The sequence below is a fragment of the Gossypium raimondii genome, chromosome 1 (assembly GCF_025698545.1).
Source record: "Gossypium raimondii isolate GPD5lz chromosome 1, ASM2569854v1, whole genome shotgun sequence".
NCBI classification, from domain to species: Eukaryota; Viridiplantae; Streptophyta; class Magnoliopsida; order Malvales; family Malvaceae; genus Gossypium; species Gossypium raimondii.
The window spans coordinates 4650209-4707812 of record NC_068565.1 but is presented as its reverse complement, the minus strand read 5'-3'; the positions used below and the strand labels follow the sequence as shown (position 1 = coordinate 4707812).

At 33.1% G+C, this 57604-nt stretch overlaps 4 protein-coding genes across 8 annotated transcripts; all 4 read right to left on the bottom strand.

Moving 5' to 3' along the window:
- Positions 1-23122: 23122 nt before the first annotated feature.
- LOC105777152 (BES1/BZR1 homolog protein 4) lies at positions 23123-27018 on the bottom strand. 3 transcript variants are annotated; one of them, XR_001128202.2, is made up of 4 exons: positions 26309-27017; positions 23650-24407; positions 23477-23578; positions 23123-23265 (listed from the first exon to the last, which is right to left on the bottom strand). XR_001128202.2 is itself a non-coding variant. In XM_012600247.2 (3 exons), exons 1-3 carry the CDS (start codon positions 26522-26524, stop codon positions 23575-23577), a joined length of 978 nt encoding a protein of 325 aa, XP_012455701.1. In that variant the 5' UTR covers positions 26525-27017; the 3' UTR covers positions 23123-23574. The 3 variants fall into 3 exon arrangements, 2 of the variants coding, with proteins under 2 accessions (XP_012455701.1, XP_012455718.1); XM_012600247.2 differs by having other exon boundaries at positions 23123-23578; XM_012600264.2 differs by having other exon boundaries at positions 23123-24407; positions 26309-27018.
- A 2377-nt stretch (positions 27019-29395) lies between these two features.
- Positions 29396-34550, bottom strand: LOC128041057 (LEAF RUST 10 DISEASE-RESISTANCE LOCUS RECEPTOR-LIKE PROTEIN KINASE-like 2.1). The gene is made up of 3 exons (XM_052630359.1): positions 33561-34550; positions 30688-30729; positions 29396-30604 (listed from the first exon to the last, which is right to left on the bottom strand). The coding sequence occupies exons 1-3, from the start codon at positions 34420-34422 to the stop codon at positions 29556-29558; spliced, it is 1953 nt and encodes a 650-aa protein (XP_052486319.1). The 5' UTR covers positions 34423-34550; the 3' UTR covers positions 29396-29555.
- A 3220-nt stretch (positions 34551-37770) lies between these two features.
- Positions 37771-40854, bottom strand: LOC105777140 (LEAF RUST 10 DISEASE-RESISTANCE LOCUS RECEPTOR-LIKE PROTEIN KINASE-like 2.1). Its single transcript, XM_012600227.2, has 3 exons — positions 39898-40854; positions 39245-39286; positions 37771-39153 (listed from the first exon to the last, which is right to left on the bottom strand). Exons 1-3 carry the CDS (start codon positions 40703-40705, stop codon positions 38000-38002), a joined length of 2004 nt encoding a protein of 667 aa, XP_012455681.1. The 5' UTR covers positions 40706-40854; the 3' UTR covers positions 37771-37999.
- Positions 40855-41973: 1119 nt separating this feature from the next.
- LOC105777131 (ATP-dependent DNA helicase 2 subunit KU70) lies at positions 41974-52261 on the bottom strand. Of its 3 annotated transcripts, XM_012600208.2 has the most exons (19): positions 52066-52254; positions 51889-51966; positions 51546-51662; positions 50537-50651; positions 50197-50302; positions 49966-50083; positions 49749-49832; positions 49598-49656; positions 48802-48935; positions 48671-48714; positions 47925-48001; positions 46932-47079; positions 45565-45626; positions 45378-45438; positions 44411-44503; positions 44212-44332; positions 43595-43697; positions 43315-43489; positions 41974-42440 (listed from the first exon to the last, which is right to left on the bottom strand). In XM_012600208.2, exons 1-19 carry the CDS (start codon positions 52129-52131, stop codon positions 42327-42329), a joined length of 1875 nt encoding a protein of 624 aa, XP_012455662.1. In that variant the 5' UTR covers positions 52132-52254; the 3' UTR covers positions 41974-42326. The 3 variants fall into 3 exon arrangements, 2 of the variants coding, with proteins under 2 accessions (XP_012455662.1, XP_012455672.1); XR_008195800.1 differs by lacking the exon at positions 41974-42440 and having other exon boundaries at positions 43340-43489; positions 43595-43689; positions 52066-52261; XM_012600218.2 differs by lacking the exons at positions 45378-45438; positions 45565-45626.
- Between the last annotated feature and the right edge of the window lie 5343 nt (positions 52262-57604).

Sequence of the window (57604 nt, the reverse complement as noted above, 5' to 3'; positions counted from 1 at the left end):
TTAATCAGTCCAACCTTAAAATCTACTTAATTAAACCAATTTGATTGAATTATAGAATTTTTTGATTCGATTTATTAAGTTGGTTTTAAGTGTTAATTATAATAGATAATATACTACTACTAAAACTATTAATAAATTATAGTAAAAGATATAGTATTATATAATATTACAATGTTTAATGCATACAAATAAAACATTACAATATTATATATGATATAATATAACATTACATAATATAATAATAAACAAACCATATATAATAATTAATGTATCATGTATTACTATTATAGTATATGTTATAATATTGCCTTTCTTTAATAATATTTTATAACTATTAATCTGTCTAAAATTAAAACTAAGTTAACGAATACGATTTGATTGAATTGACTTGATTCAATCTTTTACTTTGGTTTTAATCATTAACTATAATAAATAATATACTATTACATAATATAATAATATAGTATATGATTATTACTAAAACCATTAATATATATATATATATATCTTATTTTAACAATTTAATCATTAAATTTATCAAAGTAGTTGTATTTGTCATCCACATAAAGTTTAAATAAATTTGTCGTTTTTATCATATCAATTGAGAATACAATACCCACTTAAGCCCAAATTGCCCGGCCCACTCAAAACAGGTCCAATTAACAGTCCAATACCCACTTAAGCCTAATAACCCAAAAATTCAACCCAATTACATTAACCCTAGCCCTTTTTGCTTGACAATTGTAGCGACTTCGCTTGACGACAAACAATCAAGGCCAAGAACTACTCCTACTGCTGGCGCTTGTCGATCCCGCATATCGCGCTCCTCACCACCGCAAATCTCGCAGCACGACCCGCGTCTTCCCCACGCTTGTACCTGCAACATCAAATAGCAAACAAAGAAGAGAAAGCAGGGAAAAAAGGCAAAATCTGGCAACAAAATAGGAACAAAAAAACAGAATAGATTTTATTTTGATTTTGTTCATTTTTTTTCTTCTTTTTCCACTTCGGCTATTCAAAGCCGTGGAAAATCTGTATAAATAGGCGAAAAAAAAGATTGTATTGGTGATGAAATGGAAAAAGAATTTTTGAAGGTATTTTCGGGGATTTTTCTTTTTTATTTTTGTTCTTTATTTTAAAACTAAACAAAAGCAAAAGGAAAAGGGGTGCTCACCTGCGTCGATCTACCCGAATCGGAGCCGGAGTGAGGCGTCGTGCTCGCTGAAACTCGCGGCGGTGATCAAGGGACTGGCGGGCGGCCTTGGAGGCTGGGGGTGAAAACCCTAACAGAGAGTATTTTTTTTCTTTTTTTATATATGCTGCAAACAACTTTTTTTTAAAAAAAACAAAACTGTTTTAAATTATATTAGCGAAACGGCGCCGTTTCAGGGGGCCAGATCCGCGCGTCGACCCGACCCGGAGGGGAGGTCTGCGCGTTCTGGCCTTAAAGGGTAAATTTGCGCAATTGGCCCCTCCTGGTTGCGACGCGCTTCAATCAAGCCCATTTTGTTTTTTTTTTAAATTAAGCCGCATATTTCGTTTTTGTTTCAATTTGGCCCATCTCTGCGCAACGTTTTGGGAAGGGGACAATAATTTCCCTTTTGGTCCTCCATTGTTTCCTGCGCATTCAATTTGGTCCTTTTATTTATTTCGAATTTGTCTCCGTTTTTTCGTCTTTTGTTCAATTTAATCTAATTTTTCTTTTTGAACTATTTTTTATTTAATTTTTAAAAAAACATTATTATTATTATATTATATATTATCATTATTACTATCATTATCTCTATGTTCATTCACATGCATTTTTCTTATATAATATATATGCATTTTTCTTATATAGTATTCACATATTGTTTTTTATAATATATATATATATATGTATGTTTTACATTACACGCCTACCTATACATTTTATACATGTGTTTATATTTTTCTTTTTTTACTTTTCAACTTCTATATATATATATATATATACTTTTATATTTTAGTTTCAAATATTTTTTTACATTTGTAAATATGTATACGTATTTTATATATATATATATATATATATATATTATTCTTCCTGATTTTTTATACATACATATTCTAAAATATACATTCATATATATATATATATCTATATATATATATATATATATATTATTCTTCCTGATTTTTTATACATACATATTCTAAAATATACATTCATTCCCTATAGCATATACATTTTTTTAAATATTTTTTTTACTATTCTATTCCATTTTTTACATATATATACATACTGTACATACATATAAGTATTTTAATATACATATACATAATTTCGTACTTTATCAATGCATATATACTTTTTTGTAAATATATACACATGTGCATATTTTTATATTTTTATCTTATTTTCATAAATTTAGCATACATATATATACATGCATATTTTCTTAGAAATCATAATAGGTCTTTGTTTTGTTTTATATATTTCATTTATTTTTTTATTTTATATACGTATACTTATATATACTGTTTTAATATATGCTTATACATGTTTTCAAAATTTATTTATGTCTCATATTTATATTTTGAAAATACATATATACATATATTTTAAATTAAAGTATTTGTTTCATATTGTACGTTAATGTTTTAACATACCCTTTTTGAAAATTTGGTTTGTTTTTAACCATACATCAAAGTTATTTTCTTGATTCAAGGGATTTTTTTGAAAGCAATATTCGAAGTTTGGGATTTTCGAGGAAAATTGAGCCTTAACGTATTGGGTTCTGATTTTCTTTGACAATCTTAAACGACCGAGAATATTCTTTATTCAAAATGCATGAACATAAAAATCATTTTTTGGGAATTTAACTTGTCGTGCCCTAACGTATTGGGTGTGGCATGTTACTTTCTCGAAATGAAGATTTTCGCATAAAATAAAAGTGATATTCAAAGTTTGGGGATTATGAGGGATTGTACCCTAACGTATTGGGACTCGATTTCTTACATGACTTGAACAATTGGTTATCCTTTTGCAAATTTCATCATTCAAGCTTATTTTAAAATCTTTTAAACTTTCGACACTAAGACATCAAATAATCAATTTGGTACCGATTTTGGGCGTTACGAGGGTGCTAACCCTTCCTCGTGCGTAACTGACTCCCGAACCTATTTTCTCAAATTTCGTAGACAAAATTTGTTTTTTTAAGGTGAGCCGATCACACCTAAATCACGGATCGGTGGCGACTCCAGTTTTTATTTTTTAAAGTCGACAACAAAATTTTCATTTTCAAAAAAACGGTTTCGACAGCTTGGCGACTCCACTGGGGACTTTAAAGAGTCGAGCCATAAACTGATTATGTTTGTCTTTGTGTTGGAAATCAAAAGTTTTTAAAAAAATTCATGAGTTCCCTTCATACTCATTGTTTTTTTCCATCATGGTGTTAGCAACTTTGTATTTGCATTTACATTTTGCATTACATGGTCAATTTTACCCTCTAAGTGGGAGCGAGAAACTAGTCCTTCGTGAGATTTTCACCTCCGTGCAGGGTAGTGGACCGCTTCCGGGATACATCCGTACCTATGTCTTCGTGAGATATTCATCTCCGTGCAGCCATAGGGAAATGTATTCCCCTGAACTGAACTCGATCTACATGAGCCTATAATGGGTGAATATCGAGGAATCTGCTGGTTCGGGTACCCTTACTCTAGAAACTAAGCCTCATATAATGAGCTTTAGGAACTTGCCCTAGGTAGAGCAATACCAAACCCTAGTGGATTCCTGAATAAATGTTATTGATATTCCATGTTTGTATTGGATTATATCTTTTTGGTGATACTGACTTGGGTTTATTTTGTTTTGATTGCATGACATCATGATTGCATTGCATTTGCATCTTAGAAAAGAGATGTTGATTTGAGTTTGAATACTAGATTAGAAAGCTTGTTATGGAATACGGGTTTCTTGATAAGGTGGAAGATAATACGGTGGTCTGAAGAAAACATAGCACGAAAAGCCTAACAAGAGGAGTATACGACTTTGCTGCATGACCTGAGGATGCAAATTGTCAAAGTTTATTTAAAAGTCATCAACGGTCCCAATCTTTTAAAAAAGCTAACGAACGTAAGTGAGCAAGGAGTTACGACCTAGATCAAACAAAAAGGAGCTCAAATTCGCGAGATGCATCTTAATATCTGATTGGTCGATGTCTTCGCTTGGAGTACGAGGGTAAAGCCGTATATATATATCCGCTTTGTGTAAAGAGATTTGTTTTCTGACGAAGTTTTCTAGTAAAGAATTAGACAAGAATCAACGTCTCTTTTTGCATCCATTTCATGCATTTGCATTACATTACATAATATGCATCAAACACCTCTAAATGACCCTAATTAATTAAAATCATTGCTCAGTTAACCTGGAAACCAACCAACCAACCCAACACCGATACGTCACTCGAGCAAAGACGAAAGATATGGATCAGAGATTGGAAAAACTCGAACAGTGTCAAAAGAAGATGCAAGACCGACTTCAGCTACAGGTGTAGGAGCGGTTAGAAAAGATGAAACAAGAGATGTCTGAGAAGATGCGAGAATCCCAAGAAGATATAGTGGCAAAGTTAACCCAACTGATAACTAAGGGAAGTGATAAAGGAAATGGCTCCATGGCAAATGTCGAGGATGATGAAGCTCTCTATCCACCAGGTTTCACCCCTCCACATATGCGAACTCAAGCTGAATACCCGCGCAAGTCTACTGTCACCATCATGCCTTAGCAGTTTCGGGCTGGTATTTCAAACTTCCAAGCTGGATCGGGTTCTAATCCCTAAAACAAACCTGTGAACTCTGTCATTCCTGACTTTGATGAAGTGGCTAAGAAGGAAAGAATAAAGGAGGAGTTACCGAAATAGTTAGAAGAAAGGTACAAATGGCTTGAAGAGAGGTTCAAGGCGATGGAGGTCACTGAAAATTATCGGGGAATCGACGCCAAGGAGTTGAGTTTGGTCCCAGATTTAGTACTTCCTCACAAGTTTAAGATGCCAGAATTTGAGAAGTACAATGGGACAAGTTGCCCAGAAGCTCACATCACCATGTTCTGCAGGCGAATGGCTGGATATGTTAACAACGACCAACTCTTGATACATTGTTTCCAAGACAGCCTTGCAGGGGCAACATCCAAATGGTACAATCAGTTGAGTCGTGCCATGATTGGTTCATGAAGGGACTTGGCACAATCGTTCATGAAACAATATAGTCATGTGAAAGACATGACTCCTGATAGAATCACCCTTCAAAACATGGAGAAGAAGCCGAGTGAAAGCTTCAGGCAGTATGCACAAAGATGGAGGGAAGTCGCAGTCGCAGTCCAAGTCCAGCCACCGCTCTTGGAGAAAGAAATGACCATGCTATTTATTAACACACTGAAGGCACCGTTCATTACGCATATGTTAGGGAGCACTACAAAAAGCTTTTCTGACATAGTTATGAACGGTGAAATGGTCGAAAATGCTATAAGGAGCAGGAAAATCGATGCAGAAGAGAGTAATAAGAGGTCAGTCTCAAGGAGAGGAGAAAATGAGGTGAACAGTATGGGTTACTCTAAATCAGTTACAGTGAGTCAGCCAAGAAAGGTGGTTGGTAATCAACAAAGTTCATCAAGACAGGATTCCGGTATAAAGACTGAGAAGTTCCGGTTTACACCAATCTCAATACCGTATAGGGACCTGTACCAAAATTTGTATGATGCTCGTGTTGTTTCCCCTTTTCCTGTGAAGCCTCTACAACCTCCGTATCCCAAATGGTATGATGTGAACGCGCAATGTGAATACCATGCGAGAATTACGGGACACTCGATTGAGAATTGCACTGCCTTCAAGAAGCAAGTTGAAAGACTCATCGACATGGGTGTTGTCAAGTTTGGTGACTCATCAAGTGCAGAGAATCCATTACCCAATCATGATTGATAATGGAAGGGTGTGCGATGTATAGAGAAGTGGTGTGATTTTCACATCGACGTCATATCTGCAGACACAATTAAAAGGATCCTTGTTAGATATTCGCCTTAGAGGTGTTCTAAATAATGGGACTGCAGAGGAAACCCCTACAGTATTTAGAGTCTGTTAGAGTAATGTTCAGAACACGCTTGTTGCTTTTAGCCTAAAAGCAATAGGAACGCCTTTGTGAAATTGGCTCATGTCCGAACATGATTATTTTAATGAAATACATTATTGCAATCATCTTTGAGCAAATGTTCTTTCATTCTTTGCAATTCTTTAATTGTTATGAATTTTTTCTGCCAAACCATTTATTCATTCATTCATATTATTCATACATTCTTTTATACATTTTTTTGGTACCTACTATGGGTCCCTAGATATCAATGACTTGAGTGACGCTGTTACAGGCTCAGAAATCTCCTTTTTAGCGAGACATGTGTTGGAGAGATCTCATGACTTTGAAGATGTCATAGATTGTAGCTTATCTTCTGACTTGTTGAGGATGATAAAGCAGTTTTACCTCATGAAGAGACAATGAAGACTGTGACCTTGAGGGAACATGTATGACTAAAGAAACAAAGCAAGACCTTATGAGTTACCCTAAGAATTCAATGATGTCTTCACATGGTCATACCCAGATATGCTCGGTGAAATTCCTTTACTGGGGCAATGTCTTTCGCTTTGACTTATCATAGCTCCGCTCATTGAAGTCGAATTGCCTGCATTTTATCCTAAGAGGAAGATCTGAAGGTTCGTCCCAAAGAATTGCACAAGGGGGAGCTAGTGTTGAAAAATCCTTCCTATACAAAAGGATTTTGGAGGAAATGGATGACAAATTAGAAGGGTTCAGACGTTATAAAGAAAGTCTTTTCTAGGGAAGCTTTTATTTATAAGTGAGATGGATGGTAAAGATTTTCCAAGCCTTGTAAACTCAAATTCCGTTAGGAAGTACTTTTCCTAAAAGGTAGGACCAAGGTGAAAGCCTACAAAGGGCGCTTTGAGTCAAAAAAAAAGAGAAAAAGAAATAGAGAGGCCCAGGTGAAAACCCGCAAAGGGCACCTTAGACCAAAGGGGATTTGAGTTGAAAACCCGAAAAGGACGGCTCAAATGTTGATCAAAATGGCGCTTGAAGTTATCAGAGCAGCTCAAATATGACCAGAATGGGGCATGCAGTGGTCTTACTATACCTGAATCAACAGGAAAAGGTAGGCGACATCCTGGGGCATTGACGAAGTTCTATAGATCTCCTAAACACGTGTTAAACTCAGAATGGTCTTCAAAAAGTCTGTACAGAGAAGTTCAAGCTGCGATATCTGGGGCACCTAATCCTTATACTTTGTTATGCTTGGAACGCTTCATTTATTTCCAAGATATGCATTCCTAAATCAATTTCTTTGTTATCCATATTTATTATCTTTGATAATTTATTTCATTTCGAACTATGCTCAGAACCAATTCAATTTTATCCATCATTTTGTTCTATTTGCAAGTGTGTTGCATTAGAATAATAATTAATGGACTAATAAAACTTTCACAAGGGAAGTTTTGCATATTACTCTAGAAGTTTCTGAATAATATAGGAACCTCAAACAGGACTATTATTTAGAACGCACCAGGAAGAGTCTAAATTAAGACTATCCCTTTGAATTTTCTTGTCTAAAGTATTGATGAACAAAATGGAAAGATGACGTGTTGGTGACAAAGCTTCAATGAACAAGCAAGCAATGATCACCGGGTAATAAGAAGAAGTTTTTCTTGGAGAAGGAAATTCTTCATTTGTGCAAGAGCATTTGGTGTGACACCCTGGGAATGGTGTAAGAGACCAAGAAGTTTCACATCCTTTATCCTTGAATTGTGATAGTAGAAGATTGAAAAGGCCAAATCTTTTACTCTTGGGTTACAACGGGAGAAAGATGGTACAAATTTTTGCATCCCAGTGGATTCAACTTTGAATGTTACAGTGGGGCAATCTGACTAAGTGTTTCTTTGGAGACGCCAGCTGAGCAAGAAGGTGTTATAACACATTAGTGATGAAACCTTAATAAACTTGGAGTAATAATAACTCAAGCGTTAAAATATCATTTGCATGACATTCTGTATTCATTCAAATGTCATTCATACATGTCTAGTTAGGAGCATTTGATTCATTCTGATCATGACATCTTAATCACTAGGCATAATTAGGTTTGTCGAAACCGTTTTTTGAAAACAAAAATTTAGTTGTCGGCTTTAAAAATAAAACTGGAGTCGCCACCGATCCTTTATTAGGGTGTGATCGGCCCACCTTAAAAATTATTTTGGTCTACGAGTTCTAAGAAAACGAGTTCGGGAGTCAGTTACGTACGAGGAAGGGTTAGCACCCTCGTAACGCCCAAAATTGGTACCAAATCAATTATTTAATGTCTTAGTGTCGTGGGCTAAAAAGCAGTTTTAAAAAAACAAATGATGAAATCAGAAAAAGATAATCAATTGTTCAAGACATGTAAAGAAATCGAGTCCCAATACGTTAGGGTACAATTGTTAGCACCCTCGTAACGCCCAAAATTGGTACCAAATCGATTATTTAATGTCTTAGTGTCGTGGGTTAAAAAGCAGTTTTAAAAAAACAAATGATGAAATCAGAAAAGGATAATCAATTGTTCAAGACATGTAAAGAAATCGAGTCCCAATACGTTAGGGTACAATTTCTCAAAATTCTCGAACTTTGAATATCATTCTCATTTTATATGAAAATCTTCATTTTGAGGAGGTAATATGTCACGTCCAATACGTTAGGGCACAACAAATTAAGTCCCCAAAAATGATTTTTTTATGCTCATGTATTTAAAATAAAGAATATTCTTGGTTATTTGAAATCAACAAAGAAAATCGGAACCCAATACGTTAGGGCTCAACTTTCCTCGAAAATCGCAAAACCTTGAATATTGCTTTTATTCACAAACTTATGAATAGAAAAAAAATGATTTTAAGGCTTTGGCAAAACCAAAAAAAAAAAATTCTAAAAGGTATGCCAAAAACATTAATGCAATTATGAACAAATACTCTAATTTAAATTATACATGTATAGATATTTACGATACATATACATATAAGTACAATGTAAGTAAACCTGAAAATGTGTGTGTGCCTATATAGACAATACATATTAGTATACTTTCAAAAGAATGAAATACATAAAACAAAACTTATAATAATTTCTAAAAATGTATGTATATTTGCATATAAAAATCGTAAAAAAATAAAAAAGTATAAAAATATGCATGTGTATATATTTACAAAAATAAGAAAATGTATTAATATATATATAATATAAAGTATACTAAAGTAAAAAATAAAAAAATGAAAATGTATGTATATGCGTATATATTTACAAAATAGAAAAATAAAATATATAAGTATACATACATAGGTAAATCATGAAAATTAGCATACGTATATATTCAAATATATATATATATATATATGTACAAAATAATGGGTCACATGAAATAACGAAAATATTTATAATAATAAAAATAAAAAGTGTATGTATATTATGGAAAATGTATAAATGTATGTTTTGAATTACAAAATATGAGAAATATATGTGTACTAAAATGTGTAAATATATATATTTGTAAAAAATATGAAAAATAATATAAAAACATATGTGTATATATATATTTAAAAAAATTTGAAACCAAAGTATAGAAGTATATATATATGTATATAAAAGTGATGAAATAAAATAATAAACTATGTATAAAATATGTACCAATATACGTGCATTATATACAAAACAATATATACATATATTACATAAAAACGACGCACACATATGGCTGTAAAAAATAAAAAAATAATAATAGTAATAATAATAGCATAATATAATAATGATAATTATGTTTAAAAAAGGTTCAAACAGATGGACCAAATTCAACTAAAGACGAAAAAGTGGGGCAGAAAATAAATAAATAATAAAAATAATGGGTCACATGAAATAACGAAAAATATTTATAATAATAAAAATAAAAAGTGTATGTATATTATGGAAAATGTATAAATGTATGTTTTGAATTACAAAATATGAGAAATATATGTGTACTAAAATGTGTAAATATATATATTTGTAAAAAATATGGAAAATAATATAAAAACATATGTGTATATATATATTTAAAAAAATTTTGAAACCAAAGTATAGAAGTATATATATATGTATATAAAAGTGATGAAATAAAATAATAAACTATGTATAAAATAATAAAATATGTATAAAATATGTACCAATATACGTGCATTATATACAAAACAATATATACATATATTACATAAAAAACAGCATTTACACACATATGGTCGTAAAAAATAAAAATAATAATAATAGTAATAATAATAGCATAATATAATAATGATAATTATGTTTAAAAAAAGGTTCAAACAGATGGACCAAATTCAACTAAAGACGAAAAAGTGGGGGCAGAAAATAAATAAATAAAAAACAACTTGATTGCGTAGGAAACAATGGAGGACCAAAAGGGGAATTAATCCCTCCCTCCTACATGCTGCGCAGCACTGGATTAAATCGTCATGCGGGTAAAATATTTGGGCCAAATTTTAAGGAGGAAAAAAAACTTGATTAAAACGCGTCATAAAAGGGGAGGGCTAACTGCACAATTTTCCCATTTAGGTGGAGATGTGCAGACGCCCCCCCAAAGCTAAACGGCGCCGTTTCTTGTTTATTCTTTAGGTTTTAACAAAAAAAAGAATCATAAGTTAATTTTGTTTCCCCTTTCAGCAAAGGAAACAGTTTCCTTAGGGTTTATTCAACCCCCAAATGCCGCCGGTCAACAGAGCCCCAATCACGACGAAGCCGGCAACAACTAGGTGGTTTCGGCAGAAACAAAAGGTGGGTCTCCTCCTCTTCCCCTTTTATTATTTTAAGCAAAAATAAAAATAAAACAAAAGCAAAAAAGTAAAAGATCACCTTTGCATTCCAAAAAAAATTTGTGTTTTCTTTCTATTTTCGTATTTCTTTACAATGAAAATTCCCCCTCCTTTAAAATACAAATGATTGGCCATTTTATAGCCTGAGAACAACCTATTTTCCTGCTTTTTCGTTGTTTACTTTGTTTTGACTCTTTAAAATCTGTCTTGTAGGTGATCGTGGGAGCATGCAGGGAAGGCGCAAAGGCGGCGATGAGCGTGGTCTTGTTGAGAGCAACAATGGTGTTTTTCTCGCTTAGGATTTCTTATTTTTATTTTTTGGGCTAGGTTTAGTTTGGGCTTAGTGTTTGGGTCTTGGTGGGGTCAATTGGGTATTGGGTTTTAATTTTATTGGGCTTGTTTATTGGTTTGGGCCCGGGCATTATTGGGTTTGTACAGTTGTCCCTCTTTGCTCATTGTTGTGTAACGGGAATAGAGCAAAGACTAAAAGCCCAATTGTGGCCGGTCTTACTGAGCCTCAACTTCTTCAGCACTTCTTTAAATAGCCTCATTCCTTCCTACTGCATCTTCAGAGGTATAGGAACTGGTGTTTTAATCTACTCCACTGCAATGTATGTTAGGGAGATAGGATTCATACTTTGTAGCTTCTCAAAAGAACAAAATTTGCCATCTTTGATCTACTCCTCTGCAACTTCAGGGAGATAAGTCTTATAGCTTCAACTTGTTCTGCTATAATTTAAAGATAAATCTTGACATGATCTACTCTACTGCAACTTCAGAGAGATGAGATCTGCGGTTTTAATCCACTCCATTGCAACTTTAAGGAGATAGGACCGGTTATTTCTGTCTGCTCCACTGCAACTTCAGGGAGATAAGACTTGTATCTTCGATCTACTTCACCACCAGTATGGGAAGATAAAATCTGTATATTCGATCCACTTCGCTACCGATATAGGAAGACAGGACCTACTATCTTTGATCTACTTCACGCCAGTACATGAAGATAAGATCTATTTTCTTCGATCTATTCCACCACCAGTATGGGGAGACAAGATCTGTTTCTTTGATCTACTTCACGCCAATACATGAAGACAAGATTTGTTTTCTTCGATCTATTTCGCCACCAGTATGGGAAGACAAGATCTGCTATATTTGATCTACTTCACGCTAGTACATGAAGACAAGATCTGCTTTCTTCAATCTACTTCGCCACCAGTATGGGAAGACAAGATCTGGTATCTTTGATCTACTTCACGCCAGTACATAAAGACAAGATCTGTTTTCTTTGATCTGCTTCGCCACCAGTATGGGAAGACAAGATCTGGTATCTTTGATCTACTTCACGCCAGTACATGAAGATAAGATCTGCTTTCTTTGATCTGCTTCGCCACCAGTATGGGAAGGCAAGATTTGTATCTTCAACCTGCTCCGTTGCAAACCTGGAAGGCAAGGCTTTGTGATTTCACCGATTTGTTCTCCGAGGAACATGACCTGTATGATTCATCTTACGAACCTAATTATGCCTAGTGATTAGGATGTCATGATCAGAATGAATCAAATGCCCCTAACTAGACATGTATGAATGACATTTGAATGAATGCAAAATGTCATGAAAATGATATTTTAACGCTTGAGTTATTATTACTCAAAGTTTATTAAGGTTTTATCGCTAATGTGCTATAACGCCTTTTGCTCGGCTGGCGTCTCCAAAGAAACACTTGACCAGATTGCCCCCACTGTAAACCTTTAAGTTTAATCCACTGGGATGCAAAATTTGCACCATCTTTCTCTCTTTGCAACCCAAGAGTAAAAGATTTGGCATTTTCTCAATCCATCTGTTATCACAATTCAAGGATACAGGGTGTGAAACTTTTTGGTCTCTTATACCATTCCAGGGTGTTGTACCAAATGCTCATGCATAAATGAAGAAATCTTCTCCAAGAACAGCTTCTTCTTCTTATTCGGTGATCATTGCTTGCTTGTTCATTGAAGCTTTGTCACCAACACGACATCTTGTCATTTTGTTCAATTAATACTTTAGATAAGAAAATTCAAAGGGATAATCTTAATTTAGACTCCTCTTTATCAGATTTCCAACCTGGTGCATTCTAAACAATAGTCCTGTTTGAGGTTCCTATATTATTCAGAAACTTCTAGAGTAATATGCAAAACTTCCCTTTTGAAAGTTTTATTAGTTCATTAATTATTATTCTAATGCAACACACTTGCAAAGAGAACAAAATGATGGATAAAATTGAATTGGTTCTGAGCATAGCTTGAAATGAAATAAATTATCAAAGATAATAAATATGGATAACAAAGAAATTAATTTAGGAATGCATATCTTGGAAATGAAGCGTTCCAAGCATAACAAAGTATAAGGATTAGGTGCCCCAGATATTGCAGCTTGAACTTCTCTGTACTGACTTTCTGAAGACCATTCTGAGTTTAACACGTGTTTAGAAGATCTATAGTACTTCGTCGATGCTCCAGGATGTCGCCTACCCTTTCCTGTTGATTTAGGTATAGCAAGACCATTGCATGCCCCATTCTGGTCATATTTGAGTTGCTCTGATAACTTCAAGCGCCATTTTGATCAACATTTGAGCTGCCCTTTTTGGGTTTTCAACTCAAATACCCTTTGGTCTAAGGTGCCCTTTGCGGGTTTTCACCTTGGCCTCTCCATTTCTCCTTTTTTTTTGACTCAAGGTGCCTTTTGTAGGCTTTCACCTTGGTTCCTTCTCCCTGTTAAGCGAAGTATCTCTTGACCGAATCTGAATTTACTGGATTAGACAAGTTTCGTCCATCCATTTCAGCTAGGATCAGGGCTCATCCAGAAAAGGCCTTTTTTACAACGTAAGGACCTTCCCAATTTGGCATCCACTTCCCCCTAAAATCTTTTTGTAGAGGAAGGATCTTTCTCAGCACCAAGTCCCCCTCATGAAATTCTTTGGGATGGGCCTTCTTGTTGTAAGCTCGCATCATTCTTTTCTGGTACATTTGACCATGCCGAATAGCCTCTAGCCTTTTTCTTCAATTAGGTTCAACTAATTGTATTGGGATAGGATCTTCATCCTGCTTCAGCTCAGTCAAAATCTTGAACATATTGTAAATTTCTGATATTATGCTGTAGTTCAGATTGCAATGACAGTGCTTAAACTGGGCGCATCTTCGTATGACCATGCGAAGACATCTTTGAACTCTTGAAGTAACTCAATAACGTCTTGTTTTGTTTCTTCGGTCATGTATGTTCCCTCGAGGTCACTGTCTCTATTATCTCCTCATGAGGTAAATTTTTTTCTCCTATTGCTCTACCATCCTCAACAAGTCAAGAGATAAGCTACAATCTATGTCATTTTCAAAGCCATGAGATCCATCTGAACACATGTCTCACTCAAAAGGAGATTCTGAGTTTGCAGTAGTGTCACTCATGCCATTGATATCTGGGGACCCATAGTAGGTACCAAAAAATATACTAAAGAATGTATGAATAATATGAATGAATGGTTTGGCAAAAAAAATCTAAAAGAATGAAGGAATCGTGAAGAATGAAAGAACATTTGCTCAAAGATGATTGCAATGATGTATTTCATTAAGCATAATAATGTTCAGACATGAGCCTATTTCACAAAGGAGTTCTTATTGCTTCTAGGCTAAAAGGAACAAATGCGTTCTGAACATTACTCTAACAAGCTCTAAATACTATAGGGTTTCTTCTGCAGTCCAATTATTTAGAACACCTCAAAGGTGAATATCTAACAAGGACCCTTTGCATTGTGTCTGCACATATGGCATCGATGTGAAAATCTCACCACTTCTTCATATATTGCATTCTCCCCATCATCCATCATGATTGGGTAGCAGATTTCCTGCACTAGATGAGTCACCAAACTTGACAACACCCATGTCGATGAGTCTTTCAACTTGCTTCTTGAAGGCAGTGCAATTCTCAATCGAGTGTCCCGTAATTCCCATATGGTATTCACATTGTGCGTTTGAATCATACCATTTAGGATACGGAGGTTGTAGAGGCTTCACAGGAAAAGGGGAAACAACACGTGCATCAAACAAATTTTGATACAGTTCCCTATAAGACACCGAAATTGGCGTGAATTGAGGCCTCTCAGTATTTCGTCTTGTACCAGATTCCTGTCTCGATGAAACTTGTTGATTAGTAGCCACTTTTCTTGGCTGACTCACAGTAACTAATTTAGAGTAACTTGTGTTGTTCACCTCATCTTCTCTTCTCCTTGAGACTGACCTCTTGTTACTCTCCTCTACATCAATTTTTCCACTTCTTATGGCATTCTCAATCATCTCACCATTCATAATTATGTCGGGAAAGATTTTTATAGCACTCCCTAACATATGCGTAATGAACGGTGCCTTCAGTGTGTTAATAAACAGCATGGTCATTTCTTTCTCCAAGAGCGGTGGCTGAACTTGGACCGCGACTTCCCTCCATCTTTGTGCGTACTGCCTAAAGCTTTCGCTCGGCTTCTTCTCCATGTTTTGAAGGGTAATTCTATCAGGAGCCATGTCTGTCACATGACTATACTGTTTCATGAATGCTTGTTCCAAGTCCCTCCATGAACCAATCGTGGTACGGCTCAGCTGATTGTACCACTTAGATGCTGCCCCTGCAAGGCTGTCTTGGAAACAATGTATCGAGAGCTGGTTATTGTTAACATATCCTGCCATTCGTCTACAGAACATGGTGATATGAGCCTCTGGGCAAGTTGTCCCATTATATTTCTCGAATTCTGGCATCTTAAATTTATGAGGGAGTACCAAATTCGGAACTAAACTCAGCTCTTTGGCGTCAATGCCTCGATAACTCTCAGTGACCTCCATCGCCTTGAACTTCTCCTCGAGCCACCTACACATTTCCTCTAACTGTTTCGGTAACTCCTCCTTTATTCTTTCCTTTTCAGCCACTTCATCAAAGTCAGGAACGGCAGAGTTCACAGGGTTATTTTTGGGATTAGAACCCGATCCAGCTTGGAAGTTTGAAATACCAGCCCGAAACTACTGAGGCATGATGGTGACAGTAAACTTGCGCGGGTATTCAACTTGAGTTCGCATATGTGGAGGGGTGAAACTTGGTGGATAGAGAGGGTCATCATCATTTCCCTCATCGACATTTGCCATGGGGCCTTTTCCTTTATCACTTCTCTTAGTTATCAGTTGGGTTAACTTTGCCACTATATCTTCTTGGGATTCTCGCATCCTCTCAGACATCTCTTGTTTCATCTTGTCTAACCGCTCCACACTTTGTATAAGTCGGTCTTGCATCTCCTTCGACATCTTTTTCGAGTTTTTCCATCTCGATCCATGTCCTTAATCTTTGCTCAAGTGCCGTAACGGTGTTTGGTTGGTTGGTTGGTTTCCAGGTTAACTGAGCAATGATTTTAGTTAATTAGGATCATTTAACTGTGCTTAATGCATATGATGTAATGAAATGCAAATGCATGAAATGAATGCGAAGAGAGACGTTGATTCATGTTCAATTTTTTACTAGAAAACTTTACTAGAAAACAAATCTCTTTACATAAAGCGGATATATATATATACGGCTTCGTCCTCGAGCTCCAAGCGAAGACAACGGCCATTAAGATGCATCTCGCGAATCTTCTAATAAGCATCTACTAGCTCCTTTTTACTTCATCCAGGTTGCAACTCCTTGATCACCTATGCTTGTGAGCTTTTTTAAAAAGGTTGGGATGTTTGACGACTCTTGAATAATCATTGCTAATCTTGAATCAACGCAGCAAAGTCGTATACTCCTCTTGTTACACTTCTCGCATCATGCTTTCTTGGACTATATTCGGAGAACCGTATTATCTTCTACTTTATCAAGAAACCCGTTTTCTATGACAAGCTCTCTATTTAGCAACCGAACGTGAATCAACACCTCTTTTCTATGATGAAATGCAATGCAGTCAAAATATCATACAACCAAAACAAAACATAACAAGTTAGTATCAGGTATAATAAAAGAATCCAATATAATTGGTAGTAATAAAACACCTATTCGGGTATCTACTAGAGTTTAATGCAGTTCTACCTAGGGTGAGTTCCTAAGGTTCACTATATGAGGTTTGGCTTCTAGAGCAAAGGTACCCGAACCAGCAGATTCCTCGATCCTCACCCATTATAGGCTCATATGAATCGAGTTCAGTTCAGAAGAATATATTTCCCTATGGTTGCACGGAGATGAAAATCTCACGAAGACATAGGTACGGATGTATCCCGAAAGCGGTCCACTACCCTGCACGGAGGTGAAAACCTCACGAAGGACTAGTTTCTCGCTCCCACTTAAGGGGTAAAATGCAAAATGCAAATGCAATGTTGCCAACACACCATCATGAAAAATCAATGAGTGCGAAGGGAACTCATGAATTTTAGAAAACTTTTGATTTTCGACACAAAGACAAATATAATCAGTTTATAGCTCGACTCTCTAATGTCCCCAGCGGAGTCGCCAAGCTGTCGAAACCGTTTTTTAAAAATAAAAATTTAGTTGTCGGCTTTAAAAATAAAACTGGAGTCGCCACTGATCCTTTATTAGGGTGTAATTGGCCCACCTTAAAAATTATTTTGGTCTACGAGTTCTAAGAAAACGAGTTTCCGGAGTCAGTTACGTACGAGGAAGGGTTAGCACCCTCGTAACGCCCAAAATTGGTACCAAATCGATTATTTAATGTCTTAGTATCGTGGGCTAAAAAGCGGTTTTAAAAAAACAAATGATGAAATCAGAAAAGGATAATCAATTGTTCAAGACATGTAAAGAAATCAAGTCCCAATACGTTAGGGTACAATTGTTCAAGACATGTAAAGGATTTCTATTATTTTTTGTTTTTTTGGGCTAGGTTTAGTTTGGGCTTAGTGTTTGGGTCTTGGGCTGGGGTCAATTGGGTATTGGGTTTTAATTTTATTGGGCTTGTTTATTGGTTTGGGCCCGACATTATTGGGTGTGTACAAGGTTCGTAAGATGAATCATACAGGTCATGTTCCATAGAGAGCAGATCGGTGAAATCATAAGCCTTATCTCCCTGAGTAACAGTGGAGCAGGTTGAAAGATAATAGATCTTGTCTTCATGTATTGGCGTAAAGTAGATCAAGGAAAGCAGATCTTGTCTTCATGTATTGGCGTGAAGTAGATCAAAGAAAATAGATATTATCTTCATGTACTGGCGTGAAGTAGATCAAAGATAGCAGGTCCTGTCTTCCTATATCGGTAGCGAAGTGGATCGAATATACAAATTTTATCTTCCCATACTGGTGGTGAAGTAGATCGGAAAAAGCAGATAGTGTCTTCATGTACTGGCGTGAAGTAGATCAAAGATACCAGATCTTGTCTTCCCATACTGGTGGCGAAGCAGATCAAAGAAAACAGATCTTGTCTTCATGTACTGGCGTGAAATAGATCAAAGATACCAGATCTTGTCTTCCCATACTGGTGGTGAAGTAGATTGAAGAAAACAGATCTTGTCTTCATGTACTGGCGTGAAGTAGATCAAATATAGCAGATCTTGTCTTCCCATACTGGTGACGAAGCAGATCGAAGAAAACAGATCTTGTCTTCATGTACTGGTGTGAAGTAGATCAAAGAAACAGATCTTGTCTCCCCATACTGGTGGTGGAATAGATCGAAGAAAATAGATATTATCTTCATGTACTGGCGTGAAGTAGATCGAAGATAGCAGATCCTGTCTTCCTATATTGGTAGCGAAGTGGATCGAAGATACAGATCTTGTCTTCATGTATCGGCGTGAAGTAGATCAAATACAACAGATCTTGTCTCCCCATACTGGTGGTGGAGTAGATCAAAGAAAGTCGATCTTGTCTTCATGTATTGGCGTGAAGTAGATCAAAGAAAGCAGATCTTGTCTTTATGTATTGGCGTGAAGTAGATCAAAGAAAGCAGATCTTGTCTTCATGTATTGGCGTGAAGTAGATCAAAGATAGCAGGTCTTGTCTTCATGTATTAGCGTGAAGTAGATCGAAGATACAAGTCTTATCTCCCTGAAGTTGCAGTGGAGCAGACAGAAGTAACCAATCCTATCTCTTTGAAGTTGCAATGGAGTGGATTAAACCACAGATCTCATCTCTCTGAAGTTGTAGTAGAGCAGATCGCATCAGATGTATTTTTAAGTTGTAGCAGAACAAATTGAAGCTATAAGTCTTATCTCCCTGAAGTTGCAGTGGAGCAGATTAAAGGTAGCAAATTTTGAAGCTACAGCATACGAATCCTATCTCCCTGACATTCCAGTGGAGTGGATTGGAGCACCAGTTCCTATACCTCTGAAGATGCAGCAGGAAGGAATGAGGCTACCTGAAGAAGAGAAGCACTGAAGAAGTCGAAGTCCAACATGGCCGGCCAAGATTGGTCTTTCTTAGTATTTGCTCTATTCCCGTTACACGACAATAAGCAAAGAGGGGCAGCTGTACAAGCCCAAATTGCTCGGCCCACTCAAAACAGGCCCAATTTACAGTCCAATACCCACTTAAGCCTAATAACCCAAAAATTCAACCCAATTACATTAACCCTAGCCCTTTTTGCTTCAAATTGTAGCAGCTTCATTGTTGCAGCACAGACAATCAAGGCCAAGAATCGCTCCTCACACAAGGCTTGTCGATCCCGCATATCGCGCCCCTCACCACCACGAATCTCGCATCACGACCCGCGTCTTCCCCACGCTTGTACCTGCAACATCAAATAGCAAACAAAGAAGAGAAAGCAGGGAAAAAAGGCAAAATCGGGCAACAAAATAGGAACAAAAAAATAGAATAGATTTTATTTTGATTTTGTTCATTTTTTTTCTTCTTTTTCCACTTCGGCTATTCAAAGCCGTGGAAAATCTGTATAAATAGGGGAAAAAAAGATTGTATTGGTGATGAAATGGAAAAAGAATTTTTGAAGGTATTTTCGGGGATTTTTCTTTTTTATTTTTGTTCTTTATTTTAAAACTAAACGAAAGCAAAAGGAAAAGGGGTGCTCACCTGCGTCGATCTACCCTAATCGGAGCCGGAGTGAGGCGTCGTGCTCGCTGAAACTCGCGGCGGTGATCGAGGGACTGGCGGCGGCCTTGGAGGCTGGGGGTGAAAACCCTAACAGAGAGCATTTTTTTTCTTTTTTTTTTATATATGCCGCAAACAATTTAAAAAAAAAACAAAACTGTTTTAAATTATATTAGCGAAACGGCGCCGTTTCAGGGGGCCAAATCCGCGCGTCGACCCGACCCGGAGGGGATGTCCGTGCGTTCTGGCCTTAAAGGGTAAATTTGCGCAATTGGCCCCTCCTGGTTGCGACGCGCTTCAATCAAGCCCATTTTGTTTTTTTTAATTAAGCCTCATATTTCGTTTTTGTTTCAATTTGGCCCATCTCTGCGCAGCATTTTGGGAAGGCGAGAATAATTTCCCTTTTGGTCCTCCATTGTTTCCTGCGCATTCAATTTGGTCCTTTTATTTATTTCGAATTTGTCTCCATTTTTTCGTCTTTTGTTCAATTTAATCTAATTTTTCTTTTTGAACTATTTTTTATTTAATTTTTTAAAAAACATTATTATTATTATATTATATATTATCATTATTACTATCATTATCTCTATGTTCATTCACATGCATTTTTCTTATATAATATATATGCATTTTTCTTATATAGTATTCACATATTGTTTTTATAATATATATATATATATATATATGTATGTTTTACATTACACGCCTACCTATACATTTTATACATGTGTTTATATTTTTCTTTTTATTTTTATTTTCAACTTCTATATATATATATACTTTTATATTTTAGTTTCAAATATTTTTTTTACATTTGTAAATATGTATACGTATTATATATATATATATATATATATATTATTCTTCCTGATTTTTTATACATACATATTCTAAAATATACATTCATATATATATATATATATATATATATTATTCTTCCTGATTTTTTATACATACATATTCTAAAATATACATTCATTCCCTATAGCATATACATTTTTTTAAATATTTTTTACTATTCTATTCCATTTTTTTACATATATATACATACTGTACATACATATAAGTATTTTAATATACATATACATAATTTTGTACTTTATCAATGCATATATACTTTTTTGTAAATATATACACATGTGCATATTTTTATATTTTTATCTTATTTTCATAAATTTAGCATACATATATATACATGCATATTTTCTTAGAAATCATAATAGGTCTTTGTTTTGTTTTATATATTTCATTTATTTTTTTATTTTATATACGTATACTTATATATACCTGTTTTAATATATGCTTATACATGTTTTCAAAATTTATTTATGTCTCATATTTATATTTTGAAAATACATATATACATATATTTTAAATTAAAGTATTTGTTTCATATTGTACGTTAATGTTTTAACATACCCTTTTTGAAAATTTGGTTTGGTTTTAACCATACATCAAAGTTATTTTCTTGATTCAAGGGATTTTTTTGAAAGCAATATTCGAAGTTTGGGATTTTCGAGGAAAATTGAGCCCTAACGTATTGGGTTCTGATTTTCTTTGACAATCTTAAACGACCGAGAATATTCTTTATTCAAAATGCATGAACATTTTGGGAATTTAACTTGTCGTGCCTAACGTATTGGGTGTGGCATGTTACTTTCTCGAAATGAAGATTTTCGCATAAAATAAAAGTGATATTCAAAGTTTGGGGATTATGAGGGATTGTACCCTAACGTATTGGGACTCGATTTCTTACATGACTTGAACAATTGGTTATCCTTTTGCAAATTTCATCATTCAAGCTTATTTTAAAATCTTTTAAACTTTCGACACTAAGACATCAAATAATCAATTTGGTACCGATTTTGGGCGTTACGAGGGTGCTAACCCTTCCTCGTGCGTAACTGACTCCCGAACCTATTTTCTCAAATTTCGTAGACAAAATTTGTTTTTTTAAGGTGAGCCGATCACACCTAAATCACGGATCAGTGGCGACTCCAGTTTTTATTTTTTAAAGTCGACAACATAATTTTCGTTTTCAAAAAAACGGCTTCGACAATATGATTATCTAATATATATATAAATATTTACTTAGTTAAATTGTTAATAATACTCGTAATTTTAAGAATGTCATTTTCTATTAATTTGATATAGTGATGTATATTTTATTAATTATAAATAATAATATATGATAGATTCTAGTATACACAATATAATATTATATAATATATTAATACAATATTATAGTACCAGTAATTGTTGTAATTTAGTATATTACAATAGATATATATAATTGGTAATATATAAAATATTATAAAAATTTTGACATCTTAATGAAATATTATTCTTATTAAATTAGATTTTAAATTGTGTTTTTAAATTTTACAAATTGAATTTGAATATTTCATTTTATTTTGAACTTAAAATTATAAACATAATTAATTTATTAATTTATTTTGAGTTTAGATAATTATCTATATTTTATTAGATTTGGGTTTAGAATAAAACATTTGGATTTCGAAAATTTATTTTAGAATGAATATTTAATTTTATTAATTTAATAAAATAAAATATTTAATTTTCAATATAAAGATACAAGAAACTACAAAAAATTATTTATATATATTTTAATAATAATTCAAATATGTAACATTTATGCATATTATATATAATTTATACTTTTAATAAAATAAATTTAAATTGTGCTATTATATTATAATTGAAATTAAAACATTTATAATTTAAAAAATTCAAAAATTATATGAATATGTTAAAATCCACCCGAAGCCCGAAAAGTCCAAATCCAAAGGAGCCAAGCTCAAAAAAATTAAAGCTCGAGAAAACCCAAATTAAAAACAATTCAAACAATAATATGGATCCAAAAAAATACCCAATCCGAATCCACCCACTCTTGTTTAATTTTATTTTCCTTTTCTTTTGGTTTGATTTCAAATTATATATATATATTAAGCAATAGCACTGAAAATAGCATCCGCAGCTGAAATCATTTACCTTCCCACATTCACATGTTTTGTGAATATAAAAACAAAAAACGTGACATAATAAAGCAATTCCAATGGTTCCATTAGCAGAAATCGCAGTGGTGTGGTCAACAAAAACTGTAAACAGATGGATTTAAAAATGAAAAAGGATTGAAAATAATAAAATAAAAAAAAGGAAAAGATGAAGTGGACTTGGATAATGGATACTCAAAAGCGTGACAAAATGATAAGGTTAAAATGTGTGCGATGTACAACGAGAAAATGGTAAAACTTTAACCTATCCTAATTCTCACAAATGATTCCGCCATTGAGAAACAGTCATTCAGGCATTTCTTCTAATGGCAAACCTAAACAAAAACCAAGAACAATCATACAAGTATAACGGTTCTTTCCTTTTGGGAAAATTAAGATCTAAATAGAGAAGGGCCGCCGGTTACGAGGCTATGAAACTACCTCGGTGCCTTCAGTACAAACTATATATGTATAATTCAGAGTTGAATTTTCAAAAATTAATGAAAACTAAAACAAGAGCGAGTAAAGGCTCAGACTCGGGCTCACCTCGATCCCTTTTGTTCCCTTCTTTTTCCGGAGAGCATAAATAATTGGGATCGAAGTTCACACTAAGAGGGCAGTGATTTTTTTTCTCACACGGACTTTTATCTGCAGTTAAGGTAACAAGGTTAAAAAATGGTCAATTTTAGCTAATTGATGCAACGAGCTTACAAACTCACCTAGTCTTGGAACTGCCAAGAGTGAGTTCTAGATCATCTGATCCACATTCTTCATGAATCCTCTCTCCTTCCCATGGCTTTACTAGCCCTGTTGCATTGCTTCCGAATGCAAACTCATCGGAAATAACTTCAGACATTGGAACATCAGCTGTCTGATCTAAACCTGCAGCTATTGCAGGTGAGCATGTCCCGCTTTGCCCAGGAGTCCACATGCGGGAACCCCCACCGGCTAAAACTTCCTCCTTGAAGCCAAAGGGGTTTGAGGAGACAAGGCTGAATGTGGGAGAAGTTGGTCGGCTATGAGGGGTTTGGAGTCCAGAAAACCACTCTGGGTCAGGAACAATTTGACGACCAGGACTAGGGGGAGTTGAAGAAGGCAGGAAAGAATGTTGTTGTGCACTCCAACCTGGAAGGACAGATTGGTCCTCCCAATCATTTTTCATTCGTGGGGTTCGAGCAGTTGGTGAGCTCAATGGAGGGGTGACAGGAGCACTAATGGAACCACCATGAATATAGCTATAGGGACGCTTGGAAGAGGATGCTGATGAGGATGCAGATGAGAGGTTTTTGAGCCATGGGAAAAGAGAATTCACATCACCATTGGGATTAACCATATACGAAGAAGAAGCTGGGCTTGGAAAAGATGATGATGCAGGGCTTGGGTTGTAAGAAGCACGAGAGCTTGGGTGGTAAGATGAACAGGGGCTCACTGTTGCAGATCCACCTACTATATCCATGCGCTCCACAGGCTTGCAACCCTGCAGAAATTAGATATCTATCAGTGCCCTAAATTCCTAGAATCACATGCAGCGATAAAATTACCGTAACTGCAAAGTATGCTCAACCCAGGAAATAGGAAATTTAAACAAATAGCATCTCAGAAACCAAAACTCATTCCATCATTTGATTAGACATGTAATTCGAGTTCTTATGAATGTCATTAATTCCACCACACTAGGGCATCATTATATTCACCCCTTCATTTCGCTTTTCCATCAAAATAATCCTATTTTCCATTTTAAAACATTTCATATGTGAACAATATCAGCTAATTGGAGCTTTAGTAATTAGGTCATTTTACACAATGTGATTCCACCAGTTCACATATCAGACATACAAATCACAATATCTACCCTGAAAACCTCATCTCTCTGCTAAATTCTCAGTTTGCTTAGAAGCAAAAACCTTTGTTTAATGCATGATAAAAACCTCAACTCCCCCTTTAAGCTGCAGTATTAGACATAGTCCATCTGATTCAGAGTTCTAAACAATTGTAGGCCGTACTAATTAATTAGTTGAGTAATCAAGCTAAGACATCAAAACAAGTAAAAATGGGGTAATAAATTGGCCAAAAGGTGTGATAATAAAAATGGGGTAATAAATTGGCCAAAAGGTGTGGTAATAAAAATGGGGTAATAAATTGGCCAAAAGGTGTGATAATTTGTAAATACAGCCAAGCAACCATAAACAAACAAAATAAATAAGAAACATAACATGTGCCAGAATCTATATAAAATCAATTATTTGCGTATAAAATATTATTATATCTATAAAACCTTAAAGGCTTAAACACAATTATTAAAAAAATACAAACACAAACGGATTGCCAAGTCTGAAGAAAACGCAAATTCTTGTATGATCAACTGAATGAAAGTTAGGCAAAGTGGGGAACTGTGCAAACGAGTGACTCTTTGTTACTTAGCAATTAAAAAAAAAAAGAGTATATCAGAGCACACTGTAAATTCACATGGTGCAAAAACTTCAGTCACAATCATCAATTTAACAAGGGTAGTTAGGTCTTTTTCCTCGAGATCTATGCAAATTGGGTTTCTTTTTTAAGTGTGATGATCAGTCCCATGTTCTTTCTCATCTGGAATAACTACAAGTTATATGGAATACGGTCATCAAAGAAAGAGAAGAATCTTTCGTTGGTGCTTCACGGCTCACGCGTTGGCTAAAGTGAGAGTAAAAAAACACATAATAAAAAGATATTAAAAAGAGGGCTGACCAGATCTAAATAAGAGAAGACTAATAAAATGACGCTTCTGCCCTGATCCAGCATAAAAAATAACACTAATACCTCAAACAAGAAGAAACACTAATAAACAAAAGCAGTGAAAAGAATTAAAAAACAAATTGATGCCATGTGTAAAACACTAACTCCGGTTCGAGCCGTGCATTTTAACCGTTGGCAGCAGATCTTCCTGTTTCTCCGATTTCAAAATTAGCCCGCCGGAATCGGCGTATGTTAGCACAACGGGGACACTTCCGTTGATTAACATGCACCGCAAGAAGCGGCACAAATTAGCATACGGACCGCAGTTTTATTGGAATTTTTTGTAATTATTAATTTACTATTACTCCATTAAAAACTATGATCTTCGCACTAAATTACGCCAAAAGAAATCGATAAAGAGAGTAAATTCCGAAATAGCAATTTTCCGTTGCCTCGATTTTTCAAAAATTACAAACAAAATAAAACAAGTAATCTTAGAGTTCAAACAAGCTATTAACAAAACGTATATTTTCAGTGAAATTTCATTTTCAAACAAAACAATAACCGTTCCATTGGCATTATCTTCTATCTTTTCCCTAATAAGATTAATCAATAAACTAAAAAAGAGCAGAAAAAAAAGTTAAAGTGATGATAGTAATTTACGTTACGATAAGTAGTTCCATCGGGTTCGACGGTCCAACCGGCCTCGTTACAAAGAGCTTTGAGAACTTCGTTGTTATCGCAGTGCTTCGGAAGCTTATAGTTACCGTACATCCGAAGTCCGGCGAAGATCTTCGCTGCTATTGCTCTCCTCCGCCGCTCTCTCCGCTTGTTATTCTCTCGTTCTTTCCATGTCGGTAGCCTCGTCCCCGACGTCATTTCAAATCGAAGGGAAAAAAAAGAAGAAGAATCGATGCTAGAATTATTGAATTTATAGAAAAAAAAAATTGTCCTATTAAAAGGAAAACAGAAAAAAAAAAAAGAATTTGAGTAAAATTAATCAAAAATTTTAAAGGGAAAGAGAATAAGAATCGTGTGTGTGAAGTTAAAAGCGATGATTTTTTTTGCTGCAACGACGCCGTTTCAATCGTGAGCTGATCGGGGAAGGATCTTAAGTTTAGAAATTTTAGATCGGCGACTGAAGATATAAAACGGCGGCGCTTACAGACGGGTGAATCGGTGGGGAACTGTGAAAGCAGATTTGATAATATCTAGTTGGAGGTGGAATCGAATCGACGGATTAATGGGTAGACCCGGAAACCGGGAATGGTTTTGGGTTGTTAAAGTTGAAAACCCGGGAAGAAAAACAGAAGATGTATGTTTGATAGAAAAAGCTTTGAAATGAAATGAACAAGTGCTTGGAAATTAACACGGATTTGCGAGGTGGTCAGCTAAAACTGTACTTATTGGATATCATCGCCCTTGATCTTTTCTCAATTTACAACTTTGCCACTGATCATTGAAAATTTTGCTAATAAAATACAGGTGAATAATAATATAAATAATTTAAAATTTGCATCAACATCAACTCAAAGAAGTTATTTTAAAAAAAAAAATAGAGGCAGAGGATTTTTTAAGCATTAGCTGAACAAGTCCATAGATATTAATGTGTTGAATAATTATTATATCTTGGAATATAAAATTTTTTTATATTTAAATTAATTTTTTTTTAAGAAAAAGGAGGGACAAATTGGAAAAAGTGAAAATGCAGATGATAAAGCAACATGTTAGTCTCTCTAACTGCGTGACCAAAGTGTGACGTTTGGAAGCCACGTGTCCAGTATTCTTATTATCGGTTCAGCAACCGTCTTTGTCGTCGATGACTATCCAATAAGAAAAGCAAGATAATAATAATATCACAAGTGTCAAAAGTTCGGCGCACGTGCGAGTTTACTCCCACCGGCCCAACCCAAATAAATTAATAGATAAACAAAAAGTTATATAACCGATCTCTGTGTCTCCATGTGTGGGAGTCCAGCAAAAGATGATGCGGACTCGGGGGGACCTCCCACCTCTGCTCCCTTTCACGTGATCATGCAGGTTAGCGTGACGATAGATAAGGTGGGACCCATCTCCCATTAAATAAAATAAAATAAAAAGTATATAACAAAATATATATAATTAGGAATTTACGAAAATTATAGCTGAAAATTTTTACTGTTTGCTTATAAATTATCTACACTTAAAAATACAGTTTTATTTTTTATTTATAAAACGTCTTCTTTATTTTATTTTTATTTATAGATAGGGATGGGCTTTTTTTTGTTTTAACTAAAAGGGATCATTTTCACAAATTTAAGATATTTTCAATAAAACTGATTTTTTGTTGACTTGAAATTCAGTTTTGGTTAACCAATAGTGTTTTTGGTCATATTTTTGTCTATTTTTTGAAAAAAGGACAAAAAGGAAAAAGATTGGTCAAAAGTCAAATTTATGTTGGTATGTCTTGTGACTTTTTATCAGTTTTGTTACTTTCCTTTCTCTGTGAGCGTAAATTATAAAATAATAACAAATAATTACAATTATAATTAATTATTATAAATATAAATGGATTAATAATTGAAATATAAAATTCATGCATGAGAGTAAAACTCAAACCTAAAGTTTATAACCTTGATAATTTTAATTTTGATATTAAACCAAAATTTCATCAAGAAATCTAAAATGATATTAAATAGACATTACTCCCAGGAAATAGCATATAATTACTTGTTATTTGTTAAAACAATCAAATGTATTGAAGCTTGAAAGTTTATTAAACTAACCTAAAGCCCTTTAAAAAATTTAAACTAAATTAAATATTTTCATCAATTATACATAATTTTAATTGATATAATAACAAATTAAGTTTCAATGTTTATATATATTATCAATTTAGTCTTAATTTAAAAATATCTATTTTAAAAAATACAAAATTAAAAACATATATATAAATAAGCAAAACTTGAAAACTTTAAGGTATTATACAAATTAAAATTATGTACAATTGACAAAAATATTAATTTTGTAATTAAGTATCTTTATATGTTCACTTTTAAAATTGACGGGATTAAAATATTTAAAAAATAAATTTACTCAATATTAAAATTGAAGAAATCTTTTATCAATTAAAGCATAATTTTTTTTCAGATTAAAGTTTTACTTTTTATCCCGAATATTTACTCAAGTAATTAATATAAAAAGAATTTTAACTCTACAATCAAGATTTAATATAAAACACATGTATGTTTCAGGTTTTTTAATAATATTTCACGTCTACTTGTGAAATTTTAAAATCTAGTAATAGCGCAGTAAATGATTTTTCATATTATTAATTATTTGTCAAGTCAAAGTAAGAAAAGTATGGTTTGATCAATAGATTCAAAGAGTAATAATTTACTTGTGACTCATCCTTTATTTTTAAACAAATTAAAATAATTTAAAGTAAAAAAGGGCAATCCAATTGAATTTTTGCAGGAATCATCTAATTTATTTTAATTAAAATAAATAATTCGGAGATTAATTGAAGAGATCAAACTCTTAAAGCATATAAGATAAAAATAAATACATGACAGCGATATATATAAACAATGAAAGCTATTATGAGAACAACTTTATCATAAACCCTGTATCCTAACAAACTGTTATGAAATATAAATGTGTCGAAAATCTATTTGGATATTTAAGAAGGTTTAAAATAAATTTTGAAAAATAGTTGGATACATTTAAAATATGATTTTGACTTAGATTTTAATATTAGTAGGAATAAGATTTGAACAAATGTTCATTATTTTACTTGTATAATAGTTTGATCGGTATCTGATCTGATCCAAACAACTCTAATGAAATATACATGCATTAAAAATTTTCTATAAGGTAAAAGAAGTTAATTTTTTAATAATAAAAAGGAAAAAAATTTACCGTGGTCTAGTTATTCGGTGTTCATGGTAATGGATGATGCAAATAATGATATTGTAGACGAGGTGTTTGGGGGCGATTGTTGAGGAGAAAACAGAAAAGGTCTTGGTGGAATTGCTAATGATTGAAGATTTCCTTGTAGCATCTCTAGCACTTTCGTCATCGACGGTCGGTCTGATGGATTAGTTTGAATGCACCATAAGCTTACTATAACCATCTTCTTAGTTATTTCTTCATCTTCTGCTGTGATTCCTTCAAGATTGAATGCATCTTGTGGGAGATGTTTGTAAATCCATGAGTGAAAGTTCATTTCACTTGTTAGAGACCCTCCGGCATGAACGCTTTCCTTTGCTCCAACCATTTCAAGGACCATCATCCCGTAACTATAAACATCGGATTTGTAAGAAATGCCTCCAAAGTTTCGACAAAATAGTTCTGGAGCAATGTATCCTATTGTTCCTCGAGCAGTTATCGATGAAAGAATGTTTTCCTTCCGCTCGCATAACTTAGCAAGACCGAAATCTGAAATCTTGGGAACGAAGTTTTCGTCTAACAGGATGTTATGTGGTTTTATGTCCAAATGCAAAATCCTGGTGTTACATCCTCGATGTAGATTTTCTAGTCCTCTAGCAATGCCAACAGCAATTTCAAACAATGTTTTCCGGTTTAGCATACAAATTTTATCCGGCGATCCGTGCTGGTAAATAAACTTATCCAATGATCCATTCGGCATGAATTCATAGAACAAAGCTCTCATCGAACTCTCATAACAAAATCCAAGACGACCGTCAGGCAACTTGCCTTTGTAGACAGTGCCGAATCCTCCTTCGCCGAGCTTGTCTTTGAACGACTTGGTGATTTTCTTGATGTCTGAATCAGAATATCGCTTTGGAGCAAGCTCTGACCCGTATCTCATGATGAATGCTTCTACCCTTTTAGTGTTCTTACTTATATTCGGCTGTAAATTCATCAGCTTCCCACTTGACAACGATCCTTTCTTAAGCTTCAAGGCAAACGCCACAAGGCAAATTACCATAACAGTAACCCCAACCACTGCAAACCCTGTTTTAAAGGGATGGGATCAGTTTCATAATAGTTGATTTTCATTATTCCAAATAGAGATATAAAGGAGTCAGTATATTTACCTATGATTAGTTTAATCTTCAAACCGGCACCTTCAGATGACCCTGTAACATTAAATCCAAGAAATTTAGAATTCCACTTTCTCATACAGGAACTTCCTATAAGAAAGTGACCATGCCACGGTAAAAATAGACGATTATGTCAAGTTCTGACTATATTAGTACTCTTTTTTGACACAATGCTTAAAACTATCCATAAATAAGAGGATAATACTATTCAACGCACTCGGACTCGCATCCTCCTACATTAGCAACAATGTCTATGCCATTCAAGCTAAAACTCAATCGACCTATGTTTGAAATTTTAAAAGTTTTATCATGTCAAGTTTGATAATTAAAAGGTTAAAATATGTTTATAGATACTCGCATTCTTCACAAATTTAAAATATAATCCATATATTTTTATTTTTAAAAATTTAATCTCTATTTTTATATTTCAATATTTAGGCTCAATTGTTAATACTCTTTCTTTTATTAAATTCGTTGGTATGACATTTTAAAATTAAAAAGAAATACTCACCGGAAGAAATATAACTAAAAATAACATTTTAATGAACTCGAATTTTGCAAAATAAGTTTATCAGTGTTATCAATTTGACTTAAATTTTAAAATCTAAAAATAAAGAGACTAAATTCTTAAAATAAAAATATAAAAACTAGATTCTAAATTTACTAAAAATACGAGTTATAGATTTTTAACCTAATTAAAATGGTCAGAATGAGTTTTCAAGAGTAAAGATATAGTTGTTTCTTTGGCTATATTACTCTTGCTGGTTAATATATGAAAAAAACCCTCTAAAGTTATTTAATAATCAATTCAACTCTCAATTGAAAATAGCACCCAATTGAGTCTTAATCGAATATATACAATCAATTAAACCTTAAAAAAAACAATTTTCGTGTAAGCCCTAACACTATTAAATTTGATATGTGATAAAATATGGTATTTTCCTTTAAAATTTTAAAAACATAAAAGATTTCTAAAATGTTCTTTAGAAAATCTAAAATTATATAATAAAAACTTAGATTTTCAAAAAAAATAAAGAAGTAGAATTTTAAAATTTTATAAAACCGCAAAAAATAAAAGAATTTTTAAAATAATAGGAATTTTTTAAAAAAATAAAAGTTAGACTTTCAAAACTTATAAAATTTATTTAAAATAATATAAAATTATTAAAATTAGAATTTCCAAAATTATAAAAATTGCAAAAATACTAATTTTTTAGAAAATTAAAAATAAAAATAATATAAAATTATGAAAAAGTGTCTACATGATTTATTAAGGTGCCACATAAAAAGTTTAACTGTCGAGAAAAAAATCAAAATTTAATTAACATAGAAGGCAAGAGGTTCAGGTTCTAAGAACAACAGCATGTTCCCACACAGCACTAATGCTTATATTGATGATATCAATAAATTGATCAATCATGTCTCCTATAATTTGTTATATTTTTATAATTGTTATACAAATTTTAATAATTTTGTATTATTTTAGTATTTTATAATTTTTGCTTTTTTCAAAAAAATTATAATTTTTAATTATAATAAAAACACGTGCATTTTTATAATTTTAAAATTTTAATATTTTAGTAGTTTTTTTATAACTTTTGAAAATTCTTTTTAACTTTTTGAAAATTCTAAATTTTTGTAAATTTTAAAATTTTTTAATGTTTTTAAAACATTTTAGGAAAATTACTATATTTTGTCACACGGATAACTTACCAATGTTGGGTGCTTACTCAAAATTGATTTTCAAGTGCTTAATTGATTGTTTATATTTAATTAAGGCTTCAATTGAATGTTATTTTCGATTGATGGTTCAATTTATTACTAAATTATTAAGCAATTTTCTTGTTGTTTTTTAGGTAAACTACACCTAAGATCATTAAATTATTAGTACATTTACGTTTTGGTCACTCATCTTTAAAAAGTTACAATTTGATCATTGAACTATTCAAAAGTTTTCATTTAAGATTAGGCTATTAAAATCGTTGTTGTATGGCCTTCTCCGTTCACACCGCCTGCACCAATCGAAAACTCTTCTCCCCTTTCTTGTTTACAGTTTAAATTTTTTTTATGAAATAGCTAGGAAAATCACGAATCTACAAACCAAAATCGAAATAGTTTTCTTTTCCAATCTCCGACACTGACCGTCAGATCGGCTTGAATCTAATATATGTTCTATTCATCAATGGGTACTGATCTACCATACCAATTGTTAAATTATCGCTTAGAGCTTCTTAGTCAGAATTTTTTAAAGAAAACTTTAATAGCCTAAGGACTTAAATAAAAACTATCGAATAGTTCAATAACTTAAATGAAAACTTTTAAATAGTTTAGTGACAATTTTGTAACTTTTTAAAATTAAGTAACAAAACCTAAACTTATTAATAATAGTGTAGTAAAGTTTACTTCTTTTTTTTTTTTTTTCCTTCTGTTTCGTATAAAAAGCAACCATATTACATGTAACTTTAGAATAATAAAATATTCGCATTCGTTTGCATTAAAGTTGATGCTTTTCACCTAAACTATATTTCAAATTGACTGACAGCAGACAACTGATTCAATACTGTGTTTTGATTTTATATTAACATAATCCAAATTCTTCATATTTATGCCCATCAAAAACCACTTCCCAGCAAACAGAATCCATGTGGAGTTCACGATTGTGATATATATCAAAGGGATGTAAGCACCTAGATTTTGATCTCGGTTGAAAAAGCTGCGGGTTTTAGAAAATTTTTCTAGTTTCTTTTCCAGGGAAAAAAAAAGGGTGCTCTCTAATGCATATATGAAGCAATTAAACCAAGAAACCTGATTAATTTGATCCAAAAAACTCTAATTATTCAAAAGAAAATGTGTTTTTTACTGCATACCTGATAAAAGACAAGTTGATGCATCAGTATGATTTGGGCAATAACAAGTGAATTGATTCGAACTCTTATTATATCCACACCTACCACCAGAACCATTGCAGTCTTCACATTTGGAAGCTATATTTGCATCCCATTTCAATCCAAATCCATTACCAAGTGGCAAAACCAAAGTGTCTGGAGTTGGGTTGCTCTTGATTGTCTCAACTGCAGTATAAAAAGCTGGAACAATCACATGGCTATCACAAGATCTCAACCCATCTTTCACTTCAGTTGAAAGGTTGCCCAGAACAGATGCTATAACATAGTAGTTCACCATATCTGTTCCATTGCCGGTGCTGCAGTTAAACAGACTTGGAAACCCTGAAGATATGTTGGAAATCAAAGGGCAATGGTAATACAATGTTATGTTCTCAAGGTTCCAAGCATAACTCAAAAGGTTGAAGTTCAAGGTGGTATTGAGCAGGGTTTGGGGACAAAGGTTTTGAAGATAATCAGTTCTGGCTACAGTGAAAGCTTGTATATCCATGTTGATTTCGATGACTTTGTAACTTACTGACATGATTGTGATCTGGGTTTCTTCATCTTCCAGGCAAGTTAACTTTAACCCTGGTTGCCCACAATTCTCAGGCCTGTCACCTCCCCAAAAAGGGTAGCTAACATTTTTGAGGTTCCCACAATGGAATTGTTTGCTGCAGACCATATAGTTGTCATTGCTTGAACTTGATAAGGTTGGAACTTGAGCTAATAAAAGGATGATGATGATGAAAAAAACCAGGGATGATGAGGTCGCAGAGATATTAAAGGAAGCCATGTTGTTTGGTAAAAACACTAGCTTGAGAGAGAATTTGGCAAAAATTTTCATCCTAACCAAAAAAGTAAAGGTTACATCAACTAGGAAATGGAAGAAATTAGAATATTATGAATGTCATCAAGAGAACCTTTATGGTTAAAGAAGTTATTAATGATTCTAGTCACTTGAAAGTTAAAAGGAAGTTCCCCATCTTTGTTGATATTTTTAAGAGGACAAAATTGAAAGACTTTAGATTGCAGAAAGAAAGGGGTATATAAGAAAAGGAATAGTCATGGAAACTTGGTTAGCCATTATTGAATCTTATAAAAGTCGTGAAAAGTTAGTGAGTGGATCTACGTTTCCAACCCAAATATCATTTATAATCGAAAAGGAAAAGTGAGAACTAAGGATATTGTTCGATTGCTTGTATAAAATGGTGCAGCTTTATTAATTTAAGTCAGCAAGGATATTAAGTTCCAAGAACAGTACTGGAAACCAAAGTAAGCCAAAAATCGACAGTAGTTAAAAAGAAACAAATCAAGATACTCTTTATTAATTTAGTCGCTGCTTCTATATTTATCTCAATCATTAACTTTAATGCTTATAATTAATCTAATTACAATTTTCATCTCTTAGATATAAAATGTAATTTAATATATCTTACATAATTGTTGGGCGCATATTTGACATTTTTGGGTAGATTATGAAGAAAAGACTGGTCATGATTGTATGCTATTTTTGTAAGGTGTATGATATTAATTTTAGTAAAATATGGTATTTTATGGGAAAATATTTGATACGTTGAATTGATGACAGGTGTGTATAAAATATAGTACAAAATTAAAAAGAATATATAAAAGAAATAGGACAGTTGAGTTTGTTGATTAGATTCAGATCTTTTTAATTTGTAAGGCTCTTCTAATATGTCAGATTGTTGATGAATTAAATTCTAGAAACTCTCTTAGAAATATTCGATTGACAATTGTTTTCGTATTTAAATTACAATTTAAGAAAAAAAAGTAGTGATTTGAAGTTGTTTTGGATTACTATAGTTGACTTATAAATGAAAAGAAATATGTCATCATACCAAGACTAACATAGTTGATTTCTTATTCATAATTTTGATTTTCTATTTTCTATCTCATTTCCTATTGATTGTATTTATTTCTTTAATTTTAGAATAATTAAAACCTCTTCTTGTATTTATTTAATTACAGTTTACCTAGTCATGATCCCAACTAATTTCTAGTCATGGCAAAATTTTATTCTATTTATTCTATCTCCATTGGATTCAACCTTACTCTAATTTTATTTTATTTTTAGATGTGGAAAATAAAATGGTTGAATACTCTGATTTTCAAGTGGTGTGTTGTTGAGAGTGATAGGACAAAGGAAAATATTTACTTCCAGAAATTAAAAAGAAATCTTTCAACTTCATTGCATGTTCTAAGAATTTTCACTACCTCTGTTGAATTGTTGGAATCAATATTGATTTTAAAAATATCATAGATAAAAATTTAGAATATATAAAAACGGTACTAATTGTAGAATTTGAAAAATATGATTTAAGAATTAGATGTATTAATCAATTTGAGTTTTAGTTCAATTAATATTAACATTATTGCAAATGCAGAAGAACGTGAGTTTGATTGTGCTGAAGTGCATTATTCTCTTATTTATTGGTTAAGGAAGGACTATAAATAATTCTAGATGTTATATAAAAAAACAAATATGATCAAAATTTATAACAAAATTATTAAAAAAAAAAGTAAACATATTAACTCATGCTTACCTAGAAAAGAGGTAACGACTAACGAGGAGAACCATGGAAAGTTGGGCAACCAAGGCATCTTGAATCTATGGACTAAAATGTGGGCAAAATATTTTATAATTGAATTAGTTTTGGAGGTATGTACCCTATAGATAAAAAAAATTTTAATCAATACAAAATATGTTCAAGACTTGAATTTTAATATTCATAGCTTTAGTCTAACCTTATCCAATTTGTTTTTAAGTATTGTATTATATTATATTATGTAACTTAAATCTAACTTAAATCTATAATAATATATTGGAAATCCTATCACATGTGTATGTGTGTGAAAATCATAAATTTAAAACATATATATTTTTAAAACTAACATATAATAAACAATGAAATATATGGTTTAAAATAATTAAACATAATAACACATGAAATTAACAACATAAATACATCAAATTAACAATACTAAATGCACTACAATTATTTATTATGGTGTTGTCATCAATTGTGAGTTAATGTCGAGGTAATTTGGGACATCAATTCAATTAAAAATATTATTAATATATACAACTAGAGGTGCTCATGGGCTGGGCCGGTCCGGGCTCAATTAAAAATATAGACCCATTTACTAGGCCCGGGCTCGGCTCAAAAAACGGGCCTAAAATTTTGCCCGAGCCCTACCTAGATAAAAATGCTAAAACCCGAGTCCGATTTGGCCTGCCCGTATTAATTTTTTATATTATTTTTAAATATATATAATACATCAAAAATACTAAAAACACCAAAATAAATATTTCCCAACAAATTGAAAATAAATTTTAAAAAGTATGTAGACTTAAATAACACTAAGATAAATACAACTTAACAAGCAAATGCCTCTAAAATAATAACAAAATTAACAAATGCCTTTAAAATAATAACAAAATTAATAATAAAAATAAGTTTTATACAATATCTAAACAATAACAATAAAATAGTAGCAACATGATAGTAAAATAGTAGCAAAATAGGGAGAAAATAACAAGAAAATAACATTAAAAAAATTGTCTTTTAGTGAATTCGGGCCGGGCCGGGCTAAAATACCTTACCCGATGCCCGACCTATTTTTTAAATGAGACTTATTTTTTTTGTCCAAGCCTATTTTTTGGGCCTATATTTTTATCCAAACCCTCACACATTTATGGTGGGCCTTTGGGCTGGGCCGGGTGTCCCAACCCATGATTAGGTCTATATATAACTAATAGAGATAATAAATTCTGGATATTAAAGTGAAATTTTAGTTGTGTGGTAAATTTAAAGTTTTATTAATTTAATTGGTGCGAGTTCAAACCCTATCTTATACATATTTTTATTGATTTTTTTAAAAATAAAAAGATTAAAATACTCTCGAAAATTATAACTTACTTACGAAAGAGTATTTTCGTAATTTTCCTACATGAGATGGTAACCGGTTGAGGGTAACACTAACTCAAGAAAACACTCAACAAATAATATAGATAATACTATAATATTAATATTAAAAATATGTTTCATTGTTCATCTTTAAAATTTTAATTAAAATATTAAATAATAAAATTAAATTAGTATAAATTAAACCTTTTCTTTAATATGGTAGGATTGTGTTAATCATTTGCAAAATATAAAAGGACTTCAGTAAAATTGAAGCTCATATATCGAACTAAGCTAAACTTGGAACAAATATTGATTGTTTTACCATACAATGGTTCATTCCGAACCTGATCTCCTTGATAAACAACTCTAATGAAATATACATTAAAACTTTTCTATTAGGTAAAACAGGTTAAATGTTTTAAAAAGTAAAAAAGAAAATACTTTCTAAAATCTTAATTCTTTGGTGAAGTCAAAAATTTTACCGCAGCCTTATTATTCGATATTCATGGTAATGGAAGATGCAAAAAATGATATTGCCGACAAGGAGTTTGGGGGCGATCGTTGAGGAGAAAACAAGAAAGGTCTTGGTGGAGTTGCTAGTGATTGAAGGTTTCCTTGTAACATTTCTAGTACTTTAGTCATTGATGGTCGGTCTGATGGATTAGTTTGAATGCACCATAAGCTCACTATAATCATCTTCCTAGTTATTTCTTCATCTTCCACCGTGATTCCTTCAAGATTGAATGCTTCTTGTTTGAGATGTTCGTAAATCCATGAAGGGAAGTTCATTTCACTTGTTAAAGACCCTCCGACATGAGTGTTTTCCTTCGCTCCAACCATTTCAAGAACCATCATCCCATAGCTATAAACATCGGATTTGTAAGAAACGCCTCCGAAGTTTCGACAAAATAGTTCTGGAGCAATGTATCCTATCGTTCCTCGTGCGGTTATCGACGAAAGAATGCTTCCCTTCCGCTCACATAACTTAGCAAGACCAAAATCCGAAATCCTGGGAACAAAGTTTTCGTCTAAAAGGATGTTATGAGGTTTTATGTCTAAGTGCAAAATTCTCGTGTTACATCCTCGATGTAGATATTCCAACCCTCGTGCAACGCCGACAGCAATTTCAAACATTGTTTCCCGGTTCAGTATACAGCTTTTATCTGGTGATCTGTGGTGGTAGATGTACTTATCCAGCGATCCATTCGGCATGAACTCATATAACAAAGCTCTTATCGAACTCTCATAACAAAATCCAAGAAACGTCACTACGTTAACATGAGAAGTTCGACTAATACTCGCCACTTCGTTAATGAATTCCTCTCCATCTTCCCTAGATTCACTCAAGACTTTAACTGCAACAAGACGTCCACCTGGGAGCTTACCTTTGTAGACACTGCCGAATCCGCCTTCGCCAAGCTTGTCTTTGAACGACTTGGTGATTTTCTTGATGTCCGAATAAGAATACCGCTTCGGAGCAAGATCTGAACCATATCTCATGATGAATGCCTCAATCCTTTCACTGTTCTTCCTTTTATTTCGCTGCAAACTCATCAGCATTCCACTTGACAACGATCCTTTCTTAAGTCTCAAGGCAAACACCATAAAGCAAACTACCATGATAGTAGCACCTACCACTGTAAACCCTGTTTTAAATGAATGGTCAATTATCTTTTGTCAGAAATATTAGTTGATTTTTCATTCTTCTAAACACAGATATAAGAATGTGTTTATTACCTATGATCAGCTTAATCTTCAAACTGGTACCAACAGACGACCCTGGAACATAAAATAGACAATCATGTTACCTAGACGTACATTTTTCTTAAATTATTCGTGTTTTATATTCATATCTGATATGTATTTGGATTTAAAGAAAAAAATTAATAAAAAATGAAATGTAATTTGCAAATACTATGTTCTAAAATTTTAAAATTTTACGATCCATAAGTGCCAGCAAAGTGGGGGGTTTTTTAGCAGTAAAGATATAGCTGTTTCTTTGGCTATATTTCCTTGTTCCTGCTGAAAAGCAAGCATGTTACTTTAGAATAATAACATATGTTCAAATTTGTCAGCTTTAAAGTTGATGCCTTTCACCTAAACTATATTTCAAATACAGACAGCTGATTCAACACTTTTTTTTCTTTTGAATTCTTTAATTTATGCTACCAAGCATTGAGAATCCATGTAGAGCTCACAACTTTAACATATCAAAGGGATGGAAGCACCTAGATTTTGAGACCTCACATGGTTGAAAAAGTTGCTGGTTTTAGAAAAAAATTTATATAGTGCTCTCTAAATGCATATATGAAGCAGTTAAACCAAGAAACCTAATTAATTTGATCCAAAAACTCTAATTACTCAAAAGAAAATGTGTTTTTACTGCATACCTGGTTGAAGACAAGTTGATGCATCAGTATGATTTGGGCAATAACAAGTGAATTGATTCAAACTGTTATTATACCCACACCTACCACCAGAACCATTGCAGTCTTCACATTTGGAAGCTATATTTGCATCCCATTTCAATCCAAATCCATTACCAAGAGGCAAAACCAAAGTATCTGGAGTTGGGTTTCTCTTGATTGTCTCAACTGCAGTATAAAAAGCTGGAACAATCACATGGCTATCACAAGATCCCAACCCATCTTTCACTTCAGTTGAAAGGTTGCCCAGAACAGATGCTATAACATAGTAATTCACCATATCTGTCCCATTGCTGGTGCTGCAGTTAAACAGACTTGGAAACCCTGAAGATATGTTGGAAATCAAAGGGCAATGGTAATACAATGTTATGTTCTCAAGGTTCCAAGCATAACTCAAAAGGTTGAAGTTCAAGGTGGTATTGAGCAGGGTTTGGGGACAAAGGGATTGAAGATAATCAATTCTTGCAACAGTGAAAGCTTGTAAATTGATGTTGATCTCAATGACTTTGTAACTTACTGACATGATTGTAATCTGGGTTTCTTCATCTTCCAGGCAAGTTAACTTCAACCCTGGTTGACCACAATATTCAGGCCTGTCACCTCCCCAAAAAGGGTAGCTAACATTTTTTATCTTCCCACAATGGAACTGTTTGCTGCAGCCCACATAGTGTTCATTGCTTGAACTTAACAATGGTGGAACTTGAACAGACAAAAGGATAATGGTGAAAAAAACCAGGAGGGGATATGAAATTGCAGATATAAAGAGAGGCATGTTTGTTTGGTAAAAAGTCTACGTGTAAATGAAGTTGAAAACTAACATTGGGAAGTGGAAGAAAGGATACACTGAATGTGATGAAGAGAGGTTTTTATGATTAATGGAAGTGATTAATGATTCTAATACCTTGGAAGAAGTAAAAAGGAAGTTTCCCCCCATTTTTCTTTTTCTTAATCATTGATAATCTGAATGTATGAAAAACATTCTTAATGGGATTGTGGTTGGTATTTAATGATGCTGGGTCCCGGGGAGGTGACCATTAAAGAAACAAGAAAGGAATTTGGCCATTGCTTCCTTTGTTCTATGTAATATATGATTTCCCTTTTTAACCAACAATTAATTTTTTTAGAATTTGCATAATGTTTTTTTAAATTTAAATGTAATACACACTCTGATCGATAATTATTGATTTAATATATATATATAAAAATTTAAGCGGCAGACAAAGATGTTGGTTCCCACAAGAATAAAAAGAATTCCAGTTCAATCCTCTTGTAAATAATAATATTACAAATTTATATATAATGAAATTGCACTTGACCCTCAAATAATCATTTTAGTCCCTTAAAATGAAAAAATTATAAATAAATAATAAATTTATGTTTTAAGATTACGTTATTATCTCCATCTATATAATCTAGCCCATAAATATATAATATGTATATATAATGTTTCATCAGTTTTGTTTACAAATCTTGTGCCATTGCAAGTAGCTAGACTGCTTTAATCTTAAAATCTGAGTCTAAATACAATTGCCAAAACTAGGTGCTTGCTTAAACCCAAATTGTTTTTTTTTCAAGTCAAAAGGCAATCGAATAATATCTCCAATTTTCTATTTAATTATTGAATCGATATTCTATTATAATAAAATATTTAAAACTAACAGGTTTTTTTGGTTTTATATAATTTTTTTATTGTACACTATATCGAACAGGAAACCCTTAACCAGGTCATATATATGCTAAAGAGAAGCAGCAGAGTGATACACATTATATTATATATAATAGTCCACTGACTGACCCCATTCCCTAGTTGCTATCACATCCAATTTGATATTTGCAATTAAACTGAGAGATGCCAAGCTTTGCAGGGCATGGAATCATCATTTGTAACTTCCAATTTGTCTACAAACAGTATCCAGATTCTATTAGTACACTTTCTTAATAGCATTAATGCTCAAGGTTCAAGATCAAACATTATGGTACCAACTTGAGTATTTGACAATTTGGTAGAGGGATATAGGCTGCAGAAACAGTAGAAGAAGCTACCAGATCAAATGATACTTTCATTACATATGCAAAACTTTGCCAAATGTACACAAATGGATCATGGATACTAGTTGATGTCCACACATTGTCATAATGACAATAAAATCTAATCTCCTTGATCTAAACAAAGCATCATCAAAAAGCCGAATTTTGATGAGCTAACGAAACCTAATATGCGCAATAAAAGCTTTGATGTCAACGCAAAAAGAGATGTTTAGCCTTGAAAAGTACAGTAGCATCATGCAAATGCCAAACTAGTTTTAGCATTCGAATAGGAAGCATGCATAATGTGGTAGGACTTGTGGCTTATCTGATACTGGTCTTCAATATTTTATCGGCTTCACCTTTGCTCATTTGCCCATGTGGGTTAAGATCCTGCTGATTAAAGCTTCTTTCTTCCCACTAACAGGAAGGTTGTGGGCATTTAAGTAAACTTTCAAATCTCCTACTGTTAAATTCTTCAACTGCAAAAGAGGAATAAATAAGCAAGATAAACTTCATTGGATTTGTTATGTGTGACAATTTCAGTACCCCAATTACCAGCAATCTTGCTACATATACTAGGTTTCATGCCAATGCTCATTCCAAAGTCAGGGGAAAATAGAATCGGAAAACCCAACACTAGTATATTTTTACTAAACGAGAGTTATTCAACTGAATATGTTCCAAGTAGGGCTGTGCAAAAAAACCAAGAAACCGAAAATTGATCTGAACAGTGGTATTTTGATGATTTTTGGAATACAAGTTAAAAACCAGATTACCCAAATTGAACATAATTCTAAAATTTTTAATTAATTTTAACATTTTTTATGACATAACATAAATATTTTATATTTAAAATAGTGAATATAATATAAAAATATATTTCAAAAAGTACTATATAAGAGTTATTGATTATTTTTATTTACTTTGAAAAATTAATCCTTTTTAGAAATAATTATGAAAAAAACTTTGAAACTTTACCAAATAATGTCCGAAAACCATAAAACAAAACCATTTTATCAAAATAAAATCCAAAAACCCAAAACCCAAAATTAGCAAGAAAAAACCTAGCACCAAACCAAATTATCACGGGCAGTTCAAAAAATAAAAGAAACCCGATCGGAACCAAACCGACTTCACCCCTACCAAGAAGTTTATAAACCCTTTTTCTTTAAGTGAAACAGCATTTTCTTCTGAAATAGCATTCACTCAAATAAATTAAGCCTCAAGTTTTTTTGCCTCAAATCCTGGTTTGTACAATTACCCTCAAATTTAGTTCAAAAGAATCCATTTCGATGACTAAGAGAAATTAAAAGCATTGTTGAATCAAAGAAAACAATTAAATAAACCTCTCACCTGCCCCTTGTCTGCAAGGTTACCCCAATCATAATCCTTAGCTGCATTTTCTGCAATAGCTTTACGTTTTCTAGAGGCCTCACTCATTTTTTCTTTACCCATGTCACTTTCCTCATCATAGCTGTCCCCATAAACAGAATGCTTAAATGCTTCTGCTGCCCTAACAACTGCTGGTCTGTGCCAAAAAATTTCTCATGATGACCGGTTTGTAGGCCAAAAGATTTTATAAACAACCAGAACGGGATGAAAGAGTTTAAGAATAAAGCCAAATCCTTATTACCTAGTCAAACCTTCCTCATCAGGTGCTGTCTCATCAATGGTCTCTGGAATATCATCTTCTGCTAAAGCTAGAGCCTGCAATACTGCATAATGTCTCTGCAGAGCTGCAACAATGTTATATAACATGGTGACCGAGTCAACAAAGTCTAACAGAAGAATGGCATCAACAACTTGGCAGTCCACTTTAACCACAAACAAAAAAGTCTGATACCTCAGAATTTATTACTATCAAACCTTAAAATTACTCATATTGCTTGAAAAGAATGGGAACTGATACCATTTGACAAGCGGTAATTACATAAACTTGAACATACAGAAGGAAAAAAATCAATTGAAATTATATCAATTCATGATTTAATCTTGTCCATAGATGTTTATCCTCTGTATCATAAGCAAATTGTACTTCCATTATATAACTCTAGAGTAACAGGTGTACTCTGATTCTTAACTTCAATCATGTTAAAAACAAAAATAATGCTTTTCACACACATGGAACCATTCTAAAATTTCAGGGCTACAGTGTATTTAATGATTTATTGATTTTCATACACAGTCTGTGAATACCTATAAGCAATAGAATGACAGTGTATAAGTATAAACTATAAAATGACAGCTTACCAGGGTTAGCAAATTGGAAAGCGGAAAAATCCTTCACATAAATACGTTTTATTAAAGCAGCAGCTTTTTGAATTTGATCCTCATCAGCTCGAGGTGCATCCTCTTCTGTATCTGGAAATATCTGTGAAACATCCCCAATTTTATCAGTGATAACATGACTTGAAAATCTTTTAGCATAAACTCAAGAATATGTCCTTGCCTCTTCATCATCTCTGATGTCATCAGCGTACGGAAGGTATATCATGTGCATTCCAGGCGGCTCCATTTGAGCTCCAGCACTGGTAATCTCATCCTGTGAAGTTTAAAGAAGATTGATAAACTGTCACAATTGTCTATATGAACATAAATGAATGCAATGAAAATGTCTCATTGTATCTTTCAGTTTTGAATAGCATAATTTGCAATTCTAACTGTCGTTTTTACATCATTGTCATAAAGAAATTGAAAGTTCTCTCATAAAACAAATTTAATTTCTCTGCACATGTCAAGAAGTGCCACAATCAGCTGCGTAACATATACACATATGCACCACATTAAATCTGGTTCAGGCTTCGTTTATACCAAGAACAGATAAAGAACTACAATGACACAGAGATACAATGAGGCCTTCAAGTTTGCTCATATTGTAACATTAATAGAACAGCATAGAAGTTCTACTCCTCAGATTTATATTTACCACTTAGTCTACTATCCTAAAAATATCAAAATTTGTCATATTTTACTCAGTCCAACAGAAGCAGCCTTTCAACCTTCCCCTTTTCCCTTAAGAATTTCTCCCCCTCAAACCTTGGTGAAGCTGACATTAATGCAAACTCCATATATATAACCTTCAGCAGAAAAAATAGCTGAAACCTTCCTCTATACAACAGATCCAATTACAAAGCCTAACACTCTTACAACATGTGATGGTAGTTTTAAATTTCCATCATATTTGTGCACCATATTCTCACTGTTGAGAACTGAATGATTTGAGTCATATGTCAGAGAGCAGAAGTCCACTATGATGCTTATATTATCTCAGCGTTTAGTGATAGGGGAAAACAGAAACAAATAAGAAGTTGACGACATATAACAAAACAAGCAATGAAGACCAATTTCCCAAATATGGACTTTCGCATGAATCACAAGGCCAGATGCATTAGTCTGAAGTGCAACAGATATCTTACTTGTGCAACTAAGGCAACTAATTGAGGATGATATGAGGCCCCATAATATGCAACTGCAAAACTGCAATGACACAAAAATATTATGTACTAGTATCAAGAACAATGATATGTTATCAACTTCTTGGAGCTTCAGTTTGAAGAACAACAGTAGACCAGCACATAGAAGCTGAAGTTGCAAAATACTAACCGATTGTGCTTTAGCATAGATCTATGCAAGGCAATGAAAATGCAGGTGCTACCCACCACTTCCTATATTGGTCAAGCAGAAAGCTTTTAGTAAATGTAAACAAACAAACAACCTCCCCCCCCCCCCAAAAAAAAAAAAAGCAGGTTTCATTAAAGCTAAGGGCAATAAGTAACAAACAGATGCCTTCATAAGCAAATCAACATCATAATACCATTAGTCACTTAAAAAGTATTTAAAATTTATATTTCATATATCAAAATGTTAATAATGAGTTACAATAAAATAGTACTTCACATTTTTAAACGCTAGAATATTAAACCAAACTTTACATAAATACTTCTCAAAAGTAACACTAAACTAGCTCTTAATCTGCACTTTAAACTTGAATTGAGCTTGGACCACCCACATGCCCCAATACGTTCCTCTTTATTGAAAATATGTTTTATGAGTGCATACTATAATCTTTGGCCCTCAATTGAAGATGTCTTTAATACAACTACCTAGCTGATTATCAGAATGGTATAGACCCAGAGGTGATACCTGACATTTGATCCTTGCAAAGGAGATTGGGTGACCAGCATACAATGAATTTCTATAGGTTCTTTATGAGTGCTCCTAATCAAGTGTTGAACTGAAAATATCAAAATGCTATCTTACAAAAGGGTCAGGTGGGAGATTATTGAAGATCACTAGGATGGATACAGAAAAATCTGACACCCGTAACGAAATGCTAAATATCCCAGCATATTTTATTTCACAAGCAACAATGAAATTGCATTATCTATTCAAGCATAAAGTACGTAAAACCAAACTCAGGACATATATGTCAGATTTTGGTTTGTTAAACTCTATAGCCACCAGATTCTATTATTTTAAAAAGAAACCTTAGTCAAATCCGTCAAACAATCAACAATACATGTTAAATATTGAAGTTCTGTGGAATGAACTGTATGACCTTTGAAAAACTTATTCATTTTATTAATAAAGACTTTTATGTTTAGGAAAACATGCTCTTCTCGACTCTTTGTGCATTGTTCACAATTAACTCATTCTCCATTTTCTCAAGATTGCATTATAGTTCCATTCATTTCACAGAAAAGACACATCAAGCAATAGGTTTACAATTATACTTCCAACAACCTTGTCATCCATTGTTTGATAAAGCAGTCCTATTCAAATTTATCTAATGTAAACGGATTATACCATATCACACTTTGTTTTCTTGATACCAATAATTGTGAGGAAGAAAGAGGGCAAAAAGAATAACAGTCAACAACTCAAAATATAAAAGTGTACAAGATCAAGAGTAAAGAAGATGCAAAAAAATTCAAGAAACAAACTTCTGTATCATTTGAGGAAAACTTAACCTGGTCACTGGGGTATACAAACGTGGATGGTCTCAAGTTGTAGTAATCTTTTAAGCAACTTAATGGCTTGAATCCAAGAAGACGAAGTTTTCCGGGTGATATTCTTTTTATCTCAGCTATTTCCTCTGGTAAAAACTTGACATTCTCACTGAAAATGCAGGGTCGCACAGGGGAGGGGGTTGATTAAGAAAAAGTTGTACAAAAATAAACCAAAATATTAACGAGTACAACATATGAACAAATTTCAAAGTCTTAAACTATATTATTCCCAGACATCAATAACCCAACCATAATTGTGACAGGAAGTTACATATGAACAAATTTCAAAGTCTTAAACTATATTATTCCCAGACATCAATAACCCAACCATAATTGTGACAGGAAGTTCCGTCTAAATCAGAAAACTTCTTTTGTCAACCCTGCTGGACCAGCAACCCAAGCATCAAAGCGATGGCATGATGCTCTACACTAGAAAACTGCTCTCATTAATCAAGGACATATGCTTCCATGTTTTCCCCGTAGTATGCATCACAAGTATCATCAATTAACAAAAAATGAAAACTTTACCTTTACTCTCTCGATGAATTAGTTTTTATTAGAAAAAGGCTTTGGGTCTTTATCAAAGAAAAGATAAGATATATCTTGTATAGCCACTTTAACCAAATTTCCCCAAAATCAGAAGCAAATCTAATAAACTGAAGAAAAGGAAATGCTATATTTTCCTTGAGAAAGGAAATACAATGTCATACTATATTCAATCCGCTAATAAGGTCAACATCCAATAAGAATTAACTTTAATAGTTTACATGTAACCGAGAAATGAAATACTATGTCATAGTATATTCAATCTGCTAATAAGGTTACATCCGATAATAATTAACTGTAATATTTTACATGTAACCAGACATATGCATGAAGCTTTCAATGTTTAACAAGCATAATCTATTCCCTTAATTTGTTAGATAAAGCACTAAAAATACTAGCCATGCTTACTTTCTATACGGCTGAAAGAGCTTAGGAGGTTCCTGAATCAGTGCACCAGTATCCTCACATATCAAAGATCTTTCAGTCTGCACCATATCATTGAAAATAAGTTCAAATCACAAATGGTCAACACAAGCAGCATACTTCTTGATCGCATTTCTATCTACCTAATCGTCATTAATATATTTTATATATAAATATATTGCAATGCAGAGAAGCAAGGATTTATTGAAGGAAAAATACGAACTTTCTTCTCAGCAAAAGCTACTAACCAACTCATACAGCTTAAAAGCAAACAAATTGTTTCTTCTAAGCTCCATTTAGAAAACTATTCAAAACTCTAATGATATCTTACTCTGCAGCCCATTATACATGCATAAAGCAAAACAAGAACCACTCTGTTTAAGTAAAATAGATATTCATTTACATCACAAATGCAAAAAGATATTTTAATTAAAATCACTCACAGATATCCTAAGAGAAGAGGAGGAAGCTGGAGGAGAGAGAGAACCAGAAACATATAAAAGTTTGCAAGATGGAGAAAAGGATGGAACATAAAGAAGATAAAAGCTTAGAATAGAACAAGTACTCCACATAAAACTTAGCCGACAGATGCTTATGTGTCTATAAATGATTGTTGCCTATTGTCATATATAGCATGTATTTTTTTAGAATTACCTTTTTTTTCTTTTTGAAACGTCAGAATTACCAAATGTTAAGAGCTACATGAGCCATAAAAACAACTTGTAATTTACCTTTAAAGGATGATTTGTGACAGAATCAAGCCATGTAATGGCCCCTACAGACATAGAAAAATGAGGGAAAAGAGTTAAATAGTATGGCACCTGACATTCAAGATTCAACTAGAACATGGAGAGTTGTCTACCTGGAACTGTAGGACGAATTAAAGCATAAGTATTCAGCTCAATTGACAGTCCATTGGCAATCTGAAATTCAATCCTTCTAACTACTCGCTTTGTGAACATACGCTTTCTCAGTTGATCTTTCATATCTTCCAATCTGAAATTAGATTATGAACAAGAATCATGAATGTACATATAAAAATCTGTTAGTTTTAATATTGCTACTGCGTTTAGGTATATCATGATTATATACTTATAACTAGTCCGAAATCATTAAAGAAAATAAAATTTTGAAGAAAACAATCCATTGGAAGTTAATATGAGCTCTATGCATGAGGTGAGAGATCATAAACAGTGTTTGAGAGACACAAGGCCTAGAAATACCAATCCATCACGATGTTTGGTTATCACATTCTTTTTTAATTCTAAATGAACAATTATTTTATAGGTACTCAGAAATTTGAAGGGAGTGTAAGTGCTGGCAGAGTATTTATTTCTTTTGCAGTTAGAAAAGTGAATCAGATGTAAAAAGAAAGTAGCCAACTCTTCTGTCATAAGAAAGAAGAGTGGACTCCTAATTAGCATCCAACAAAAAAAGCTCGTTATACTACGTGTTGTGCTTTTTTGAACATGATCAGCTCATTGTTACAGTCAGTACAATCTAATTCAATTCCATAACATGTGACCACTGACCAGCACGCATCTATACCAGTGCATGATAATGATCCTCTTTTGAATTTGAGCTCACTTGATGGTAATAGTAATTGCATAAAAGTAATGAGATTAATATTAAAAAAAAAAAAACCCATAAATACATACTTCTGGCTGGCAGAAGGCATGAATTGAGCAAGATCCTCACCATCTAACCCAATCAAATCCTGAAAGAAATAAAAAATTGTTATCCAAAGTAAATGTATAAACCACCCGTTCAATCTGCACAAGAAAACACAACATGAATGAATAAACATACAGCATAGAAGGTAGAAACATTGAACTCTGAATCCGGACGACTCAAAGGGAGAAGTTCAATTGAGATTCCAAGATCTTGTGCATCCTGGAGGGGAAAAAAAGAAGAGTAAAAAAAATATATATATATGCTGGTGACATAATCTGGTAATGGGAATCAGTTTGAATGCACTCATATAACACTGAACCACAAAGCACGTGCAACTTTATATTTAGTTTACTTTAGCTCGCTGCAATGTAGTTCTTGTCATATCTTTTTTTGCAGCATCCTGGAGACTTCCAAAGGGATCATCTTCGTTAGTAAAGAGAAGAATTCGCTTATCAGCTGTCTTAATAGACCTGAAAGAGTTTTGCTGTCAAAAACTGAACCAGATGCAGGAACCCTGGAAAACAAAGGAAGAAAGGAAACAAGCGCTGTTTAATCATAACACAAATGCAACAGGAAACCATACCCTTTACGAAGAAGAGCTTGGGCAACCCAGAGGGCATTATAAAGGGAATTCTCCCGAGACCCGGGAACAATACCATACTGACTCCCAATTTCTCTCATAAATGATTCTGCAAAATAGCTTAAAAAAATGTATGTTGGTTCCCCAAAAGATTTTTACAAATTTTAACATAAAAGATCATATTTAGTGAATCTAATGAAATATGATGAACTTTTAAGTAGTACTTTGCGATCAGTTTATAGTATTGTAGCAAAAATCTATAGTTAAAGCAGGCAGTCAAAAGCTTAGAATCAAATCTTCATTATTGATCACCAATAATGCAATTAATTTGAATATAAATTACCTTCTATACAGTCAAATTCTTTAATAAGCCTAGCTGTAGGCCTGTCTAGGTGCTCCCTTTCAGCAACATTAAAAACAAAAACACCATTTAAATCTTGCAAGTTCTTCTTTTCCCTCTGCAGACAGAACACAAGATAGTAAGAAAACATATCATAGGCACTTAGGGCAGCAGACTTCCAGAGCATATAGCAAAATATACCAACTCTATTTGCAAAGATTGTATTTATTTTCTGTATATTTATTAAAGGACTCATCTATTTGATGGAAACTTGTCCAAGTTTTACCAATGTCAACTGGTCGGAATAAACACACAGAAAACAAGTACAATCTCCGCAAATAGACAAGTCCTTTAATAAACATATAGAAAATAAGTCCAATCCCTGCAAATAGATGTGGTATATTTTGCTAGTAAACCCAATTTACTAGTTGACGTTGGTATAGAAAATATAGCAAACTAGGAGTAGTTATCCCACATTGATGGAAACTATTGACCAACAAAGGCAGCTACTTGTTGTTCTATGTGCATTCCTACCTATTCTTTTGATTCCATGTGTGATTGTGGCAAAACCAAATTGAGATATACAAATGAAAATGCTTTTTATTTGAAAACTTTTTGATTAACCAACTCGTTACCAAAAAGCCCTGATAGCGTCTTGTCATGTAGGAATGATGGCCAAGTGATCCAAAGAGTAGCATTGGAACTGCCATGTACACTTCTGTTTACTGAGGATTCATACACCTATTTTCCAACACTTCCCCACAATTCACTGATCGCCATGAGATTTCAAAGAAATCTAATCTAATTCAAGATTTTCACCCAATTGACTTTGCCACCCTAGAACTAAAAAGTTACACCTACTAGTTCAACAGTATATTTTGTGAATAGACTAAGTGGAAAGCCCCACCCCTGCCATTTTTCTTTCTTTTTTTTTGTACACCAGGACCAGAGGCTCTAACTACAGTAAATAAAATAATTAATATCAACCTAAAGGGCTAGAATTGCATCTTACAGTGTTAAAGAAGCAAATTGCAACTTCATCATACGATCTACTAATGATTTGAGTCTTGAGTGATCCAGCAACACAGCTAACAGCGGTGTGGAAATGAGTTTCATCCTTTTGGTCATTCTGTCAATATTTAAAAATAAAAATAAAAAACCAACAGCTAGTCAGTACATTTCAAATAGAAAAAGAAGAAGAAGAAAAACATGTTAATCAAAAAACATATCCATTACGGAAAAGCTTAATTACGGTATTAATCCATGAAAGAAAAAAGAAAACCAATTACTAAAAAAACTGTAAAGAAAAGGAAATGGGTATTCTTTATCTGTTTTGATTATACATAAAAACTTACACCGGCACATGTCGTGTTGAACATTTTCGGAGAAGCATCGACCAAGTAAACAACATACTCTTTGGAACTCTCACTTTGCTGCAAATATTGGACAAAAACAACACAATTACATCTCTCGTTTCTTAACCATGGAGAAGAATATAGAAGAAAAGAAAGAGAAAGAGAAAGAGAGGAAACCTGGAAGAATTCGTTATCTAGGTCGTCTTCTTCGTCTTTGAAAACATCTTCTGGGTCCAAATCCATTGTTAAAGATGAAATTTTTCAAAGGTTTTTGCCGGGGTTTTCGAAGTGCTGCTAACTTTCCCAGTTCCTACGCATTTTTTAAATACATTTCGAAATTTGGAGTGGAGGTGTCTTGGACAAGCTAAAGGAAGGATATTGACTATTGGAGATCAAAGTGTTCATGGGCTTGAGAGCCTTTTCCATATAAAGCTTCGGGTCCGATACATTTTTCAACCAGGTTTTGGCAAAGTTTTTGAGGCTTAAGCTTGGCCTACTTCGTCTTTATAGATTCTTTTTTTCTATGTATAATAGGAAATCATGTTGTTTGATATTCTATCTTCTTCTTTTTTTTGTTAATTTAGAATTTATGATTTTCATATATTTTTAAACTTAATAAAAGAATTTTGTTCAAATTAACTGAATTCTCGTACTAATATTAAAATTGAAGAGGGAATAATGTCGGGTTTGGATGAGCGATGTGTTTATCTGCGATTAATGTAAAAATAGTGATGGCGATGTAATTAGATATTGTAATAATATTGTAGTGTGAGACAAAAAATAAGTTAAACACATCGTACCACCCATCCAAATTGAAACTTTAATATTTCAAGTTCAACTCCCATCCTATAAATTATGTAAAAATTGTTTCCATATTTATTTTGGCCTAAATCTCTCTATGTTTGAATTTTCTCTCTCCGAAACTATTCTAATTTGCTTCGAATATCTATTGTTTTATTACTATGAGGGTGCTTTATAATTATTGATTCTAATTATAATTTATTTAGGTTACACTATTTGTAATTATATTTGTAATTGTGAAGACTAAGAAGAAATTAAAATTTAGGCATTGAAACAATAAAATTAAGGTCACATGCACTTTTTTCTTAAAAAGGTAATCATTTTATTGGTTAAAATAATAGAACACAAACTCCAATTGAAATCAATTGAGAAGCTTCCGGTTGGAATGTTTAGACATTAATTTTGTTAGAATTAAGTGACTCAATTCTTATTTCAATAAATACAGTAGTAAAATAAAATAAAATTAAAATCCTTATAAAACTATATTTTTTTATTTTATTTTAGAATAAGGTTTTTTAAACCTTATTAAACACCATCTATTTGATATTGATTAGAATAAGGTGTTTCAATCTTACCACACTCCTATTAGAATATAGTTTTACAAGCCTATAAATAGACGTAGTCTACTCCTCTTGTAATCATTCGAATTTGACATTGTGAATTTTCTTCTCCTCTGCCCGTAGTTTTTTCTGAAAGGGTTTTCACGTAAAATTTGTGTGTTCTTTATTTTTTTATTTCTCTTTTCTTTGCGATATTTTGTCATTACCGACATTCTATTTTTTACAAATTAGTATCAGAGCTTCCGGGTTGTTCATCTTGATCACGGTAATGGCATCTTTGAAGTATGAAATTCCATTGTTGGATCGCAACACCATATTTGCGTTGTGGTAGATTAAGATGCAAGCAGTTCTTGCGCAGATAGATCTTTGCCGAGACCTTTTTTGGAGTCGGGCACAAAGCGTTACCTGACTTAACCTACCAGTTCAGAGCATAAAAATTTGCTTTTAAATTTAATTCGCTCGCGTTCAATCAAATTGTCCCTAAAAAGAGCACTCGAAACCCTAAAACATACAACGGAAACGATTCAGGTCCAAACCAGAAACTTTAAAAATTTTCTGAATATTTAAACAAATCAAAATAATTTATTTCACTATTCACAATAAAACTGTCCACCTGCATAACTGTCACTAATTTAATTATAACTGAAGTTACAAAACTTGAAATTTACATCCGTAAATTTTCCTTGAAACTAGACTCATATATCTTCTTACCATAAAATTTCCAGAATTTTTGGATTAGCCAATTAGTACAGTTTATTCGTTAAAGTCTCCCCTGTTTCACTATCTGACGGTTTTGACCTATATTCACTAAAAATCAATTATCTCATTGTACAGACTTCATATGGTGATTCCACTTGTTTTTATTGAAAATAGACTCACTAAGGAATCTATACATATAAATTATAACTTATAATTATTTTTATACAATTTTTAATGATTTTCTAAAGTCAGAACAGGGGACTTCAAAAACCATTCTTACCTTGTCTCACTAAAATTCAAATATCTAAAAATATATAATCTTTTTCTTTCTATTTCTTTCATGTTAAAATAGACTCATTCAGCTTTAATTTCATATCTCACTCAGCTTCTAATTCAATTTCCACCATTTTGGTGATTTTTCAAAATCACATCAATGCTGCTGTCCAAAAAAAAAAAAACTGTTCCATTGCAATTTTTTTTTTACCCTTTTATAATTTCATTGTATTAACTATCATTTAGGCATACACAACACCAAACATGTTCTTATATAACCATTTCAATAGTTAATCATTATCGAATATTTACTTACTACTTCTTAGCCATATCATAAGGATACACACAAAATGACCAAGTCCTTATACATGCCATATAAATCAAAAAGTTGTTTAACAAAATCTACCGGAGTAAATCTGGATAGTGTGATCGTTGATGTAGATCCGATCCTCCGAACATATATATATACGTCAATCTACAAGAAACAATAAACACACACAAGTAAGCTTACAGAAAGCTTAGTAAGTTCATAGGCTCATAATAAAATCTTACCAAAATTTCACTAACAATATTAATAAACAAATAAAACTCAACATTTTCTGCCAACCACAATCTCAAACAATGAATTTACTCAATCGAACTCAATATCAGATGTCAACTTATATTCCAACATTTAGCTTCAATTGCATTTTTAAATACTTGTCAAATTAAGGATCGTCTTACGGATTTGAGTACATCGTTTGCCCGGCGCCACGATTTGCTTGAATCTTTTACAATGCTATAACTCAGTATGGTTTCCTTCACTGAAATACCATACCTACTTTTCACAACTCAGTATGGTTTTCTTCACTGAAACACCATACCTACTTTTCACAACTCAGTATGGTTTTCTTCACTGAAACACCATACCTACTTTTCACAATTTGCCATGGATTCACCATAGACTTATTCGTCAATTCATCACTGATTATCGAACGTCTGTACTCAATCCTGTGTATTCCTTAATTTGAACTAACAATCTTAATTTTTTCTCATTTTTACCACAATCATAATTCAACAACAATATACGAATTAATACAATATATCATTCCCACATTAACAATTAATCATAAAAGTTCAGCCGTATGAACTTACCTGGGCCAATTTGTAAGAGTTGTAAAAGTTCAGGGACTAGTTTGATATTTTCTCTTTTCCGCGTTTATCTTCGAATTCCCGATATGGTATAAAAATATGAGAAACCAGCTTGTTTTAGACCTCCTATGGCGTTTTTGCTGATAAATTATGAAGAAATCTCTAGATTTTTCACTTTTGTCTTTGTTTTATATATTTAATTTGTAAAGTTTCTAATTTTGCCCTTGTTTCTCCTTACTTTCTTGCTGATTTTTCTTGCCCAACCGTCTAGCCCATATAATTTGGGCCTAATTGCCTTTTAAATCCCTCCTTATTAGTCACTTAAGCTATTTAATAACATATTTAACAAATTTTACACTATTTTCAATTTAGTCCTTTTTAGTTAATTAACTATCCAAACGTTAAAATTTTCTAATGAAACTTTTATACTAACTCAATGACACTCCATAAATATTTATAAAAATATTTATGGCTCAGCTTATGAATTCAAGGTCTCGATACTTCGTTTTAGACCCAATTTACCTATTAAATTCTTTTTAAATCACAAAATTCACTAATTCAAGAATTCTTCTATAATCACACTTGTTTCATATGTATTTATTTATTAGATTTTAAAACTGACTGGTCGGATTTAGTGATCTTGAATCACTGTTTTCGACACTATTGAAAATTAGGTTGTTACACGTTAGCACAATTACATATGCATTTGTCTAACGAAAATTTGCAGGATGTGATGAAGGAGAAGATCACCGCTGCATTATGGAATAGGTTGGAACAAATATGTATGTCGAAAACTCTAAACAGCAAGCTACATATGAAGTAGTGTTTTTATGCTCATCGTTTGGAGGAAGGTGCGTCTGTGCACGAACACTTAACAGTGTTTAAAAAAATTCTCTTAAACTTGGAGGCCATGGAGGTTCAATATGATAAGGAATATCTAGGGTTGATTCTACTTTGTTCATTTCTCCTGTCTTATTCAACCTTTAGAGACACAATTTTATATAGTCGCGAGTCTCTCATAGTTGATGAGGTTTATGATTCTTTGACCTCGTATGATAAGATGAAGCATCTTATGGTTAAAACCAACTCTCAGGGAAAGGGTCTCATTATTCGTAGGAGATAAGATCGAAATGCTGATGATGATCGTGGAAAAACACAGGAACAGAATCCTTGCGGTAAATCTAAGGGTAGATTAAAGTCTTCAAACAGAGGTAAAACTTGTAACTTCTACAAGAAGAAAAGGCACATTAAATCTGAGTGCTATAAGCTACAGAACAAGATCAAAAGGGAGGCTGTGAATCAAAAGAGAAAACAACAAAAAAATTTCAGTAAATCTGATGTTGTAGAAGACTACAGTGATGGTGAACTTCTAGTCGCTTCTGTCAACAATTCTAAAGTGAGCGATGAGTGGATCCTTGATTCGGGCTGCACCTTCCACATGAGTCCCAATCAGGATTGGTTTACAACTTACAAAACAGTGTCTGAAGGTATCGTTTTGATGGGAAATAATGCTTCGTGTAAAACTACAGGTGTTGGAACGATTAAAGTTAAGATGTTTGACGGAGTTGTTAGAAAATTTAGTGACGTGCAACATGTTCCTGAATATAAGAAAATTTTAATTTTGTTGAGTACTCTTGATTTAAAAGGGTACAAATACACAACTGAAAGTGGGGTTTTGAAGATTTCCAAAGGTTCCCTTGTTGTGATAAAAAGGCAGAGAAAGACTGCCAAGTTATATGTTTTGCAGGGTTCTACTATTACTGGTGATGCAGCTGTCACTTCCTCTTCCTTGTCAGATGATGATATTACTAAAATTTGGCATATGCGCCTAGGGCATATGAGTGAGAATGGCATGATAGAATTGAACAAAAGAGGACTTCTTGATGGGTAAGGAATTTGCAAACTAAAGTTCTGTGAGCACTGCATTTTTGGAAAGTAAAAGAGAGTTCAATTCACTAGAGGAATCCATAACACGAAGGGAACATTGGAGTATATTCATTCTGATCTATGGGGGCCATCTAGAATGCTTTCGAGAGGTAGAGCTAATTATATGCTAACTTTTATTGATGCTTTTTTTAGAAAAGTTTGGGGCTCTTCCTGAAGCAGAAAAGCGATATGTTTTTCGTATTTAAGTCTTGGAAAATTATGATTGAAAAAAAAAGGGAAAACAAATAAAATACCTCCACACAGACAATGGCTTAAAGTTCTATTCTGATGAGTTTAATAAACTGTGCAAGTTAGAAGAAATCGTA

What these genes read in the sequence shown, in the direction of transcription:
- LOC105777152 (XM_012600264.2), bottom strand. Translation starts at nt 26,524, where the DNA reads ATGACGTCGGGGACGAGGCTACCGACATGGAAAGAACGAGAGAATAAC. An exon ending in ATGGAACTACTTATCGTAAC is followed by an intron (nt 24,408 to 26,308) that starts GTAAATTACTAT and finishes TAATTTCTGCAG; the next exon opens with GGTTGCAAGCCTGTGGAGCG.
- LOC128041057 (XM_052630359.1), bottom strand. Translation starts at nt 34,422, where the DNA reads ATGAAAATTTTTGCCAAATTCTCTCTCAAGCTAGTGTTTTTACCAAAC. An exon ending in ATCAACTTGTCTTTTATCAG is followed by an intron (nt 30,730 to 33,560) that starts GTATGCAGTAAA and finishes TTAATGTTACAG; the next exon opens with GGTCATCTGAAGGTGCCGGT. An exon ending in GAAGATTAAACTAATCATAG is followed by an intron (nt 30,605 to 30,687) that starts GTAAATATACTG and finishes CCTTTAAAACAG; the next exon opens with GGTTTGCAGTGGTTGGGGTT.
- LOC105777140 (XM_012600227.2), bottom strand. Translation starts at nt 40,705, where the DNA reads ATGCCTCTCTTTATATCTGCAATTTCATATCCCCTCCTGGTTTTTTTC. An exon ending in ATCAACTTGTCTTCAACCAG is followed by an intron (nt 39,287 to 39,897) that starts GTATGCAGTAAA and finishes TTTATGTTCCAG; the next exon opens with GGTCGTCTGTTGGTACCAGT. An exon ending in GAAGATTAAGCTGATCATAG is followed by an intron (nt 39,154 to 39,244) that starts GTAATAAACACA and finishes CATTTAAAACAG; the next exon opens with GGTTTACAGTGGTAGGTGCT.
- LOC105777131 (XM_012600208.2), bottom strand. Translation starts at nt 52,131, where the DNA reads ATGGATTTGGACCCAGAAGATGTTTTCAAAGACGAAGAAGACGACCTA. An exon ending in CTACATTGCAGCGAGCTAAA is followed by an intron (nt 49,833 to 49,965) that starts GTAAACTAAATA and finishes TTTCCCCTCCAG; the next exon opens with GATGCACAAGATCTTGGAAT. An exon ending in TCACAAATCATCCTTTAAAG is followed by an intron (nt 48,002 to 48,670) that starts GTAAATTACAAG and finishes GATATGGTGCAG; the next exon opens with ACTGAAAGATCTTTGATATG.